Raw genomic sequence first — 72,089 nt, forward strand, 5'->3', positions numbered from 1 at the left:
AGTCAGATTAATGTTTTGGCAGATGTGTTAAGACATTCTCTACCACAAGGGACCAAAAATCTCGATTTCCCAGAAGTGATTAATAGCCGTTTTCAATGATGAGTAGAATAGTTGTTTAGATTTCCAGTTGCATTTTCCATCAAACTGGGCCGATGTACTTCAAAATTGCGATTGATGGCTAAAAAACAACTTCGGCTCGCTCTGATAATTCGGAAACAACATCGAAACAGTGCGATAATGAAGTGCGAAGTTCAAGTTAGTTTAAAATTGGCCCTCGTTTTAAATACTGTAAACCGGGGTGACTTTGGTAGGAATTCAATTTATTTTTGAAATATTTTTCAGCTGGGGGTAGTCCACACAAGGACTATTTTTGAAAAAAAGCATTTTAAATGGTGTTTAAAAAACTAGTTGCGTTGAAAGTTCTTATTAAGAATTCCGGGGTGTCTTTGATAGTCATAGTTTTTCTCAATAAAATTAGATTAAAGGTTTTGTAATTTTATTTTTACGTCAAATGTACCATCACTAAGGTTGCTAGTACCTATAGTTTTAAAGAAAAAAATAATGTGTATATATAGTAGAGTGTAACAAAAATGACTTTTTGGCGGGCATTCAAGGGTATGAGCTTGATTGGACGCAACAGGAGCTGGCGCTTTGCATTTGAATTTTAAATGGGATTTAACCCGTAAAATTTTTTTCTTCAAAAAATTACACTTTTTGAGGCATTTTGACCACTAAAGCGTTTATTTTTAACATCATTGGCGTGTATATAATAGTCAACCAACTTTTTAAGTTTTTTTTAACAATATACATATAAATTTTAGGTCAAATTGTTAAAAAAAAGTCAGAATTTTACCTGAAACTAGTTGAAACCAGTTTTCTTTAGAAAATTAGCGATTCATATTTCATTTTAAACTGAATTCAAATCACGAATCAAAAGTTTTCACATTGTATATCAAATACGTTCTACTGAAAATGCCTATATAACTTGTTATATAATCTATAAAATAGAGATTTTATGAATTGTGTTTCAAAAACATATAATATTTGGGTAATTCTCTACCAACTCACACGAAATCGGGAAAAGTTGCTCTGACCCCTCTTCGATTTGCGTGAAACTTTGTCCTAAGGGGTAACTTTTGTCCCTGATCACGAATCCGAGGTCCGTTTTTTGATATCTCGTGACGGAGGGGTGGTACGACCCCTTCAATTTTTGAACATGCGAAAAAAGAGGTATTTTTCAATAATTTGCAGCCTGAAACGGTGATGAGATATAAATTTGGAGTCAAAAGGACTTTTATGTAAAATAGACGCCCGATTTCATGGCGTACTCAGAATTCCGAAAAAACGTATTTTTCATCGAAAAAAACACTAAAAACGTTTTAAAAATTCTCCCATTTTCCGTTACTCGACTGTAAAAAATTTTGGAACATGTCATTTTATGGGAAATTTAATGTACTTTTTGAATCTACATTGACCCAGAAGTTTCATTTTTTTTCATTTAGAACAATTTTTTTCATTTTAAAATTTCGTGTTTTTTCTAACTTTCCAGGATTATTTTTTAGAGTGTAACAATGTTCTACAAAGTTGTAGAGCAGACAATTACAAAAAAATTGATATATAGACATAAGGGGTTTGCTTATAAACATCACGAGTTATCGCGATTTTACGAAAAAAAGTTTTGAAAAAGTTACTTTTTGCGTTTCTCTTTGTTTCGTCGTCCGTGTCTGTCGCGGGTGACCATGAACGGCCATGATCGATGACGACCAACTTTTTCAAAACTTTTTTTCGTAAAATCACGATAACTCGTGATGTTTGTAAGCAAACCCCTTATGTCTATATATCAAAATTTTTGTAATTGTCTGCTCTACAACTTTGTAGAACATTGTTACACTCTAAAAAAGAACTCTGCAAAGTTAGAAAAACACGAAATTTTAAAATGAAAAATTTTGTTCTAAATGAAAAGATGACCCTTCTGAGTCAATGTTGATTCGAAAAGTACATTAAGAGCGAGTTTTTCACCAATGTGTAACAGGTCGTATCGAAGTGCTCCGATTTGGATGAAACTTTCAGCATTTGTTTGTCTATACATGAGATGAACTCATGCCAAATATGAGCCCTCTACGACAAAGGAAAGTGGGGTAAAACGGACATTGAAATTTGAGCTCCACAAAACATAAAAAAACTTAAAATTGCTCGCATTTCAGTAAAACTCCATCATTTCCAACTATCTTAGATGCATTCGAAAGGTCTTTCGAAGCACTTCAAAATGAGCCATAGACATCCAGGATTGGCTTAACTTTTTCTCATAGCTTTTGCAAATTACTGTTAAAAATTGATTTTTTTAAAACCTTAATATCTTTTTGCAACAGCCTCCAACACCTATACTCCCATAGGTCAAAAGTTAGGGAATTTCATGGACTATAAGCCTACGGTAATAACTTTTTGGCCAATCGCAGTTTTTCTCATAGTTTTTCGATTTTTCTATAACTAACTTTTTACAGCGTTAGTTTTTGCCCTGTAGGCTACCATAGCGGCACCTTTTGGTCTCATTTTTTTCATATTCGGAATCCTCGGAAAATTTCACGTTAGTTAGAAGTATTGAAGATGTAAATTTGATTTAAAAAATAATTAAATAAAACATTTTTGAAAAAAGAAATAGATCTTAGTTACTCTGTGGTCAATTCGTCAAATGCTGTATCAAGTAGGCGAAAACCTGTTTTACCCCTAATCCAACAAATTGTTGAAAATATTTTAATCCATTCTAAATGGCATTTTTTTCAATCAAATTTACAACTCCAGTACTTCTAACTAACGTGAAAATTTCCGAGGATTCCGAATATGAAAAAATTGAGACTAAAAAGTGCCACTATGGTAGCCTACAGGGCAAAAACTAACGTTGTGAAAAGTTTGTTATAGAAAAATCGAAAAACTATGAGAAAAACTGCGATTGGCCAAAAAGTTATTACCGTAGGCTTATAGTCCATGAAATTCCCTAACTTTTGACCTATGGGAGTATAGGTGTTGGAGGCTGTTGCAAAAAGATATTAAGGTTTTAAAAAAATCAATTTTTAACAGTAATTTGCAAAAGCTATGAGAAAAAGTTAAGCCAATCCTGGATGTCTATGGCTCATTTTGAAGTGCTTTAAAAGACCTTTCGAATGCATCTAAGATAGTTGGAAATGATGGAGATTTACTGAAATGCGAGCAATTTTAAGATTTTTTATGTTTTTTGGACCTCAAATTTCAATGCCCGTTTTACCCCACTTCCCTTTGTCGTAGAGGGCTCATATTTGGCATGAGTTCATCTCATATATAGACAAACAAATGCTGAAAGTTTCATCCAAATCGGAGCACCTCGATACGACCTCTAGAACAAACCGAGCAATATTTACAAATACTGCCTCTAAAATTTCCCATAAAATGACATGTTCCAAAAATTTTTAAAGTCGAGTAACGGAAAATGGGAGAATTTTTAAAACGTTTTTAGTGTTTTTTTCGATGAAAAATACGTTTTTTCGGAATTCTGAGTACGCCGTCAAATCGGGCGTCTAATTTTACATAAAAGTCCCTTTGACACCAAATTTCTATCTCATCACCGTTTCAGGCTGCAAATTATTGAAAAATACCTCTTTTTTCGCATGTTCAAAAATTGAAGGGGTCGTACCGCCCCTCCGTCACGAGATATCAAAAAACGGACCTCGGATTCGTGATCAGGGACAAAAGTTACCCCTTAGGACAAAGTTTCACGCAAATCGAAGAGGGGTCGGGGCAACTGCTGTGTGAGTTGGCATTTGTTATTTCCAAATTTCTTTCAAAGGAAAATTGTCCAAAGAATCCGACAATGCATTTCGTTTTCCGATTCAAATTCATGTTCATGGAAAAAATAACGGCACTTTGGAAATATAAAAATAATACTATTCATCAATATGTTTTCCAACTACAGCACACGGTGTGTTTCCTTGAACAAACTTAAGATAAAAAAAAACGGCAAGTCTGAGCTCTTTCCCGACATTTTGCGGGGTCCGGCGAAATATTTCGTCAGGGGGTCTAGGGCAAGTTTTTTTTGAAGATTTTCTTTCTATTTCATAAGATTTTTCTTAAGAAAAGTAAATGAAAATCGATGGGTTCATGTTAATATCCATCAAATTTCTTATGAATGTGCCTCAAAAGACTCAAAATTACATATTTGACCTCAAATAAAAAGTTAACAGCCCAAATTTACCAAACTTCTAGCTTTCTTTGAAATAACCCCGAAATCCAAGCTGGAAAACTCAAAACGACCGAATAAAAATCGTTTCTTTGCACAATTTGTAATGGAAAGACAGCAACAGATTGCCCGGATACAAATTTGAGCTTGAAACATTGCTAAACTGAAAGTATTTCATTAAAAAGCTATTTAATACCCAAAAGGTTCCCAATATTTTTTTTTCAATCTTCTGCCATATTACACCATGACATTTTTGAATCATTCACATTGTAGAAACTGAACACTTTCCATAAAAATATCTATTTTGGTTCAATATAGGCAGAAATAAACCCAATTTCATAAAATAAAAAGTGACTTTCTCCAAAATTTCAGAACGTAATTCCCATTCAAACGAAGAACACCGCCTACTGAATTGTTTTAATAATTCTAAGGCTGGTACAAATATCTTTAAAAGTTTTTGTCACCCCCTTCAAAAGTGGCCCGAAAATCAGGGGGCAAAAAATTTTTTTTTAAAATAAACATCAAAATTGCAATGAAAATTCAAGTGCAACCAGCTGAAATCAAATTAAAATTCATTCTTCTGCGTTTAAAATCATTTTTAGCATGTTTGGGTTTATTAAAAAATCTTAAGATTTTTTGAAAATTTTCGATGCAAAACCTTTTTTTTCGATACAATTTTTGTTTTTGCCAGATCTTAGATTTTTTGAAAACTAATGATTGCAAAACAACTGAACTAGTGTAAAATGCATTTTAAAACACTTTTTTCATTTAAATGTGAAGACTATGGCTTGTTATTTAAATTTTTATTTTTATTTTTTTTGTGCGTCATCACTGGCGCATGGGAAGCTTGCTATGCTCGCGTTTGTCAGGCTGGTACAAATTTCATTTAAAGTTTTTGTCAACAGTCATCTTGAAAAGATTGTCCCGAGCAGACGGAAATAACCTTAGGATAACATTTTATGATGTTTGAAAATACTAGGCCAGTAACATTTTATGTTATTTAAAACAAGATTTGTTATTCGTCGATATGATTTTTTGTTATTGAATTGTTATTGTAATAACAGACTAATAACATTATTAGTTATTATTCGAACATATCCTAGTTATTTTTTTTTGCTGAACTACAACTAATTCTAAGGTCCATTCCATAACAAAAAAAACTTATTCCCAAGTTCAGACTAATAACAAATTTTGTTTAACAACATATACTGTTATGAATGATTTTTCGAGAAGATTCAAAAACATTTTCTGTTATTTTGACAGTATTTGTTATTGAAATGGCATGAATATTGTTATTACCGTCTGCCCGGGTTTCTAGTAAAACACGCAGAAGTTTATTTATACATTTAACTGCGAGGAAATTTACAAGTGTGTATACTCACGTGGGGGTCAAAATACTTACCATTCCACAACCACTGAATAATTAGGCTACTACAAATATTCACAACTTTGGAGTAAAAGAACAAACTTTCGGAAAAGTGGCAGTGACATCAAATAAAACAAACTCTCTTTCACAAAACATAAGATTTTCTTCTTCTTTTTTTGTTTATTTATAATTAATAAAAGTTTTTAAAAACATCTTTTTGTTTGCTTTCCTTTCATTTACTTGTTTGTTTACTTATCCGTTAATATTACATTTATGTTTTACTTCTTATACGAATGATAGCTTAAAAAACGAAAATGTACTGATTCTTACTGCAAACTGCATTTTTTTTTGTTTACTTCTCTCGTTTAAATTTTCAATTCTTTTCAATTAGTTAGTTGTTTACCTATTTATGAAGTCTCTTTCTAAGATGTAGCTTTGCAGTAATGTATGTTCCATGCATGCATATGTGAGTGTGTGGTTTTGTTTGTTTCTTTTTTTTTCCTCGACTAATCTTCCTTCAATTCAAAATTGGTCTATTGTGGTCTATGAGTTCTGTTTTTCGATTCCGCTGGAAAGCATGCTGTTTTGTTTTGTTTATGATTAAATCGCAAGTTTATTTGCTTTACGGCTTACATATAAAAGTTACAATTGATTATTCTAAAAACGTTTTTTTTCTTTGCTCTGTGCTTTCTCCGTTCTGCAAACTCAGAATTAAGGCTTTCAATAGAGAAGTGAGGAAGGGGGGTAAACATTGGGTTGGCCAAAAGGAAGTACGAAAAGAAAACAATTTCAAAATTGAACTACCCGTGCAAAACACTTTGACGCATTTTGGATTAGCATGAGATAAATTTAGTTTCTTATATTAGCACTTTTATCTCACATTTAGGTTCATTTTTCCTCCTAGCAAAAACGGTGAGAAAAATATTTAGTTTGATTTAATTTACCCTGCAAGACATAAAACACTTACACTTCTGCTGCCGAGTTTCTGTTTGCCGTTTTGAGCTTGAAAAAATCGCCTCGCGCGCTTCAAAACTTTATCCAAAAAAAGAAGCTAAAGCACATTTGTAAGCTACAACTTCTCGCCAGGTGAGAGGGAACTTAACGTCTTGTGTTGTCCAAATAAATTATAAATACGATCAATGCTAAGCGGATTCGTGATTTTTTTTTTTGTTTGAATAGTGAAATTGGTTTTCGTTTTTAGGTCTCCTAGGTGAGAGGTGTATTGTTTAAATAGTAAATATAGAGGGGAGTTTTTTGTGTGTACATTTTTAAATACAATTGTTATTTGCTTTTTTTTTGTGTCGGTTTTACAAAGTACAGTTCGTTTATGTTCCTCCAAAAATGTGCGAGAACGCGTCCGTCCTGCTTTCAAAGTAGATTTTCACTTCTAACAATTACCAAAAAAATACTAAACTAAGTCCCACAACCGCGCAGCACTTGGTGGGTGTGAAAATCGTTTCGGTTGGGAGCCTGTTGGTGTGAGTGTGAAGAAGACGGTTTGGGGGAAGGGTGATGATGGTCAATCTCACGCATTATCAAACTGGCAGTTTCCAATAGCGCTCTCAAAGTCCGGTCTCAAAAAGTCCATTCGATTAGTTTAAAAAAATGACGTTTTGCGTTCAAGGCTTGATGAATTCGAGGTCAGTTTGGGTGCTCGTACAAGGCATCGGAGATCTGGGGAAGATTTGATGGAAAAAAGAAAGAAAAAGAAAGTTTAATTAGTGAACTTCCCTAACAACGATTGTTCGAAAATTTGGAGATGGCCAAAGCTGCAATTATTATTACATAGCGAACTGGTTCTTTAGGTGAAGTTGGGCAGAATCGTGTGTTAGGGAAGTTAGCAATGAATGGTACCGTGAACTGGAGTGACATTGACAGCCTAGGGGGACTTTGATAGGAATTTATTTTGATCCCTATTTTTATACACCCAAAATGCTCAAAATATTTAGCTATGAAGTTGGCGAACATCTAAAAAACCTATCAAAGTCATCCCAGTTTACGGTGATATACAATGGGCTTACCTGGAGAGAAATATGGCGTCTTATTATTTGAATCAATTTATTTATATTTTTCAAATAGCTGGGAGATTCAAAATAACTATCACTGTATCATCTACGCACGTTCCTTCGACGAAAGATCCCGAGCCCTCCCAAATAGCTCCGGGTAAATTAATCATTCATATTTTTCAAGATTTATGTTGCCCCCTTCAAAATCGGCCCAAACAAATCGAAATATAAAAAAAATATATGGTGTTTGCAATTAACTTTGAAAAATAATTGCAACGGCTTAACTGATGAGCAGTCAAACGTCAAAAAACAATAACAAAGCAAAAAGACCGAGGGGTCAGCGAATGCAAACCTCAATTTCAAGAAACAAAAATTCCTTTTTAGGTTTTTATTAAATTTCATGTTAAATGTTAAGGAAAAATCCTAGAAATGTTTTTGTGCTGCTTTTGTTTTTCTTAATATAAAAATATATTTTGCATTGACGTTCCCCTCGTCATTTTTCGATCAGCCCATTTAGCAAACAGCATTCGGCAACTGGGCTATGGTCTCAGCCCAGTTACCGAACCATTACTGTATACAATATTTTACTAAATTACAAAATAGCTTGTAATGTCTGTGACTTGAAAGCGATGGTACACTGCCGCTCCAATATGTAATTTTGTCAATTTTGAGTTAATGACGCAGTTTGGTCCAAAATCATGTGAACTATCAAAAAAACCAATAAAATTTAGTAGTTTATTCCAGCAAACTGTAGCAAATTCCCCTTTTTCCTGAAAGCCTAACACGTAGTTTTACGGGCGGGACAAATTTGCCATGCGTTTTTCTCGGCTTGCTGTTTTTACGGCGGACTCTATAAAAGCGGCAGTACAGTCCAGACTCGATTATCCAAAGGCCTTGGCAAAATTTCACTTTGGATAATCGAAACTTCGGATAATCGAATCACGATTTTTTTCAGAGTTCCCAAATGAACCGGTTAGGCTAGGTTCACCTATAAACTTGGTTCGGCTTAAGCCTCCCTTTGTGGTTCAATCCTGGTTCAGTGAACCATGAACCATGGCTTAAGCCAGGCTAACCAGGCTAATAAAAACCATAGGAATAATGCACTGTGTAACAATTCTTATAGTGTAGCAATGTTACAATGTAACATTTATTACACCGTAATATTCGTTACACCGCATCATTTGTTACACCGTAACATTGTTACACCGTAACATTGTTACACCGTAACATTGTTACACCGTATTATGATTACACCGTAACATTGTTGCACCACAAAATTCGTTACACCGTAACATTGCTACACCGCAACATTTATTACACCGTACCATTGTTACACCGTAACATTGTTACACCGCAACATTGTTACACCGCAACATTGTTACACCGCAACATTCGTTACACCGTAACATTGTTACACCGTAACATTGTTACACCGTAACATTGTTACACCGCATCATTCGTTACTCCGTAACATTCGTTACACCGTAACATTGTTGCACCACAAAATTCGTTACACCGTAACATTGTTACACCGTATTATGATTACACCGTAACATTGTTGCACCATAAAATTCGTTACACCGTAACATTGCTACACCGCAACATTTATTACACCGTACCATTGTTACACCGTAACATTGTTACACCGCAACATTGTTACACCGCAACATTGTTACACCGCAACATTGTTACACCGCAACATTCGTTACACCATAACATTCATTACACCATAACATTGTTACACCGTAACATTGTTACACCGTAACATTGTTACATCGTAATATTGTTACACCGCATCATTAGTTACTCCATAACATTCGTTACACCGTAACATTGTTGCACCACAAAATTCGTTACACCGTAACATTGTTACACCGCAACATTTATTACACCGTAACATTGTTACACCGTAATATGGTTACACTGCAACATTCGTTACACCGTAACATTGTTACACCGTAACATTGTTACACCGTAACATTGTTACACCGTAACATTGTTACACCGTAACATTGCTACACCGTAACATTCATTACACCGTAACATTGTTACACCGTAACATTGTTACACCGTAACATTGCTACACCGTAACATTCATTACACCGTAACATGGTTACACCGTAACATGGTTACACCGCAACATTCGTTGCATCGTAGCTATCATTACACCGTGACATTCCTTACACCGTAATAATGTTACGGTGTAATAATGTTACGGTGTAACAATGTTACGGTGTAACAATGTTACGGTGTAACAATGTTACGGTGTAACAATGTTACGGTGTAACAATGTAACGGTGAACAATGTTACGGTGTAACAATGTTACGGTTTGAGCATACTACGGCGTAACAAAGCTTGCCGTTTAGCCTAACATTCTTTGATCAGGTTCAAGCCAGGTTCAAGCCTGGTTCAAGCCAATGGTTCATTTTGGCTAGCCTCGCCTGGTTTGAACCAAATGAACCATGGCTCACGGCACTCAGTGAGCCTGAGCCGACGATGCTTGCCGACGTGTGGTGTGAACCTGAACCAGAAAAATGAACCTAGCCTAGCCGATGGCTTAGGCTCGTGGGAACACTGATTTTTTTTGTCATATTTTTGATACGCTAAAGTGATTTAAAATTTAAAAATCCAAGATGGCGGCCAAAATGGCAGTGATAAAATATTGAAAAAAAATGCATTGTTAAATTTTATAGGCAATCAACCATTCAAATTAGACTAAAATGTGGTCACAGAATTCGAATTTTTTAACATCAAATTAAGAAAAAAATACGAAGATTTTTTTTTGTTCGTGATTCGATTATCCGAAGTCTCATACAATCCTTCGGATAATCGAAACTTCGGTTAATCGAGGCTTCGGATAATCGAATCAGGACTGTATCCAAAAACACATAAAAAATAAAAAAAAAGAAAGTTCTGTTTATAGAAAAAAAAACTCTAGAGTTTAGTTTTACATTTAAAAATGAAATTTGTTTAACAATATTCGGCAATTCGGTAATTTCGGAATTTTAAAATTTGTTTAACAATATTGAATTTTTTTCAAAAATGTATATCATTTGTACCCAAATTTGCATTATCCTAAACTCTAACGCAAAAGATGCTTTTTTTAATCATTTACATTTTACATTTTTGTCAAGTTAAACAAGTCTGAGAATTATTTTTTTACTGACGAAAATACGGACTTTTCCGTGTCTAGAAAAAAAATACTTTAATCGATAGCTCCAGAACTTCAAATACCAGGCATTGCATACATCATCATATAGCATTTTACTCATACAATCCGTCAAAACTATTCATTAAAAAAAAAACAATCGATTGCTTTCAACACATCCAAATTTGCTAAATACATTAAAAAAAATGAAATTATTATTACTCTTGGGGGGGAAAAGAAATCTAACGAAATTTATTTTATGAATTGATCATAATTTTGGTTTACTGAGAAATATAAATAACCAGCCTTTAAAAAAGAAAACGAGGGCTGTAAAATTTATCTCTTTATTTTTTATTTTTTTTTATAAAATAATTTATTTAAGAAAAGAATAACAAAAACAGCTAAAAAAAAATTATTTGGTATGCTAACAGGAAATTCCCCACTCACAATTTACTAAACTGGGGTCGCGGAACTCTAATTGATGTTTAAAGTTAAAAGATAAGAAAAATAAGAAAAAATATTTAAAAATTGTGATAATTGCCAAAAACAAAAAGGTCAACGTGAAGTTGCTTAAAAACAGCAATTAAATGTAGGTGTTTCAATAAACTGAAACTAAATTTTATCTTCTATTTTCGCGAAATTTTTTAAGTTGTAGTTGTAAAAGATGTAAAAGTTAAAACATACAGGTTGAAAAAAAGTTGTGAGCAAATCCAGAAAATCTTTGTTGCCTAGTAGAAATTTAAATGTTTTCAATATCGTCAACCAAATCTATTTAGAAGTGAATATCGATCAACTTTCTTTGCAAAAGCGAAACAAATGTTTCTTAATTTTTGCTAGGCGTCATCCATAAAGTATGTGTCGCTCTAGGGGGGAGGGGGAAATTATGGCTGATTTTAGCGTGACGTACTTTATGGATGAAGCCTTATAGGATTTCAACGCTATCAGTGAAATTTTTTTCATGTTTCAAAAGGTTTCAATATTTTTAAAAAATTATAAAAATAGTTGAATGTTTTAAATAGATTATTTTCTAATCTAATTATTCGCTCTACAGCATTGCCTTGGCGTTCTCGATTGCGAGATTCCTACTCGAAACTAGGTGTTCGAAGGCTTGATTGTTGAGGCAATTGCAAACCTCTTTTTACACCTTAGCTTCCATCCACCCCGGGATTCGAACTGACGACCTTTGGATTGTTAGTCCAACTGCCTACCAGCGTCTCCACCGAGGCAGGACCCAGGGAGACGACTCCTACACCTGGACTGAGCTAACGAACTAACCTTTTTTAGGTTAGTCCGGGACCAACATTTACTTCCCTTCCGACGGAAGGCGTGATTAGACAAATCTCGTCTCGAAAAATGCCACCGGGACCGTCTGGGATCGAACCCAGGCCGACTGGGTGAGAGGCAATCACGCTTACCCCTACACCACGGTCCCGACAAAATAGATTATTTTGTATAAGGAAAAAAAGTTTATGAACATTGTGGTAAAAAAAATGTTCATGCATATTAAAAAATTGAAATAAATACCATTTTTTGAAAAATCTAGATTAAATTTTCAAAACAACCGATCCGTCATGGGTTTTCTTATGCCGATAGGACATTTTAAAAAAATTTAATCTAGAAATGTTTGCAATGATCCAAAAAACTAATATTAAAATCTGGACTACAGTCTGAATAGGGACAGTAGTTGTAAGAGCACTTAAAGTTTTAAATTTGGAAATGGATGTACACATTTTGTTGGTCTGACTCTGTTCTATCCGAAACCAACCAGAAAATCAAAAATATTGTGCTCTAACATGGTTAAAACTGCTGTCCCAATTTTCCCAGTTGACGGTATATAATATAAGCAATAGTACTGAGTTGCTTTTGCTTCTGTAGAACTGGAAACTGAAGTAGAATACTCGAATTAGTTTTCAAAAGGACGCAAGAGCCATTGGTAAACAAAGCCCTTTTTGCATCGGTGTTCAACCTTCTTACGATAAACCAACTTTAAAAATATTTGAAATTGTTCATCTACACGTCCTTTAAGTGCCCTAAATTATAAATAAATGAAATTTTGTTTCAATTTGGCGAAAAACGAAACATAGTGTCGGAGGCCACGGTGGCTCTTACGGCTTTTTTTTTTTAAGAAATGGTTGCAAAGTGAACACGGCTAATAACCTCAAGCTGCTCGGAATTCAAAATTCATTTACGCGTTTTTTTTTCAATTTTACAAACTTTTTCCGGATTTCTAATTTCCCGACTTTAGTGGCCACCCTAATAAAGGCAACTCGATGAGTTATTGCTTCGAAAACTCGTTTGTTTAACATTTTAGTTACAAGAAAATATCTTATACAAAGCTACACAATGGAGTGCCCAGAAAAAGTGTCCCCCTGCTCCACAAGCGGAAAACGGGGTTTTAGGTTATATAAATCGCTACCCGGGCAGACGGAAATAACGTGGGAATAACATTTTTTACATTTTTTTTATATTTGAAAATACTAGGCCAATAACATTTTATGTTATTTATAACAAGATTTGTTATTCGCCATTATGATTTTTTTGTTATTGGATTGTTATTGTTATAACAGACTTATAACATTTTTAGTTATTCTTCGAACAAATCTTTGTTATTCTTTTTTGTTATTTTAACAACTAATCCGATCATCCCAATAACAGTTGGAGTTATTTTTCTATAACAAAAAATGTTATTCCCAAGTTTTTTTTTGCTTTCAATCAATATCCGACCAATAACAAATTATGTTATGATAACATAAACTGTTATTACACTCTTATGCAAGAATATTCCATAACATTTTTTGTTATTTTAACAGTATTTGTTATTGGAATGGCATGAATTTTGTTATTACCGTCTGCCCGGGTAAAAACTTTTCAGGATCGAGTTTTACAGCTTTGGTATGTTCTACAAAGTACTTTACAAGCATTAAATTTTCAATGAGAATCACACTTTTGTAAATATTTGGATGGAAGTAGCGCACTGTGTAGACCAAACCGTAAGAAAATTGAGTTTTATATCTGAGTAAGGTCACCCTGTCCGGGAAACAAGTCGAATAATAAATGCAGAAAATAAATGAAATTGTTTTCCAATTCCTTCTCCAATACAGAACGTCAACGCGAAACATTCCAACAAACAACAGTTTAAAACGATCAAACCAATGCCAACAATCACGAAGAACCAGTTCGCCGACCTGCTCCAGCGCAATCCAAGCAAAGCCCCCGACAACTTACCTCCTTTCAAGTTCCTTGTCTGCGCCATCCTGACCGAAAACCTTCTTCAGCAGCAACGACGACGACAACCAGAGGGCAGGACATCCTTCCACAAACAACAAATCGCTCCACTCTCAGTTTCTAATCAGTTGTTAGTATTTTATTTCGCCACTGTTTCGTTCTTTTTTTTTTTGTTTGTGTGTAATTTTCGTTTTAAAAATCTAGCCCTTACGACTGCGTGTGTGTATGTGTATGTGTGTGTGTGTGTGTTATCTGTTTACTCATATGTTCCTGCTCTGCTGCTCCTAATTTCCGTCTCCGTTTCTCCGTTCCAAATAATCTTTGCTTCATATATTCTAAAGTATAATAATAGGAGTTTTTACCATTATTAATTAGTATAATAAAAACACATCCAGTAATAGATGCCCTTTCCGCCGCCTTCGCTGCTGGCTGGTCGGCGCGCGCTCTCTCCAAACTTCCGAACAAGTAGTAAAAAAAGGATTTGTGTGTGTGTATGCTTGGAGAAGAAAGAAATGCTGCTGCTGCTGATTAATGTTATTCTGATGTTGTTGATTTGTTGAGTTGAGTGATTTTAGAAAAAGCTGATTCTGGCGCGCGCGATTTTTTCCCTGCACACAACAACAAGACACTAAACATTTGCAAAGAAGGATGATGCATTTTTGTTTTTTTTTTTTTCGGTGCACTTTTTGTTCAACACAACAGCGCTTTCTCGGCGTTCTTCTGAGAGTGAGAGTGTGTTTCTGATTATGTTTGTGTGTTGTGTTTATGGTTTTCTTTACTTTAGCTGTTGTTTTTGTTGTTGTTGTATTTGATGGTAATAGAGATAGACTTGTTTTTCTTCTAGTTTTCCTGTTCATGCTTAGTAGATGGTACGTTTCAGCCTAAATCCTGTTGCTTTCTAAGCCATTCCCTCTGCTGTTTCCATCTGGCGTCCTGCGACCGTGAACAAATTACTGTTCTGCTTCCTTCCCCAGCTCTCTCTCCTCTCCATTGTGTTCCAGTTCGTGTGTCTATCTATCCTTTTTTACTGCTCCTTCTTCTTCTCCTCCAAAAAACCCTTCCCCCACTCCTTTCTCCACCCCGTCCAACCGCGCGCACGTTCCGGGTTGTTCTGTTCTGTTTTTTTTTCTTCTTCTTCTGTTTGTTGTTGTTTTGTGTGGACCTCGCCCCCTCCAACATCCTCCTCCTCCTTAGAGCAGCACGCATTTACTCTTCTTCTTCTTTTTGACCTGTAACGCGGCCCGGGTCGCGGTCTCAAACACCTCACGGACGCCCTCTTTCGACTTGGCCGAACACTCCAAGTACGCGAACGCGTTGATCTTCTCCGCCATCGCGCGCCCCTCCTGCGGCTTCACTGGCTCCTGCTTCATTTTGGCCAATTCCTAGGGAGAAACGGGAAAAAAGGGAAGGTTGATTTTGGGGTCCGCTTTTTTTGCCAACCGACCAATGTCGCTTGCTTACCTTAATTGTGTGAGGGTCGTTTCTGAGATCTTTTTTGTTACCAACTAGGATTATGGGTACGTTTGGACAAAAATGTTTAACCTGGAACGGGAAGAAAATTAGGTTGTGATTACACATTGAAGCTTCGTTTGAAATAGCGAATGCGATGAGTAAATTTGAGTGAGTTGTCTAGGAATTTCCCATCTCCATCGCATACCAGACGGGAATTGTTGATGGTCCGCTTTTTCAACAAAATAAGGGAAAATCTCTGCGGTATCCCTCAATTAGGTTTCGCTTCAAGTTTGACGATTTTTGGCAAGGTAAATGCGGTCTAAGAAGTCACCCTAGGCGAGTGATAACGACCGTTTGCAATGTTGTAAAATTTGCACAATTTTATACTACACAGTAAAATATTATATAAATTTTGAAGGTGTAATTTTGGATGGTTGAAAATTACCACTTTTATGATGTAATGTTACCTCAATTTAGATTGAAGAAGTGACATTACACCAGAAAAGTTTTAAAATTACACATTTTCAGAGGTAAAATTACACATTTTTCATACATAAAAGATGTACCCCTTCCCAAATGTATTTACCATGATATTTTTAACTGTATATATGTTACATTTTAAAATACAGTCCAGACCCAATTATCTGGAGGCCAACAAATACGATAAAATCATTTCGAATAATCACAAAAAAATGTCTTATTTTTAACTATCGAGTGTAAGTTCACAGTTAAAAAAAAATATGGTAGTATTACATCTGGCAATGAGAACATCTTTAATATCAGAGAAAAAAAATTAATGTCAGAAAAAAAAATTACCTCTAAAAATGTGTAATTTTTACATTTTTCCATTGTATTGCCACTTTTGCAGTCTAAAATGAGGTAATATTGAATATTGAAAAAAATTAATGTCAGAAAAAAAAAATTACCTCTAAAAATGTGTAATTTTTACATTTTTCCATTGTATTGCCACTTTTGCAGTCTAAAATGAGGTAATATTGAATCTTAAAAGAGGTAAAACTTCCGATTTCACACCTTCCAAATTTAGACCATTTTTTAGTGAGTATGCATTAGGGTGGGTACGTTTTTCAAAAAGTTCTCGGATCAAGTTTTAGTATGGTTCCCCTTGTAGGGCATGCCCATAGGGACTTTCGTGCCAAATATCAACTCATTTGGTTGTAAACTGGCTGCGCGCATCAGGGGTAAAGTTTACATGGGAATTACTATGGGAAATTGGAACTTTTTGTTCAAACGCTCCTACAGGTCTGGGAAAATCACGCGCCAACTTCTGGTATGGTCAGGCCTAAGGGGAATGGTCTGGAGAACACTTTTCCCAAAGAGAGCATATGGATTCGTTGTCCCTAGACCTGGCGCATCGGCAAACAATCCGATGTCTCCGGAATCAACGGTTTTCCCTCAAAAAGCATCAAATTTTCCTTAGCATGCTATGAAAGCTTGATGGACACCGCGACGCCATATGTCAGACAGCTACCACGTGGTTGAAATATTTGCAAAAAAATACAAATTTGCTATGCAAAGATTTTGAATTCGACTAAATAATATCAGGATTACTCGAAATGGTCATTTTCTACTTAAAAGAAGGTTTGCAATTAAATATTCCAGCCGTTTCTCACCCACGTGGTAGCTGTCTGACATATGGCGTCGCGGTGTTCATCAAGCTTTCATAGCATGCTAAGGAAAATTTGATGCTTTTTGAGGGAAAACCGTTGATTCCGAAGACATCGGATTGTTTGTCGATGCGCCAGGTCTAAGGACAACGAATCCATATGCTCTCTTCGGGAAAAGTGTTCTCCAGACCATTCCCCTTAGGCCTGACCATACCAGAAGTTGGCGCGTGATTTTCCCAGACCTGTAGGAGCGTTTGAACAAAAAGTTCCAATTTCCCATAGTAATTCCCATGTAAACTTTACCCCTGATGCGCGCAGCCAGTTTACAACCAAATGAGCTGATATTTGGCATGAAAGTCCTTATGGGCATGCCCTACAAGGGGAACCATACTAAAACTTGATCCGAGAACTTTTTGAAAAACGTACCCACCCTAGTATGCATCCTAAAATACGTGATTTAAAAATGTTAATCCAAGATGCCGGCAAAAATGGTGACGATGAAATATTGAAAAAAAAATTGTGAATTAAATTTGAAATTGAAATTAAAAATTGAGATTTGTAAATTGAAATTTGCAGGGTGACCACTCAAGTCGGGTAATCGGGAAAGTCGGGAAAAAGGAATTCGTCAAAATCTACAAAAAATCGTGAAAAAGTCGGAAATTCGTGATTTTTTGTTAAAAAGTCGGGGATCCCAAGCATAAAAAGGTGTTCAAACTCTTGAATAATTTTAAAATATTATGTACACCTTTACAATTAATTTCTTTTATTTCGCCGAACTTTAAATTTAGGGTTCCTTTCCTTATTTCAAACTATATGAGAATGCAATGGCGTTTTAAGACATAACACTTGAAAAATCGTAATAAATTTCAGATGATAATTGTGGCATGTATTTGACTCCGTTTTTCATGACTAAAAAGATTGTTATTTATTTTTGCATAATTTACCGAACAAATGATAACATAACATATAACTTCAAATAACAACAAGGCCAGCGTATAATTATGATTCTGATTCTGTTTCATTTTGCCAAATTGGTTGAATATTTAAAAACATGAATCCAATTTGTTTAAATGTTCATTCAGTCATTTCAAATATTTTTTCCAAATGTTTGATTCCTTTAAACTTTTGACTGATAGACTATAGATGAAGCTTAGGTTTCAGTTTTCGGAAAACTTAAATATCGCAAATAATACAAACGTTTTTTGTTTTGAATGAAAAACTGTTTTACGCTTTAATAATATTTCAAAATCTTGAAATTGTAAATAAAAGCCTTATTTTATACAATTTAATATTTTTTTTTAACTTTCAGATATGATCACTAGATTTATTATGAAGTGTTGTGAATGAATATTTCTGGAGTTTTTTTTAAAGGTCCAATAAACCAAATTTCCAGTTTTTGCTTTTGTGGTGTTTTTAGAAACCGCATTGAGTCAGGGGTATTAAAAACACCCAAAAAGCAAAAACTGGAAATTTGGTTTATTGGACCTTTACAAAAAAAACTCCAGATTAAAATACAGTAGTTGTTTGGTAACTGGGCTGCTTTTTAACTGGGCGCTCGATAACTGGGCCCAACCAAAATGACCGAGGGGTTAATGCAAAAGTCATATTCAATAAATAAAAAAAACTTTTTACAAACTTTTGTTTAATTTCGAGTTACAATTAAAGAAATATGAAAAGTGAGCATTGTAAATAAATTTGAGTAGCTTTTATTTTTATATTTCATCTGGAAAATATTATGCATCGGTGGTCTCCTCGTTATTTTTTGTTCAGCCCAGTTAACGAGCAACATTCGGTGACTGGGCTACGTTCTCAGCCCAGTTACCGAACAACTACTGTACTGGTACTTCGATAAATCGAAATTGATTCATAAAATTAAGTATCAAAATTTTCAAATTTCGAAGGATACTTCGTTAAACATCTTTCAAACGAATTTATAAATTATTTAAATTCTTTGAAAGAATATTTTTATAGACAATATTACTTTAATCAAAGGAAAAGATATGAAATGATTTGTAAAGATCAGAACAAAATTTAAAATTTTGTTATCTGTAACATTTTGTCATCAAACGAAGTTCCAAAAAAACTTTAAGTTTGATTATTTTAAAAATACAAATTATAGGCATTGTTAATCTTAAAATCATTTCGTAGTAGTTTACTCGTTCTAATGATTTTCAATAATTCAAAGAATTTTTATTTTAGATTTAAGTTAGGATTAGTTGTTAAAGTGATTTTTCTTTTTAACCCAAATGTATTCAATTCAAAGCAAAAATGTACAACAATGTGAAGTTATTAAATGAATGTGAACAGTTAATAATAAAACGAAAAATACAACAAAGATGAAGAGCATTAAGCCATACCACTTATCATGTAAAAGAAATGTAATTATTATAAGAAAGTTCAATAAAGACATATTTAAACTCAAAAATCGGTTATTTTTTGAAGTCTGATGATTTATGTTTTACTCAGGTTAGGTTTTAAGAATGTATTATTGGAGTTTATGTTTTTTTTAACTAAACTGTTTGATTTTTACAAATTTTGTCCAACGGTTTATATTGACTTTTTATAAAGAGTTGTTGAAATGTAATCATTCTTCAGATAAGAAATACTTATTTTGTGAGGTTCTGGAAAAGTCGGGAATTTGAAAATAGGATTTGAGTGGTCACCCTGATTGACTATTTATCGCTTAATTATGCGATTTATGACATATCACAATTTTCAAACAATTTTAAAATTTTAATAAACATCGAAAAAACCTTGTGAGATTTTTTCATTTTTATAAAGAGGAAGTCTAGAGCTTTCAAATACAACAAAGAGAACTTTTTTTTTAATTATTTATGTCTATTTCACGACCCTTACCTCAGGGGTCCACTTCTCCGGGATGTTTTCCAGCGAGTCTGGCGAGTCTACGGAGAAACACATCAGTATGACGTCGGTGTCCGGGTAGCTCAGCGGCCTGAGCCGGTCGTAGTCCTCCTGGCCGGCCGTATCCCATAACGCTAGCTCCACCTGGAATTTCAGAAACAAGAAAAAAAAATCATGACGTTAGTGTACGTGGTACGAAAGTATACGCTCTAAGAGTTAGGTGCATATTTGCATAAATCCCGCGACTCTCGTGTGTCATCTCCGCTCAGCTATTGAGGGCAAATATTGGCCCGCACTCACGGGCTACAAATACAAACAGCGCCCAGGCACAAGGCTTAGATCATACACCCTCGGGCGCTGATGCTACGACGGTTGCCTTCCACCAGCAGATCCAAAGATAACTAATTATCGGCCAACAGCGCCGTTTTGCCCATGTCTGAGTGTGCTTGCTGTACTTGCTTAGTGGCGATGAATCACGCACGGCTTGGCTTTCCCTTCGGTTGTATTTGTGGCAAGTGTACTTAAACATACTTTAGCGAGAAAGATAACGGAGGGGGGGTTACAATAAAAACTATCGAACAAAAATGTGATAATAAAAAACCAACTAGCCATGGAATAAAACAAACATCTCAACACGACTTGGAAATTGGTCGCATTCTAAAACAATCACCGCAGAGTTTTGCAGAAAAGCCCGCTATCGAGTCCCACGTCAATCCGAAGTGAGAACAAGTCCCCGTTGGTTGACGTCGTCGTTGAGTCATGTTTATGATTCGCGCTTCGCTGCGACGTGCCGTTTCCTCTGTGAATTCATGAACTTGGTCGGCGTGTGTCCAAGGGAACGCGCTCGACAAGCTGTTGTTATAAATTCTTCAACAGCAGTGTGCTGGACTGACACCACAACCAAAGTGGCTTATCTCTCTCCGACTTGGTGGTTTCGTACGGTTATTCGCAAAGGGAGAGGCGACTTCTGGAATGACTTCGCTTGGAGTTGAATATCGTCGATGGAGTAGTTTTCTACCGTCTACAATTGAGTTGCGGTGGTGGTGCGTTTGTCGTAGAGATAGGTGCCCAAGGGCGCGATGGCTTTCCCACTTGATAACGATTCCAGGGTTGTTTGTTACCTTATGAAGCAAACCTATAGTTTTTTTTAAAGAGAGAATATTGAACTCTTCAAAATCTAGAAGAAGTATTATGCGATTATGTGACATAGAAGGTATTGTTTGGATTCGTAATGAGCAATTCGCTGAGATTTCGGTCATTCGATTTTTTTTATGCCCAAAGAAGCCATTTTGCATCATTAATTTGTTCATATATTTTTCATACAAATTTGGCAGCTGTCCATACAAAAATGATATGTGAAAATTCAAAAATCTGTATCTTTAGAAAGAATTTGGTGTCGATTTAGTGTCTTCGGCAAAGTTGTAGGTATGAATAAGGACCACATGAGCAACTCTCTACGAAATCGACCGATTTCGATTATTTTTATTTTTTGTATTTTTTGATTTGGCTCAAACTTTGTGGGGGCCTTCCCTATGACCAAATAAGCTATTTTGCGTCATTGGTTCACCCATACAAGTCTCCATACAATTTTGGCTGCTGTCCAGACAAAAATGGTATGTAAATATTCAAACAGCTGTAACTTTTGAGTGAATTTTCTGATCAATTTGGTGTCTTCGGCAAAGTTGTAAGTATTGTTGAGGACTTTTGATAAAAAAATTGGTACACGGAAAAAATTGCAGATTTTTGTAGGGTAGAGGACCCAGAAATCGCCCACTTTATAGTAGGAGGCCAGGAAATTTGTCGAGAAATTTGTGACAGTTTATGTTTTTCGGTTCGATTTGTTGTAGAGTGTTGATAAAGTATTTGATTTTAAGTTTCCACAAGGTTTTTATCATGAACAAGTTCATTTTTGTTAAAATTTTGCGTTTTAATAAAGTACTCTGAAGTGCCTATTTTCGCCCCCCTAAATCCAATTTTCGCCCACCCTTGGAACCAGTTTTCGTCCACGACAAAAATCAAGAAATAAAATGAAATTACGGCACAAAACTAAGCTAATATGGTCTCCTATTGATACACAACATGTTCCCAAAGCTCAATTTCATTTACGTGCACATATTTTGTCGTAAAATAAATTGAAGGTTATAAAACCCTGGGAGTTTTTTTTTTAACAGACATCCTACAAATGTTGAGGTTCTCTGTATATTCTAACTAAAACGAAAACATGTACTGTCACTAAAAAAATATGACTAAATCAAAATTCCTAATAGAACTCATTTGTCCCTATTCACCCAAGATAAGAGCACACAGTTGAGCAATTCTCTACGAAATCGGTCTTTTTTCTTCAATTTTAATTTTTGTATTTTTTAATCCGGCTGAAACTTTTTTGGTGCCTTCGGTATGCCCAAAGAAGCCATTTTGCATCATTAGTTTGTCCATATAATTTTCCATACAAATTCGGCAGCTGTCCATACAAAAATGATGTATGAAAATTCAAAAATCTGTATCTTTTGAAGGAATTTTTTGATCGATTTGGTGTCTTCGGCAAAGTTGTAGGTATGGATACGGACTACACTGGAAAAAATAATACACGGTAAAAAAAAATTTGGTGATTTTTTTATTTAACTTTTTATCAATAAAACTTGATTTACAAAAAAACACTATTTTTAATTTTTTTTATTTTTTGATATGTTTTAGAAGACATAAAATGCCAACTTTTCAGAAATTTCCAGGTTGTGCAAAAATCACTGACCGAGTTATGAATTTTAATCAATACTGATTTTTCAAAAATCGAAATTTTGGTCGTAAAAATTTTCAACTTCATTTTCGATGTAAAATCAAATTTGCAATCAAAAAGTACTTTACTAAAATTTTGATAAAGTGCACCGTTTTCAAGTTATAGCCATATTTAAGTGACTTTTTTGAAAATAGTCGCAGTTTTTCATTTTTTTAAATTAGTGCACATGTTTGCCCAGTTTTGAAAAACATATTTTTGAAAAGCTGAGAAAATTCTCTATATTTTGCTTATTCGGACTATGTTGATACGACCTTTAGTTGCTGAGATATTGCAATGCAAAGGTTTAAAAACAGGAAAATTGATGTTTTCTAAGTTTCACCCAAACAACCCACCATTTTCTATCGTCAATATCTCAGCAACTAATGGTCCGATTTTCAATGTTAATATATGAAACATTTGTGAAATTTTCCGATCTCTTCGAAAAAATATTTTGGAATTTTCAAATCAAGACTAACATTTCACAAAGGCCAAACATTCAATATTACGCCCTTTTAAAATGTTTGTCTTGATTTGAAAATTCCAAAATATTTTTTCGAAAAGATCGGAAAATTTCACAATTGTTTCATATATTAACATTGAAAATCGGACCATTAGTTGCTGAGATATTGACGATGAAAATGGTGGGTTGTTTGGGTGAAACAGAAAACATCAATTTTCCTGTTTTTAAACCTTTGCATTGCAATATCTCAGCAACTAAAGGTCGTATCAACAAAGTCCAAATAAGCAAAATATAGAGAATTTTCTCAGCTTTTCAAAAATATTTTCAAAACTGGGCAAACATGTGCACTAATTTAAAAATGAAAACTGCGACTATTTTCAAAAGTCACTTAAATATGGCTATTTGAAAAGTACTTTATCAAATTTCAGTAAAGTACTTTTTGATTGCAAATTTGATTTTACATCGAAAAATGAAGTTGAAAAATTTACGACAAAATTTCGATTTTTGAAAAATCAGTATTGATTAAAAATTCATAACTCGGTCATTTTGCACAACCTGAAATTTCTGAAAAGTTGGCATTTTATGCCTTCTAAAACATATCAAAAAAAATTAAAAATAGTGTTTTTGTAAATCAAGTTTTAGTGATAAAGTTAAATAAAAAATCACCAAATTTTTACCGTGTATTATTTGTGTAGTCCGTAACCTAACTTTGCCGAAGACACAAATCGATCAAATTCCTTCAAAAGATACAGATTTTGAATTTCATACATCATTTTGTATGGACAGCTGCCAATTTGTATGGAAAAATATGGACAAACTAATGATGCAAAATGGCTTCTTTGGGCATACCGAAGGCACCAAAAAAGTTTCAGTCGGATTAAAAAATACAAAAAAAAATCGAATGACCGAAATCCTAGAGAACTGCTCAGTTACAATTAGCTACATATTGTTGTTGATTTTATTAGGGGAGCTTTAACCCTATGGTTCATTCGCTCCCTAATTGACTCAATAGCAAACTTCAAGTACCTTTTAATAAAATTAATAAAGCACATGTGCTATTTTAAAGAATATTGTGTGACTATTTTTCCATCCTCTGCTAGATTTATTCTTCTAAGTACCAGTAAACTTTTACCACATTTGAAATAGGTGTCCCATATCTCAGTTTTGAACAGATGTTTATACCAAAACACACTAAGGGACCATCCATAAACCACGTGGACACTGTTTTGGGAATCTGTTACCTCCCCTCCTCGTGGACAATTGCGCATACAAAAAAACATTTTTGTATCGATCGTGGACAATCGCCATCCTCCTCCCTAAAATGTCCACGTGATTTATGGATGGTCCCTAATGAATTCGCAATTTTCAGTGTAAGAACGGGCCTTGACCGATCTTATGCACTAGGTTCCCGACGAACACGCACTGCCCTTACACCTACATCTCACCCTTGCTCTGAGTCAGTACGAGCAACACGCTAGAACACGCTTTGAGTGTTCGTGCCAGGCATGCACACCTTCTTTTCCGGTTACGCATTTTAACTCGGCCGGGGGTGGTACATTAAGTAGGGTTTGATGTAAGTATAAGCGCCTAACCATTTATAGTGTGCCTATCAACTTTCATTAAAGCAAAAACTGTTTTATTTTCAGTTTGAATTCAAAAACTTATTGTTATTTACTGTGTGTTTCACGAATTTTTCATGTATTAACATTGAAAATCGGACCATCAGCTGCTGAGATATGGTCATTAGAAAATGGTGGGTTGTTTTGGTGATATTAAGAAAACTTCAATTTTCGTGTTTCTTCTTCTTAAAGCGGCTCTATCTCAGCAACCCGAGGTCCAATCTTTAATATCTCTTAGACAATTTTATAGCAAATTTTCTGAACTTTTAAAAAAAAATGTTTTTAGAAATGGTCACTCATGGTCACTATTTTTAAAAATTGAAAAACTGCAAATATTTCGCTCAAATCAAACTTTCGGTGGCTATATCTTGAAAACGGAGCCCTTTATCAAAAAATCTACTTACTTTTCGATTGCAAATTCAATTTTGCATTAAAAAATAATGTCAAACTTGTTTTTGCATGAAACTTCGATTTTTTCCAAAAATCACTTTTTTTTTCAAAAATTCATAGTTCGGCGGAAGATTTTTTGACCATATTTCTTTATGGCTCAAAAGTTGCGGATTTTCGTCCCCTAAAACATATAAAAAAATATCCGAAAATCAAAAATACTTATTTTGGGAAAGTGAGTTTTAGTGAAAAAAATGTTGATAAAAAAATCTACAATTCTTTTTTCCGTGTACCTATTTTTTTCTCAAAAGTCCTCAACAATACCTTTAACTTTGCCGAAGACACCAAATTGATCAGAAAATTCACTCAAAAGTTACAGCTGTTTGAATATTTACATACCATTTTTGTATGGACAGCAGCCAAAATTGTATGGAGTCTTGTATGGGTGAACCAATGACGCAAAATAGCTTATTTGGTCATAGGGAAGGCCCCCACAAAGTTTGAGCCAAATCAAAAAATACAAATAAAATCCATTTCCGGTTTTGGTAGAGAATTGCTCAGCTGTCCATACGAAAATGGTACGCAAATATTCGAAAATCTTTAACCTTTGAATTAATTTTCCTATTTAAATTGGTGTCTTCGGCAAAGATGTAAATATCCAGAAAAGTTGTTACACGAAAAAAATGCAGATTTTTGAATTAACTTTTTTTTCACAAAAACTAAATTTTCCAAAATACGTATTTTTTATTTTTGAGATTTTTTCATATGTTTTAGGGGACAGAGATCCGCATCTTTAAAGCCATCCAGAAATTTGGACTAGAATTTTGCCGCCGAGTTATAATTTTTTTGAAAAAAAAATGATGTTTGGAAAAAATCGAAATTTCATACATAAAATTTAAAAAAAAATCATAACTCAGCGGCAGAATTTTTGAACGTAAATCTCTATGGCTCAAAAGTTGCGTTTTTTTGTCCCCTAAAACATATAAAAAAAATCTAGAAAATCAAAAAAAATGGGAATTGAGTTTTTGTAGAAAAAAAGTTGATAAAATCGGGAAATATTTTTCTGTGTTTGTATGGACAGCTGCCAAAATTGTATGGAGACTTGTATGGGTGATCCAATGACACAAAATAGTTTTTTTGGTCGTAGGGTAAACTGGTCGAAACCGGCCGATTTAGTATAGAATTGCTCTTTTTTTCAAACTTATAAAGACAATTTCCTATGAACATTATGTTTTTTTTATATAAATAATGACAATCCTGCGACGTTTGTTATTTTTGGAAAATTAATCATTTTTTAGTATTTTCAAGTTTAAAAGTGTCTGAAATATTAGAATTTCAACAAGTTTTGAAATAGTTTTTAATGAAACTTTCAAGAGTGAAAATCCTATCTAACGTGTTGAAAATTTTGAAAGTTGGAATCTGGTGGCCACCATGATTTTCTCTTTTCAATAAAAACATTTTAGTTATTTATTTTTTTTTTTTTTCATTTTAGAAGGGCTAGTTTTGCTTTAATTTCTGCAGAACTATCTTTTTCTATTTGTATTGAAAATCAACTTAAACATCAAATCAGTGCTGTATACCATCAATTTCATATCATCAGGCCAACAGCATGCGATCGTCATCGTCCCTCATTCACACGAGCGCATCAAGTTTCCAAATCGGGAATGGAACAAACATTTTTTAAATTCCTCTCTAATTGAATCACCCACAAACTCACTCCTCTTCTGAAAGGAAAACAACAACAACCACCGATCACCCCGCTAAAATGTTTGAAGCGCCCTCGCCCGATTCAATTTGCTTTCATTTTTATTTTTATTCCGCGATGTTTTTAATTCATTTTGGCTAAAAGTTGTGACCCCGTAGCGGTTCAATGGCTGTGATTTGAACCTGATTGGCGGGTTAAAATGTTTTAATTTTGGAAGAGAAAAATGTGGGGCGATTTGCTCAAATAAGGGACACTCAGGTCGTACTCTGGCGCTGCCCCAAGAAGGGGAAATTCACCCTTGAAACTAGCCCAGAGACCAGACACGATCGGCTGATGAATGTTTATTCTGGCTGAAGCATTCCTGCTCTGCCCTACCGTAAGATGGCGTTGAGTGGTCCCTCTACACAAGCAAAGGTTGGCCCTCGTTCACAAACCTACCCCAACTTGGGGTGGGTGCGACTCCCTCTTGGGACCAACAAGTCGATGGCGTGGCGTGGGCGAGAAATTAGCTCTTTTCTGTCACGTTTGTTTATGCTTGCGTGTTGAACGTTTTCAGCATGAAACACACACGGACGAGGTGAGTTGAGCTGAGGGGGGAAAGTGTGGGGACGGAGGAAAATCCCTTCTCGGAAAAGGGCGGCGGCCGCCGCCGGCGCCGGCAACAGCTACGGAGAGATAGAAAATGCTTCAGCTATGCTTCATCATAAACAACATATGTGTGGCCTTCAAGGGAAAACATCCGAGAGGGGAAAAGGGAACAGGAAAAACAAGGTGTTCAATCTGTTTGAGAACGGAACAGTATTCTTTGAAATTTGCAGACTAATAAATGTTCCATTTTTTTCAATTCTGGCAAATTTAAAATTTTTAAGCATTCCTGTCCCTTAAAATCGAGATCTACAAACTGACATGGCGGGCACCGTTGGTGGCCAATGCATGCATGCTGTTCATAAGGGAAACACATACAAGTGGTGAAAAGTTAAACTTATCAGCACTTAAATGGATGCTGAAAAGTACTATTCAGTACTGTTATTTTGGCGATGAAAAGTAGACGAAACGAAAATGACGAGAAAAGTAGTTTGACTACAAAATTCCGAGGCACATAGATCAACTTCCGGTATTTACTCTAAAACTCATATTAAGTGTCCTATACAAGAACCTGTCAAAATGTGACAGCCGGATCTTCCGAATATCGGTTTCGATGGAGCTTCTCGATTCCAGGGATCGGAAAAATGGATTCGCGGGACCAAAGTAACTGGTTAGGACAATGTTTCACGCATATCGAAGAGGGATCGTGGCAACTGATGTATGAGTAACTTATTACTGTTGAGCTGTAGCTGTTGTTCGACTATGCCATATACTGAAAAGTTCCCCCGGTAAAAACACCCGACCAGAACAACCAACTAACTATCCTGAAACCTTCCAGAGATAACACCTTCCATTGGATGAGACCTGCCTGCCGGGCACCGTGGCATAAATCGGAGCACGTCCCTCCGCGTCACACATTCTAATCTCACCCCGGGCAATATCCGATAATGCTCGCGCGCGCACGTTCCCAACACAAAATCCACGCTCAAAGCACGGAATTAGCACTATATCCTGGCTGTATAGTTAGGTTCGTTTCAGTTCAGCGTGTTTTAATCGGATTGGTTCCGGAACTGCCAAGGCTCCCCAGCGGCGCTAATGAATGAAAAAGCAGCGCCTCAGCGTATATTTTTTTTATCGAAGAACTTGAAGCTTCTACGTCACGTCATCATCGCAGAGCTGCAAGGTGAAAGCAAAGGATTACTGACCGAGCGGCGCCGCCGCCAAAAAATATCCGAATCTGGGTCAAGGTCAAGTGGGATGGGAAGAGATAGGAATCTCTAGCGGAGGGGCGGCCAGATCGTAAAACGGAATCGGACACGCAAAGCGAGAGCAAAATGATGATTCAATTATTTACTTGATTTCACTTTCTTTTTTTTCTCGGATGAGTGTTTCAGTTTCAGACTGAAGCAACAAATCTGGATCGCAGCGAGAACAAAGCTGGATACCTTCTGGAAGAATCCCACTTCCGGAAGTCGAAGCGTTACATGACTGCTACACATTCGATCCACACGTACGTGTACAAGTTTGTGGAAAGTCATCACCTGATGAAACCCCATTAAGAAGCACTTTGTGCGCTGACCGGTGGAAGTTCCTAAAAGCTTGATGAGCAGCGATGATGCCACGGCTTAATGAAATCAATACAATCTGCGTGTGAGTGTGTGTAACTCCCAGCGGCAACAACAACAGCAGCAACAAAAAACAATCCTCACGAGATGAGTAATCAAAAAAGGACGGATCTCGGCACCACCAATACACAAAGCTGTGAACATCAGGTGTAACGTACCAGCGTACACTTTTGTAGTAACATTTTCAAAGGGCGTAGCAACAAATATGAAAGTTTGAAATGTTTTGTATTTCTTTTGTTCGTTTTGTTTTTCTTTCAAATATGTTATAAAGTCGTAACATTCTGCAGGAGTTGCGATGCCTCATGGCAGGGTTGCCAGATCTTCAAAGTGCACATAATTAATCGTCCAGATTTTTCAAATATTGTTAAACGTTCTACAGCAAGAATAAATGTTTTTGTTTTGTAGGTTTTTTTTTTTGAACTTTTTCCTACTTGTGATTAGCCTTTAGAATAACCAATTGTGTCAAAAGACAAACTTATCAACACATAGCTGAAAGGACCTCCAAATCTCTATTAGGTTTAATTGTAAAGAAAATTGTGAATTGATTATTTACTTAATAAAAACTGAATTGAATTGAATTGAAAATGTTTTTGTTAAGTCGTATAAGGCCGTTGCAAATATGTTTCAAAGCTTATGTCGATAAGGGTGGTTCAAATGTGACGTTTCGTCTTACTGAATTCATGGGTGTACTGCACGGAGAAAAAAGAGTTCCCAAAATCGTGAACAAGCGTTCGTGAAAATGCGAAACACGAACAAAGTGTTCAAATTGCATGGTACGATTTCCAAAAACGTACCATGAGATTTGAACACTTTGTTCGTGGTTCCCATTTTCATGAACGCTTGTTCACGATTTTGGGAACTCATTTTTCTTCGTGTGAGCCTGAGTCCCAAATTTGAGCTCGATTGGATTAAAACTCGAGCCAACTACATTTTCCATACGAGCAACTTCTTCCTGAAGGTCGCTTTTTGCCTTCGAGCAATTCCAGCCCAAAACAGGAATTTTTTAGGAACTTTTTTTTTCGACCCTCTCCGATTTCAATGAAACTTTGTAGACATGTTATCCTACGCTTATATAAGCCATTTTTGTGTATATAGAGTCAGTAACACTTGATAGTGACATTTGAGAAGGGCGTAAGTGTTTTAAATATTTTTGTATTTCGTAATTTAAATATTGCTGTATCTCGAAGCCATTGCATCGTATCAAATGTGGTCAAAGACAAACTTGTAGGAAATTTGACGGGCTTTCCGAAAAAAATACACTGAAAGAAAAATACACTCCACTTTTATGAGATTTTTTGATTTTTAAGTTTAAAAGTCAAATTTGAAGGTGAGCCCACGTTTTTTTTTCGTTCAAAATTTTTATGAAAATTGCCTAAAATGTTACAAAAAGACTCACGAAAAAAGCAGGATGGAGCAGCTCACCTAAAAAAATACAAAAATCATTTACTGAAACTGTTCTTTTCAAAAGTGCTCTAAACGTCAAAATTTTCAAAAACCGAACACGAGAGTCGATTCTCCAGACAATTTTAAATAAAAGTCTCCATATTGACCTTTGTAATAAGTCCAATCCTTGTGAAGCTACAGGGGTTTTAAAAATAAAAATGTTGAAAAAATAGGTTTTTTGATGGTGTTTGGCAATTTCTATATGACAGACTTAATTTTTCAGTCTCGAAAATATGTTTAACGGAAAGCTCCTCAAATTTCCCATAAGTTTGTCTTTGACCACATTTCAATTGGATGTATGGGCTTACAGAACGACTTTAGCTAAATTTCTGAAGATTGTAAAAAGGGCGATTTTTTAAGAAAACCCGTCATGCTATATATTTTTAGAAAGGTATTTGAAAGACCTACTTTAGTGTTTTCAATACACTTTTTTGAGGCCGGATCTCAGATATTTTGATAATAATAAGTGTTACTTATACACTTTTTTAAGGCTGTGTAGTGTATTCACTTTATGAGTGCAAGGAAGGCACCAACCACCTAAAGGATTAAGTAACGTTTTTAAATACAAATAAAAAAATGGTTATCTTTCGGGTTTTTGCTCCGCATTTTAACAAAATCTAAGTAATTGTCTGCTCTACAACTTTGCAGAAAAATCCTACACTCTAAAAAATATCCCTGCAAAGTTAGAAAAAAACACGATTTTTTTACAGTTGATTTACGGAAAATGCCAGAATTTATAAAACTTTTTTAAAAACATCAAATGAAAAATAGTTTTTTTTTCGGAATTTTGAGTACGCTATCAAATCGGGCGTCCAAATTTCCATCTCATCACCTGGCTGCAAATTATTGAAAAACATGTCTTTTTTCGCATGTTCAAAAATTGAAGGGGTCGTACCACCCCTCCGTCACGAGATTCGTCATCCGGGACAAAAGTTACCCCTTAGGACAAAGTTTCACGCAAATCGAAGAAGGTCGGGGCAACTTTTCCCGATTTCGTGTGAGTTAGTAGAAAATTACCTATTGTAGAATGTAAATATTTTTTTAGAAATCCTAAGGGGTGATTTTTAAACCATGTGAATACTTGGGGCAGGGGGGAGGGATCAGGAAATCTGAAACCTGGACGGCCAAATGTCAATGAATTAATAAAAATATTTATTTTTTTCAAAACTTCTACGTCTTCTTTCACCGATTCGTTGTCCCGAAATTTCAAATTTGTCAAAATATTAAAAAGTTTTTTTTATTGAAATGCATACATAAGCGTTATGCAATGTAATCTGAATAGATTAAATTCAGAATTTAATTTTTTTGGTCAATTTTAAATGGGGGAGAGGGACACAAAATTGAAATAAAATTTGCAATGGGCTCGTCTTTTTTTAAATCTCATTGATGGTTTCGTTTTAGATGACAAAAAAAAATCTTTTGAACCGTGGATTCAACATTTTAAAATGCATTTAAAAAAAAGAAAAAAAGCGCACCTCTGTGCAAAAAATTTTGCCTTTTTTATGGTGTTTTTCTCGAATATCTCCAACTGCCGTAGTTTGCCACACTTCTAAAGTATCTTATTTGATGTAAAAAATCACGAGAAATCTATTGGTGACACTCTCAATAGCGGCAAATGAAGACAAAGGCTCATTTTACCCCATGTACCCCTTATTTATGTGTTTTTCATTAATATCTTGAATTACTGTAGTTTCCTGCAGTTTTAAAGTATGTTATTTTATGTAGAAAATCGCGAGGAATCGATTAGTGACATTTTCATTGGCGGCAAATGACAGCATGGGCCCATTTTGCCCCAGTTACCCCATTTTATGTGTTTTTTGCCAATATCTTTAATTGCCGTTGTTTTTACACTTTGAAAGTATACTATTTAATGTAAAAAATCACGAGAAATCGATTGGTGACACTCACATTGGTGGCAAATGGCGGCAAGGGCCCATTTTGCTCCATTTAACCCCTTTTTTGTGAATACCATGAAATTTCATTATTCCTTACAGTTTCAACGTACATTTGTTTATGTAGACAATCACTAGGAATCGATTAGTGGTGTTCTCATGAACGGAAAACGACGGCAAAAGCTCGTTTTGCCCCATTTACCCCATTTTATGTATTTTCTTTAATATCTTGAATTGCCGTGGTTTTCCAAACTTTAAATAAATGTTATTTTTTGCGGAAAATCACGAGAAACCGATTGAGAACACTTTAATTAGCGGCAAATGGCGACCGGGCGTAGCAAAGCAGGTATCAAATTTGATCCCAAGTTCATCTGTAGAAGAAAAATATGTGTCGGTACCTGTCGGGTACTCATTTTCTGATACCCGACAAATACCGACAATGTTTGGAATGCGTGTTTTGGACATTTTTGGATTAAAAAAAAATTAAAGTTCAAGGGGTCAAAAACTTTAAATAAAATATGCAGTGGCCTAACACAGCAAACATGCGTCCGATTTTCAATATAAAAAATAAAATTAAAATAAAAAACACAGAAAAAAGGTGAATTTACTCGACACGGAAAAATGAATCGAATGTTAACTCAGTTGATGTAAACTTGAGATTCGACGTAAACGGTTGAATCACACGTAAAATCGTGTTTTTACGTATAATTTGTTGCAAATTTACATCAAATTGCACCTAAATTGGTTGATGTGTATCGTTAATGACGTGCAAAAATGTTACGTCATAAATGATGTAAGATTCGGAAATATTTTTTTGTGTGTACATTTACATTTTGACGAAAAAAAAAAAGATTTTTTTTTCAACCGACACTAACCTTTGAATATACCCAAAACATCATTCTTAACCTGTTAAGGTCGAAATTTCTGTAAAGTATTTTTTTAATGCAAATTTGATTTCTAAAATTCTCTGATCATGAACAAAAAAATCGTATTTTTTATTTTTATATTTTAAACGTAAAATTCGAGTTTCGAGATCCAATTTTAGTCAAATTTGAGTTGTTGATTGCCTTTTAGGATACCAACCATTTTCTCAATATTCAAACACCGTCATTTCGGCCGCCAACTTGGAATTACTTTAGAGCATTTTTGGGGTCAATGCACTGAAATCAAAAACAAGACAACGAAACACATTTTTTTGTGATTCGATTATCTGAAGATTTGTTATCCGAAGTTAATTGTTTTCCGAAGCCTTCGGATAATCGAGTCTGGACTGTACCAAATTAATTTGGTTGTTGCTAAAATCGGGAAGAAAATATAGCCAAAAACGGGATGGCACTGTATCCAAATAAGATATTGGTATAAATGAAACTTTTCAAACTACACCCTTCTCAAATGTTGCTCCAACCACGACCCAAACTCTGCTGTTGCTGTTCCGTTTTTCCAACGTTGTTTGGTGTCCATTGTCGAGCCATTGATGACCACCGGAACGTCGTCGTCGCCGTGGACCAAGGCATCTGACATCATCTCGTCGTAATAATCAGTGTGTGTGTGCTTTTGTAGGTAGGTGAACGCGACTACACTTTAACGGCCAGATGTGTACAACAGCCGGACAACTTATACAACTCATCCATCGCATCGCTTCTTCTTCGGTCTCTGCCGCTTCAAAACAAAGGCGGATATCAATTTGGTGTGTGCGATTGCGCAGATTTTTTTTTATCATCTGCTGTCTTTTTTTTGTTTCGATTGGTGGATTAAGGGGAGGGTGATAATTGGAAGGGGAGGGGTTCGAGTGTTTTTGGGGCTTGTTAAGTTTTACGATGTTTGAAAAATGTTTGACAAAATGTTTGGGGCCACGCGTGGCGGGTGGTAAAAGTGATTAGTCGACGGTGATTGCTTTATTGTTGACAGGAATTTGAGATAACTGACTCTTCGTTGGTTCCAAAAATATCTTGTTTTGGGAATGATTTTTACCAAATTGGTCGATTTTTTTTCAATTTAAACTGCAAATTTCAAGCATTTCTCAGAAAATCCAACCTCATAACCACGAAACTCCTATAAATATCATGCGACCCCCTCGTGCATCCTCAACTACAAACATTCTCCCGCGTGGTCTCGCAGCCCTTTCCGGCAAATTTTACGACCAAAACATTGCCTGCCATAGTTCGAGCCCATTCCCGGAAAACCATCTCCATAAATTAAAAATTCATCTCGCGAAATTTTCGATAACTCTTCTGGCACCAAATCGACGGAGTTGCAGACTCTCGGCCCCTGCCCAAATGAAGTGGTTTGTTGGCGGATTGCCTTCGGAACCAACGAATCCGCCAGCTTCGACTATTATTTATGCGCGATGATGAGCGAGAGGAAAAACAGCTTTTCGCGCTGATGGTTGGCAAATTGCTTCTCGTCATGGGCCGGACGTCGTTGGCGTCGTCTCGAAGGCGTCGTGTGACGAGAATTTCAATCACGCGCGCGGCCCTTCCATCGAACTGCTGGCCAAAATAAACATTTGCGGGACCCAAGGGTTGGACAACGCCATATTTGGACATCTTTGCCGGGAGGGATTGATTCTGGAATGTGCTCTGCAAGCGCGGACGTAGATACCGCAGGAAAGTTCCTGAACAATTGCAACAGAGTTGAGCAAACATTACAAGATCATCATCTGATAAAAGTACTCAGAGGGTGTGATGAACCATTGCTTTAGTCATGATATTTCCTGGTAAAATGCTCGACCCGAACCCGACACACTTGATGAATGTAACTTCACGGTGCGAGTCTTATCAGAGGGCGCACTGCAGCAAAAGAGTCGTCAGCAAATATAAATGTGGCATGAAACCACCGCTGATAACACACAGAGACACGACACTCGCAGTAGTGGCCTCTATTGTACCTTTCTAAAGCTCTGCGCATTCCCAAGCCCTGGTGAGAGATATACGTGACACCAACTCACTTTTCCGGTAAACGGGTGTGGTTGAGGAGTCTGGTGTTCTTGTTGGATCTACAGATTTTCATCAGTCTCACGACCAGAACTGGAGGGGGGGGGGACTCCAAAAATGCTCTCTAAAAATATGTTAGAATCCTAGATGGCGACCAATATGGCACCGATGGAGTATTGGATAATATTCACTCAAAACAGGCAAATAATATTCATTTTAAAAGGCAATCAACTGATTAAATTTGAACTATAGGAGTCACTGTACTCCATTTTGAAATTTTGAGTCACTTTAATTCCATTTTGAAATTCCCGATTTTTTCCCGAATCTCAAAAATGGGCATTTCTTATCTAAAGAATGATTTCAAACAAAAAACTCTTTGTAAAAAGTCAATATCAACCATCAAAAAATCTAAATGAATTAAAAACAATAAAACTGTTGACAATTTTCGTAAGAACAGAAGCATAAAAAATGGAGGCACTCATTATTTTGATTCAAATTAGAAATAAAAAAAAAGTCTTTAAAAAATAACCGAAAGCTTAATAATATTTACAATTTCAATGTTTATTTTTAAATTTGGGAAATAGTAGTTTATGCAACAAGTTGCAAAAAGAGGATTTTTTCAGCACAAGTCGTACATTTATCCAACGAGGTTAACCGAGTTTGATAAATACGAAGAGTGCTGAAAAAATCAAGTTTTGCAACGAGTTCCATACAAATTTTTTTGCAATTCCGAAAAACACACTCTGAGTGAAATTTTATGTCAAATTTTCATGTATTTTGTCAATAAATCGTTTAAATCAAAAAAAAAATTGAAAAGTGTTACTTTTCAGCATTTATTTTGAAAAGTGTTGATATTCGATTCTGTTATTTTTGGTACAGAGAAGTAGGCTATTTCGTCATTCAAGAATGATAGTAAAAGTAAATAGTTTCACGACGGGATTGCAAAAAGTATAGTTTTTGATACTTCGTTTCAACAAGAAATTACAAAAACTTAAGGAGCAGTTCTCTCAGGTTTCGATCATTCGATTTTTTTTTTGTATTTTTTAATCCGACTGAAATTTTTTTGGTGCCTTCGGTATGCCCAAAGAAGCCATATAATTTTCCATACAAATTTAGCAGCTGGTAATACAAAAATGATGTATGAAAATTCAAAAATCTGTATCTTTTGAAGGAATTTTTTGATCGATTTGGTGTCTTCGGCAAAGTTGTAGGTATGGATATGGACTACACTGAAAAAAAATGATACACGGTAAAAAAATGGTGATTTTTTATTTAACTTTTTGTCACTAAAACTTGATTTGCAAAAAAACACTTTTTTTTATGTTTTAAAGGACATCAAATGCCAACTTTTCAGAAATTTCCAGGTTGTGCAAAAAATCTTTGACCGAGTTATAAATTTTTGAATCAATACTGATTTTTTCAAAAAATCAAAATATTGGTCGCAAAAATTTTCAACTTCATTTTTCGATGTAAAATCAAATTTGCAATCAAAAAGTTCTTTAGTGAAATTTTGATAAAGTGAAACGTTTTCAAGTTGAGGCCATTTTTAGGTCACTTTTTTCAAAATAATCGCAATTTTTCAATTTTTTAAATTAGTTCACATGTTTGCCCAATTTTGCTTAAAATATTTTTGAAAAGCTGAGAAAATTCTCTATATTTTGCTTTTTTGAACTTTGTTGATACGACCCTTAGTTGCTGAGATATTGCCATGCAAAGGTTAAAAGCAGGAAAATTGATGTTTTCTAAGCCTCACCCAAACAAACCACCATTTTCTAATGTCGATGTCTCAGCAACTAATGGTCCGATTGACAATGTTAAAATATGAAACATTCGTATATTTTTTCGATCTTTTCGAAAACAATATTTTCATTTTTTAAATCAAGACTAACATTTCAAAAGGGCCAAACATTCAATTTTACGCCCTTTTTAAATGTTTGTCATATTTTAACAGCTGCCAAATTTGTATGGCAAATTATATGGACAAACTAATGATGCAAAATGGCTTCTTTAGGCACACCGAAGGCACCAAAAAAGTTGCAGTCGATTTAAAAAATACAAAAATTAAAATTCTTAAAAAAACTTAACTTAATCCACCGGAAGGTGGTTGCTGCCTTCCTCCTAAAAGCCTTGCAACCACACACTACGAAAGCTTTGGCTAACGCTTACTTAGTAAAGACACTATACATCTGAGTGCTGCCATCTAGGTATGATAAATTTAATGAACCATTTGAAAGCACTGCAGTGTTTGTGTGCGTGCACTGAGCGTAAAGTTCCGACAGCTATCCGCCGGAGCTTTCAAATTATGTAAATAATGACCCTTTTAGTATCAACCAAAACAGTTTTTCGAACATATCTTTTAAAGTACTGCACCAAGCCGGATGAAATTTAAAAAAGACTTAAAGAACCTGAAGGCAAATCCAAAAACATAGATCCGGACAAAATCGGTCGAGCCAGTTCCGTGAAAAGTGAGTGAGAAAAAAAATTCTACGTCCATCCACACGCACAGACATTTGCTCAGAATTTGATTCTGAGTCGATATGTATACGTAAAGGTATATCTGGGAGGCTTATTTAAAAAGTTTAATTTTTGAGTGATTTTATAGCCTTGCCTCAGTGAGGTGAGGAAGGCAAAAAGACCGATTTCGTAGAGAATTGCTTTAAAGATTACTGAATTTAAAATGTTATTCTTAATTTTAAAACATGATTGCTGTTATTATTCTTTCAATGAATTTAGAAAACATATAGGAAAACGTAAAAAAAAAATCCTACGTTTGTGCTAACCATAATCGTTAAAATTATGCTCAATTTTTATATCAGTTTTTCATTAACTTTGTTGTTGTTTGAAGTTGGAGAATAGAGGTAGGGGAAAGTGGGGCAAGTGTAACAAGCTAAGGAAATGCTCTTTATAACCCATTAAAAACGTTTAAAAATCTGTCGGATGTTTTAAAATCATCTTATTCCAGGTCTTGACTGAGACTTTGATAGAAAAAGTTTTTAAAAAATCCTGTTTTTAATGTAAAAAAAATGATTTTAAAATATTTGATTTTCCGTACGTTCTACTCAACTAGTGGGGCAAGACGAACAACCCGTTGGGGCAAGAGGAACATTGCATGAAACAACATGTTAATTTGCTAACAATTGAACTGTTATCACTTAGACACATCAGGTTAGAATGTATTTCTTTCATTTTTATATTAAAAAATAATATTTTACTAAAAATTTGATCGTTTTTACCAAAAAAATATTACTTAGTTGATAAATAGTAAATTTGCATGATATCACTATATTTTGCATGGGCAATTTTTTTAAACAAATGTTTATCAGTTTTTAAGTACTTTTATGTATTTTTTTCACAATAAAATATGTTGCTGCAGCAATTCGTAATTTTTTCCATACTAAAAATCCGTATGGTACACTTGCCCCACCTGAACATGATTTTTTAAAAGCTCTCAACAAAAATAACCAAAAGTTAAATCATACCTAATAATTGGTGCAAGTCATTGGTAGGGACACTACTGATCTAGGAAAAATAGCATTTTGATAAAATGAGCCTTAAAATGAACCCTAAGTCTTATTTTGTACTTTCCAAATATTATAAGAAAACGAAGGTTTTGAAAAAAATCATTCAATCTTATGCCCAGTGGCGTTTACGTCGTTTTGGCGATTATGTGGTAGTAGAATCAGCTAATTGAATTGCTAGCAACAATTCCTCATACTAAAAATAATCAAAACTGTAAAAATACTGCCGTACGAGCGATTGTTCCTTTTGCCCCATATGGTCGTCTTGCCCCACCTTCCCCTAATGTTTGATAAAAAAAAGCTGGTAATGTTTGATAAAAAAAAGCTTTTGATTCATCAACAAATATTACAAAAATCTGTGTCAAATACATTCAGTGTTTGTTATGATTTTTAATGTAATTAAAAACCTTTTCATTCTCAACTAGGAAAGGAACCCTAAATTTAAATCATGTTACCAAAGAAGAATTGAGTGATTTTATTTTGAAAATTGTACGAAATATTACAAAATCATTCATATTTTCATACAAAATCACAATCATATTTTTTCAAGCTGGTATGATTGGGATTCCCGACTTTTCCCGACTTTCTGACTAAAAATCACGAATTCTCGACTTTTTCCCGGTTTTTGGCGGATTTTAGTGAATTCCCAACTTTTTCCCGATTTCCCGACTTGAGTGGCCACCCTAAGACTGTAAACCTACCAAGCATACGTGCTTTTTGAATAGATTTGTGTAACCTATTTCAATGTTTTTTTTTGTTGACAAACTTTAGATTCAATTACACAATTGAATAAAAGCAATTTTCAAAGATATTTGCAGACCCGTACCTCTAGTTCAGCTATAATTATTTTTTTTTTAATAATCTTTACCAAAATTTCAGAAACATTTTCTATTTTAAAAACACGCTTGATGCTTTTCAAATCAAATTACATTGAAGGTTTTTTTTTTTAATTTACACTGCACAGTGTTCGGAATGGCAAAATTAAGTGAAATAAATTGATAACTCCTTAATTTGACGTCCTAGCAAGAGTTGTTGTACTTGATAAGGGATATCTTTTGAAGTTATTGACATACAGAGAGACGACCTTCCTTGTTGGATGACGTTGTAGGGCTTTGGTGTCTTCGACAAAGTTGTAGGGGAGAAGATTTTATGAAATTTTTTCGAAGGCGCCAAATTTATAGCTCTTAATCTACTCGAGATATACGCCATTTTTGCAAAAAATGTCCAAAAAAGCACTACTATGTTCTGAAGAGTTGTTTATGACGTAAAAATACACATCTTTACCGAAGACAGCTAAATGTTTTGAGCCTTCAATGAGGAGTTATAACCATTTTTAAGTTATTTTGAGCCTATTTCAAGTTGCAAAACCGAACAATGCACCTGAAAGTACACATTATTTTCAACTACATTTCCTGAAAATATCTCCGTGTCTATCGGTGTCTATTTTTAGATATCTCAATTTGAAATTGACCGTTTTCCATCAATTTTTTTTTATAGTTTTAAGCGGAATCTAATTGAAAACGAGCATGGTAGTGTAGATCGCAAAATTAAGTGAAAAATTGATTTTAAGCAAATTGTTGAAGTTTTGAGGCGAATGGCAAGGGGCAACTTTTGTATTGGTTGAAAATTATTGTATTCTTTTATCTAACTTTACAGCAATGTTTTTGGGATTTTTTTTCTCTTTTACAAAGTTTTTGGGCATTGCCAAGCGACTTTGTCTAAGACGCCAAACAAATTTTATCTCGCCTTCTACAACTATTTTTGTAGCAACTCAGGGATTAAGTTTCAAAAAAAAGTGATGTTCTGAGCACTCTTATGGCCTATCTACAATCACTTTACTTAGAAAATTGTACTTAGCGTAGGAATTTGAATCCATGCAAAGGAATCTGATCTTCCACAATGATAAAGCAAATTGGTGACTTGACGTATGGTTTGGAAAATTTCAAAACCTACGGCAAGTTGACGTTTCTATATCAAAGGTAAACAAACAACTGCATAGCAACGTATAACAGCCCAGCAAGTTTGCTAAGTTGATTGTAGATGACGACAGTAAGTTACGTACTATTTCTAAGCAATTTATCTGTTCTACGCAATTTAACTATTCTAAGTAAAGTGATTGTAGATAGGCCATTAGAGCTCTTTTATTTATACCCTAGATATTTCGGAAAATCCATTTTCTACTTAATTTTGCAATCACCATTCTGAGCAACTTTTTCAAATATGAAAAATATGAATTTGATTAACTACTTGTTTGAACTACTTGTATCTTTCCATTTTTCAAGTCATTTGGTCTATTTTAAGCCTTGTTTTTTTAACAAGAAACTAACAGAAAGTTATATTTTTACTGTTGATTTTTTTTTTGTAATGACAAATGCCAACAAAAGAGTACCCTTTTTCAGTTCGAAATCCACTCAAAAAGTGTTCCGATTCAGATTCAACTCTTTCGAAATTCCATTCTACTCCAGACAGTTTATCTCTCCCAGGCCTGTCTGCCCCCCACCACCAAGATTTGCCAGACATTTGCCGTCGAATTATTAGCACTGTTCTGCATAAAGATTTTATTTTTATTCTCCAATGATGACGGCGTTTGATTGGTGTTGGTTTGGAAGAAACACTTAAACCACACAACCACACCAAAGAAAAAAACAAAAGTAGTCCACACTTGACTGCTTGAAAATCATCCCACTAACTTTGAATTAGCATCGATAACGAATAACGTGACTAAGGAAGAGCAAAAAGGACTGCTCCCGCTTACTTCTTGAACCGGATCGCACCGGTCTCCGGCTCTTGGGACCGTCACCAAGGAGGCAAATTGCGCAAAAGGGTAGCCGGATTCATCGTGCAAGACCAGCACACGCAAACAGATAAATCGCGCGTTGTGCCCTCAAACTTACACACATCGACGCACAAGTCAAGTCGCCCCAAGTCGAGAATGTCTCTTGAGCTATACGCGAGACTGACTTACACTGGTCGAAGCTGTTAATGATTGGTCTTGGGTGGATGTGGTGGTGGTCGTTGTGAATGGATACGGCAGAAAAAAAAAACGAAAGAGCAACAACAACAACTCACAAAGACCGATGGGCTGAAGGAGGGCGAAAAGATAAAGGAGTAAGGTAGTGCGTACTTTATAGTGTTTTGTTTGTTATTTAATAATTCAATAACTTAATGTTGCGTCTTGTACGGTATGTCCACGCATCCTTCCTCCCCTGTAGATTCTGTAAAGTGTGAATCATTCTCAGAATATTCTCTGCGGTAAAAACAACGCAGTAGGGCTGGCCGCTTTAATTTCTGTAATACATTACAGGCAAAACAATTTAAATGGGCCAATGTCAAAGTGTAAACAGAGATTCTATCATTCTCACGTCAGTTGATGTTTACATTAGGAACGAGAAGGATAGACTCTCTGTTTACAGTTTGACATTGGCCCATTTACATTGTTTAGCTTGATTTTCGAGTGATCTCGGATGTACTGCAATTATAAATTGTGACAAAAAAAGTGCTTGGGACGTCATCTAACTTCAACACTTTCCTGCATGCTTTCAGCGGATTGAATGCGTCGCTGTTACACAGTAAAAAAATCGTGGTAAAATTACATCTAAAAAGGGGTGCATCTTTTAGGTCAGAAAAAGGTTTGATTTTACCTCTAATAATGTGTAAATTTACATCTGATAGACGCTCGGAAAAAATATCTGTAATCCCAAAAAAATACCAAATCTGCGATAGTTATATCTAGCTTACCAAGTCCGCGCCCCAACCCCCACGGCCAACTCGCCGATGTAGTAGATTATGATTGAGACTTCTCGAAAATAATAGGACCACGGAAAAAATAGCCAATTTTCAATTAACTTTTTATCACAAAAACTCGATGTAGACATGATTTACCCTCTCTTTTATAATTTTTTTAGTGGAAAAAAATGCAAACTTTAAAGCTATAGGGTATTTTCTCTGGTTTTCAATTATATTTTCGGAAATGGACAAGGAAGGATACTATTTAAAAAAATAGAAAATATTCTTCGAAAACTAAAAAACACAACACTTTTTTTAATCCAAATTTAATTTTGCATCCAAAAATGATTATTGGGTTCTTTCCGGAATAATATTCATTACTTTCCAAAATTCTTTATACTCAACAGAAAAAATAATCATAACCTAGCGAAAAACAAAACGTCCTTTTTATCCACTAATAAATCTAACAATTAAAAAAATCAAAAGGGGTTAAGTTTGTCAATATCGTTTTTTTTTTTGTAACAAAAAGTAAATTTAAAAAAAGGGCTAACTTTTTTTCCGAGTATCTTTTTTTTCTAAAGTAGTCTCAATCATAACTTACAACTTTGCCGAAGACACCAAATCGACCAGAAAATTCCTTCTCAAAATACAGATTACGAATATTGGCAAAGCACTTTTCACACAAATTTTGTATTGAGACTTGCAATAAGAAACTAATGATACAAAGTGGCTTATTTCGATGGACAAATTCTCATCTGAATAAAAAATACAGTGACATGTCGATTAGCGGGAACAATAAAAATTGCTCAAGGAGCTATTACACTGCGGCAAACAAACAAGCAAGCTCGCACTTTTTGACAGTTTGCCTGCTTTGTTTGTTTGCCTGGATTTGTCTGCAAAAACGTCAGCCTGCATACATTTTGCCTTGTTTGCGAGTCAAATTGTCAAACACAAAAAAGTGCGAGTTTGTTTGCTTGTTTGCGGTAGTGTAATAGCTGCTTCAAATTTCAATTTACTGAGGAATTAGTAACATTTAAATTGCTGAATATAAACATTTCAATTGATGAAATATTAGTAAAACTTTACTGAACTTCTTCAAAAAAAATTTGCGTGTAATTGACTATCTGGCAACACTGTAAAAAGATCTTCAAGTCGAGATTTTGACAATTTTTCCTCGAATAAAAGTATAAAATGTCACCTTTCAAAAATGATCGGAGAACCGGATTTGATGTGGCCACCGGGAATCTGCTTTAAACGAAAATTAATTCTTTGAAAACCGATTTGGATCGAGTTGCGAGCACAATCAAACGGTAACTTAACTGTTTTCTTATTAATTAAACCCACCGTGTTGCATATCAAACTTAACGAATTTGAACTTATAGCCTAAAATGACCGTACAAACATCTCATGACCTAATCTGTCTTAAGGAATCAGTTCCCGGTGTTCTGATGGGGGACAGAACAGAAATATTCAAGAAACCTTATCGAGTGACATATCAAACTTCATGAAATTTCAAAATATGCAAAGAATCATGTTATGCACCGTATTGAACATGGTGTATTTAAAAGTATAACGTTCTTAGGTTATTTTTTAGCAGTTTTGGTTTTGCAAATTGTTCCCCACATTTTTTTCCACCTTGAACCTAAGACCCAAATTGCTCAATCAACCGTCTGGTCGTCCACAACGGTTCTCCCTACCCTACGCCAACACACAAACAGACCATCACCACCATCGCACTCCCCACAAGCAGTCGTTAGTCGTCGCCACCGATTTCCCTTGGAACTTCTTCTGCTAGTTGCTACTACTCTTAATCTTAACGACCGTGCCGTGCCGCACCCCTGCCTGTCTGACTGGCCAAAGTAATGTGTGTGGTTCCCCGGAACGGGCACTTCCGGCTATCTGCCCAATCTATCTTGCCTTCAATTCTCTCAGCAGGGAGGGTGGGGGGGAAAGGGGACACCGTTTCGGACTCACCTGTTTGCCGTCGACCTCGATGTCCGCGACATAGTTCTCGAACACGGTCGGCACGTACACCTCCGGGAACTGGTCCTTGCTGAACACGATCAGCAGGCACGTCTTACCGCAGGCACCGTCCCCGACGATGACCAGCTTCTTGCGGATGGCTGCCATTGGTTCTGCGGGATCGCTCAAGAAGGCACAAGAGTCACGTGATCAGCCCCCAAGTCGGGATGATGATGACGAAGATATTCGTCGGAATTGTACGACGACGGCGGCCGCAACAGCAACAGTAGGCCGTGCCCGTGTTTGTGTGTGTGTGTGCACGCGCGCGGAGAGGGTTTACGGTTGTCGTAGTGACGGCGGCGCGTCCACGATGACACAAACACACGGACCGGAGACCGGACGACGGACACGACGTTATTTGCCGAGACGGAGCAGAGAGATATTCCAATCAATTTTCGGATTTTTTGGAAGCGATTTTTTTTTTTTGCGTTCGCGTGTTCGTTACGGCAAGGAAATTTCCACACCACCGGACATTTTCCGGAACATCAGCCGAGAAAGAAAGAAGAGATGAAGAAATTGACCATTAGAACTTGAATTATTTCGTTATTATTCGACATTTTTTTGTCTGAAACACACACAATCTTTTTATAGCTTAAAATATTTTCTTTGAAAAACTTTTCATCGTACGCACACGCACAGAACACACACACACGCACGCATCGCTCAAACACACAGAATGAAAGTGAAACACTGTTCCTGCTTACTTTGATTGCTAAACCAAACTCTAAACGAGTTATTTTCCCCTAATAAAAACTATATTCCTCTTCCCGAATTTCCCCCTGATAAAATCACACACTTTCAAAAAAATCAACTCCCACTACTTTCCGCTTAAAACAACACTAAAAAAAGAAGCACGCGTCAAAAATTCCCGGCTTTCGGTGGAGGATTTTCACTCTAAAGACACAACTTTTCCTCACGGATTTTCCTCCGGAGTAGACCGCGGCGGACCGTTTTTTCTTCTTTCTTTTTTTTCTCTCGGAGCAGATTCCGACGACGACGACGACGAACGGAGAAACAACGCCTTGACGGTGTGAAATCGGCCTCTGACTGAACGGGAACGGTTGCTGAGAGAGCGAATCGGCACTGCCAGGAAAATGAGCCTTTTCGCGGAACTCGGGAGAGCGAGAGAGAGAGAAAGAGCGGGGCAGGGTTCGTGCTCTCTCAAAAGAGAGTGAGAGATGGAGGAATTCTAGTGAAGTTTTTCGTAGAGGTCGATGTTGGGAATTTAAAAAATATATTATTTTTTGCATGGATATATTAAAAGGAATCATAATTCTTTTAAATTTTAACATACAAATTTAAAATGAGAAAAAAATAAAGAGCATTATTTTTTTTCTTATCTACAATTTGATAACTTGAAATACAGATTGTTTAAATTGCATAACACGTTTGTGTAACCAATCCTCCAATTTTTATGGAAACTTGTGGGCAGAGCTGAAAATGTCAGGGGTCCTGACGCGAAAATCGACGACGCATACACGATTTTTTCAGATCCATTCACTGAACCGCAAAACCGTGACATAAACAAACCCGACTCAGTCGTGAGTGCCCTAGCTCACTGAGCAGCTGCAATGCGAGGCAGTAGTCGACCAACGCTCATTCGACGTTTCACGCACACACATAAAGAAACAAGTTTTTACACAAAAGTTGGTATTTATGCGTGGAAATGTAATTTTGAATATAAGTTATGGTTGTTTTAAGTGTTTTGCACAGTCTAGAACCATTCAATTGTTTAAAAATAATCAAAATAGTGTTTAGAGAGGATTTTACGAGTCAGTCATACGACACGAATTGAGTGAGTGTAGCTCATTTTTTCACGTCTCTCATTCTCCAGCAGCCGACCGGCACGAGTCAGGCGGCAGTGGTTGAACGGACACAGTAGGCTTACAGTCACATGCTAGCAGTGAACTGACATTTTGGTTTGCTTCATGTGTACGCTGGGTTGGAAACATTTTGCAGGCCTGCTTGTGGGAATGGATGGCGAAAATTGGGTACTTTACTGGTTTCTTCAAGTATCGAGAAACTAAAAGTGAGAGTGTGTCGAGGAGTGTGTGCGTGCAACATGGGCTTCATGGTAAACTTCACAGCAACTGCACAGCAAGTTAAACTCCATGTCGCAGATATGGCAGCTCGATACCAAACGTGTATGCAAAGTTTTTAGGAAAATATAGTTCAGACTCGATTAACCAAAGTTTCCACTATCCAAAGCTTTCTATGAGACATTGCGACGTTAACTTTGAAAAATATTTGCAACGGCCTTACTGAAAATTTAGTTGAGCAGATTTTTATAAATCTACAGCTTGTTTTTTTAGCATACACTGGTCAAACGCACTTTAACAACTTTTTCTTATTTTACAGTTTCATACAACATTTTCGATAAAATTTTGTTTTTTTTTCTATGGATCTATCGACGTCGGACATTAAAGAATAAACTGATCAGGTGCAGCCAAGGGTGCAGTAAACTCCCCCCCCCCCCCCAAGGAATGTGACCAAGTGCGTACCTTGCTTATCCTTTTGAATGCCGCGTGTTGTGGCGTTTCATACAAGTGCCCCTACAAAGTACAGTATGTAAAAAAAAGTATTTACACCCCTTGGGCACAATGCACATTTTGTCATGAAACATGTAAACAATTTAAAGTTTGGCAGAAACCTATTGCTACGTTTTGTTCAGAAACTCATGCCGAACATGTAGCTACAAAAAGCTCATGAAAAGATGATTTCTATAAAAAGTTATATAACAAATACTATCAAAAAAGGTGCAAAAAAAGTTTGTACACCTTTCGAAAAATTAACATAAATAAAGCTATTTGTTGACAAATCACCATACGTCCAGTCTCCCAATTCCAAATAGGCATCCTTGACTGATTAAAAAAATAATTTGGATTGATTATAAAGTTTACTAACTACTTAGTATAATAGTTTATATAACTCTGGAAATCTATATATATATAAAATTTCGACGGATTTGTTCGAACGCGAATCAGTTCAATACGGAGCGTCGGATCGAGGTGCTTTTTGTTGCGTTGGTTTCGTATAAGCCCAAGGAAGGTTCTTACGCCAACTAATTGACATTTGGCGACTCTGTAACCGATTTCGGAGCATCGGCAAATTGTATGGAGAAAGTTACGTAAAATCATATTTTGATCACAGGAGACTGAATAGGCAAAAAATCTAAAAACGTCAACAAACGAAAAAAGGCAGAACGAAGTTTGTCGGGTAAGGCTTGTTCTATATAAAACTTCAACCTATGTGGCATTGGAAAGGAGCATAAAATTTCCGATCTTTTGATACCCAAACATGTAGATTTTCTATGAAACCTACGTTTTTAAATACCTAGGTAAAAATGTTGTTATGGTTTCGTTTGAGCAACCTGCCAAAAATGCATGGAATTTCGTAATTTTTGTTCTCATGTATCAAACTTACTTTTTGCTCAGGTATTTAAAAACGTGAGTTTTATAGAAAACCTAATTGTTTGGGTATCAAAAGATCGGAAATTTTATGCCCTTTCCGATGCCACATAGGTTGACTTGTCAATCGTGGACCGTTTCGGATGCCGGCGGATTTCCCGACGACGTAATTCCGGGTTGGTACGAAATTTCAACGAAAAATCTATTCTATCGATACAAATACCCCCAAAACGGTGTTATACCCAATCCAAAATGTTTATTTAGAAATTCTATGGTAATATATTGACATTTAGTTAAATTGAAAGTTTGCAAAATTGAGTTAAAATAAGTTTTCTATAAAATTTCCAGAGTTATATAAACTTTTATACTAAGTAGATAGTCAACTTTATATTCAATCCAAATTATTTTTTTAATCAGTCAAGGATGCCTATTTGGGATGGACTCATGGTGATTTGTCAACAAATAACTTTGTTTATATAAATTTTTCGAAAGGTGTACAAACTTTTTTTGCACTTTTTTGATTTTTGTAGTAGTATATTTGTTATATAACTTTTTATAGAATCATCTTTTCATGAGATTTCTGTAGCTACATGTTTGGCATGAGTTTCTGAACAAAACGTAGTACTAGGTTTCTGCCAAACTTTAAATTGTTTGCATGTTTCATCACAAAATCTGGAGTTTTTTTTAAAAGGTCCAATAAACCAAAATTTCAGTTTTTGCATTTTGGGTGTTTTTCAATACCCCTGACTCAGGGCGGGTTCAAAAACACCCAAAAAGAAAAAACTGGAAATTTGGTTTATTGGAGCTTTTCAAAAAAAACTCCAGAAATGTGCATTGTGCGATTGTGCCCAAGGGGTGTAAATACTTTTTTACATACTGTATGTACAAAGTACATACACGTATGCGACTGTCGGTGGGTTTAGAATAAATTTATCTGTTAAGAAACACCGAGAAATTAATTCGCAAAACTCATTACAAATATAACCTTTCTCAGAAATTCTTCTAAATTTTAGTCATTAAATATTTTCAAATACATTCAACCTTTTGAAAATTACCTCTCCGAATTTTCTCTCTTGCTCGCACACTCAAAAAAATCCACACGTAGATGCTATCTGAAAAATCACGTAACCCCGATTTTCCCCTCGCAAGGCTTGTTTTACGTGACACACGTAAAAATAATGTGAAAGTGTACCGGCAAAAAAATGTTTTCACATTGAAGTTACGTGAAAAACCTTACAGTATTTTTCCACTAAGATAATTCATGTAGCTTTTATGTGTTTTGAAATGTAACTTCAACGCACCTTTTTTTCTCGAGTTCGCCAAATTTCTACGTGATTATTTTAGTATGAAAATTGACAGCGTACGGGTAAGACCTGCTGCCGGACTGTGTTCGTAAAACTTAAGTAAAAGATGGTAAGTTGTATTCAGTTTAAATTGTTTCTTTTTGCATAATTGATGTTTTTTTTTTCTTCAGAAACCCGCTTTCTGGAAGACGCATTCCTTTTCCCTGTGGCCTCTGGAATTCTGGCCGGTGCCAACATTTACGAATCCTGAAGGACCCCTAAACGCGATCCCGGGTTCTTCGGTCGAAATGGTTATCAAGACCGGAGCAACCATGATGACGCCACCGGAAATGTCACGGACGTGTCCATCGCCGAGTGTGTCCTGGAGTGCGAGTACTCGTTCCAGGTAATGGGGCTGGTGTCCAACTTTGAACCGATCGTCTACATCGGTACTTTGCGGTCAGCTTCATGCCGACCATGACAGGAACAGCAGTTAAACGTGGTTGGTGGACAAAGCGCAGGACTCGACTAATTGTAGATCTCGGGGCATTTTTGTTGGGAAGAACATAAAGTGTTGTGCGTTGCATAGGTGAGATTGTCCATAAGAAAATTATTTGTTGATAAATAAAATAAGTTATAACAAACTACACTATATTTCTTTTTAATTATATCCGAAAATAATAATAATGAAATAGCCTCCTAAAACTAAAGAAAATCATATAACGTTTACTACTACAAACATGTAAAATCAACGATTGATTCACTTAGCTTACGTGAAACACGTAGAATCAACGTGAAATGATCTGGCCAAGCAAATTTCATTCCTACTAGCGTCACCTCGTAAAAGCTACGTGAAAACTCTAGTGGAAAAAAACCACATAGCTTTTCACGTAACTTCAACGTGAATATTTTTTTGAGTGCAAGGATGCACTCAAAAAAACATTCACGTTGAAGTTACGTGAAAAGCTATGTGGTTTTTTTCCACTACAGTTTTCACGTAACTTTTAGGAGGTGGCCCTAGTAGAAACGGGATTTGATTGCCCAGATTATTTCACGTTGATTCTACGTGTTTCACACGTGAAAGCTAAATGAATCAACCGGTGAGTTTTACTTATGCGTATTATTAGTAAACATTATTTGAACTTTATAGTAGAAGGTTCCTGTTGTATGATTTTTTTTCAAAATAGAATAAAAAATAAATGATATGGTGTAAAATTGTTTATTGACTAATTAGCATCTTCGGAACAATTGTGTTCTCTATAAAAGCATGGCATAATAAACTAACACATAAATTAGTTTCACTTTCTTGGAACAAACAGATAAACACATCCGGACTTCCCAAGATTGAGTTTAATGGGTTCGTGCGCAGTTTGCCGATTCCGTTGACCTGCATGGCCGGAACCCGTTTCAAAGTCGTTGTCTTCTGCCTTGACCTTCTGGCGGCGGAAATAACCCTGACGTAGCAGATAGTTGTGGTACTTTAGGGAGGTTTGCGTTTTGGAACATATTCGACGCGAACACAACCCCAGCTCCTTGACCTGGAACAAGTGGTGCAATCCGTAGTTGCACTCCTTCGAACCACACTCAGGAATGGCCCACAACTTGTTGGCTATGTCCCCTTTGGTGGCGGCAAGATCCACAGTACCACCAACCATGGCACCGACGGAATTGAAATCGACGGCGAGACTGCCAAGTTGTCTTCGAGGAGTCCTTCAGGTCACCGGCCGTCGGATACGAAAATTCAGGGTCCAGTAGTTGTTTTCTGCCAAAATAAAAAATTAGTTGTTGAAAATAAATACTATTAACCTAATTAAACATACCGTTTATGACATTTAACTTGCACAAGATCGGCAGCAGGTCTTCACCGTACGCCAACAATTTTCATACTAAAATAATCACGTAGAAATTTCGACCGAATGGCGCACTCGAGTCTCGTTGAAGTTACATTTCAAAACACATAAAGGCTACATGAAAAAACCTAGTGGAAAAATACTATAAGGGTTTTCACGTAACATCAACGTGAAAACATTTTTTTGCCAGTACACTTTCACATTATTTTTACGTGTGTCACGTAAAACGAGCCTAGCGATGGGAAAATCGGGGTTACGTGATTTTTCAGGTAGCATCAACGTGTGGATTATTTTGAGTGTGGGCCAAATCCAAGATGGCGATCAGAGTGCAAACATTTGTTTTACTCTCGCCTTGTCTCTCTCCCTCTCATTTTCAGCTCTCACGATGGCAAAAGGCCTTTTGGAGGTAACTCACGGAAAATGGTTAACGTCGCGCAACCGAAAGTTTTGTGCAAGTCAGAGAGGTTAAAAGAAACAGAGGTAAAGAAAATAACAGCAAACTCAGAAAACTTCCCTGCTACAGACTTTGAAAATATAATAATCGGCGATTCTGATGGTTTTTGAAGACGTTTAATAAACAAAAAAAAAGTTTTTGTTTTGCTTTTTTTTTTATCTTTGATAAAAGCATGTCATTTTTGTGATTGTATGTAAATATTTCAAAGATTTACTTAGTAAAATTGATAATTTTAATGTCAACAAATTACAAACATAATAAACTACACTCTAACCAAAAATCCCAACTTTACGAATTTTTCAGTTCAACCCATATAACCATTTTTATGGTTGTAGTATTTACCTGAACTCAAAAAATCGTATGAAAAGTGGGATATTGAACTCCGAAAATCATGATTTTTGGTAAGGGTGAAGACTGTTATGTCTGTGTTAGGGAATCGCATTGATTGTCAATCAATTTTCTTTCGGCTGTCAATAGAGTTATCTAAGCCCGAGCTCACGCACACTAGCACCCCATTTGTTTTGCTGGCGGGTACAAAATTTAACCTCAATCTTTTTCGTGTACGTACACGCAATACATGCGCACGTAGATAACTCTATAGAGAACCTTCTCAGGTTCTCTAGCTGTCAAAATTCGATGAAAGAACTCGGAGCGCTGAGTGCTTGAGTGACGCGAGTGCCACCAGAAAGAGCAAGGTGAAATCGTAGGAAGGTGTGCCATCTTGGCTCGATGTGTTGGTGTGAAAGACGTGAACACCAATACTATCAAAAGCAACTGCTAGAGGGAGAAAGATGAACAACATTGGCTAGGTTAGGAATGGATGCGGCGGCCGCAAGCCAGAGGAAAGAAAGGACGGTATGAGTCACAACAACAAAAAGTTGTAATGAATTTGACAGATGGGTCCTAATTTAGAAATTTGCATTTTCCTGCTTAAAATTCAATGAAGTAGTCAGCATAAGATTTAATTAACCTATTTTTTCTGAGCTTAGGACAGATATATAGAAATTGAACTTGTGTATGTAATTTTGTTTCGAACACTGTGTTAAGTTTTGAACGCTATTGTATTGTTGTTTTGCAAATGTAATTAGACCTAGAATTAGACTTGTATTTCACATTTTTTTTATATTTTAGAAAAAATAAACTAATATTATAATAAATCCAATCAAATCTAGCTTTTTGAGCTAGTAGACTAACGACTCATTATTGGGTACTACATGTCTATGCGTACAACAAAAGAACTCTTCACAAGGAAATCGTTTTGCCATTTGCATGCGCGCATATGCAATTCTGCCACCCCCATCTTTTGTGTGGTCGTCGCATGGATCGGAACACAACCACACACACACACATATACACGTGTGCACACATTCGCTATGCGGGAATGGCAATGACCTTAGCCGAAAAGGAAAGACTTGCGCCAGGCCTGCTGCCAGGGAAGCCTTTCGAGTGAACCTCAGGGTTTTTGAATGCGTATCGTATGACAGGTGTATGGTTTGGTTCTTACAAACCGTCCTGCGCTTTTGACAGATCATGTTGTCAAACTTAGCTTACCTTTGAAATTGGTTGGCTTGATAGTGTTTGACATTGAATGTTTTAAAATATTCGAGTCACACAGGTGAGATAAAACCAATGATTGTGGTTATTTTAAGGTGATTGGAGACGGGCTTGCAAGAACAATAAGAAAAGAAACACTATCGCGAATCGCTACCGGAGTGACATAAGGCATACAGCGACCAATTGCATCCAGTTAATTGAAAGCTTAAAACGAACCTCACTAATTAAACAGTTTAATTGACAAACAACTACTAGAGAGCACATCACCAATGTATACGCTACCGAGGAAGGAGAAAAGAGGCAAGAAGCAGGCGGTTTTTAAAAATAGATCCAGCGAAATGAATGAACTAACTAAACTAAACTAAAAGGCACATGGCCAAGGGACGAGAGACACACAACATACAAAAACACACATATGGTTCAGCCAGGAAAGCTAAGCAAGCAAAAACGATAATAATTGAAGCAATAAAGCCGCGCTCCACAACACTCGCGACCTGGGATGGGGAGCATACGCGCAAGAAGAAAAACTTGTGGGTGTGTTTGAAGAAGAAAATTATAAATATAGAAGAAGCAGAGAGCACAGGCGTACTGTCTACCGGCTATTACCGAAATTAAAAAAGCACCAGGCCTGCGTTTTTTAAATCTCATCCCAGTCTAGCATTCTTCTTCTGGAGCATGTCGGGAAAAGTTGCAAGCTCTTTAAACTCATTAAATCGCCAAAATTGTACGATTATCGGATTTCACTTCCATGAATTCTCACTTTTCCTACCTTTGGATCAAGTGGAAGTTGGGGTAGCTAATCAAGAAATGCCGCTTATTGGTTTTAATCTAATGAACAAACAGCATTCGCTCGTGAATCGGTCGTTATCAGTTTGGTAAAGTGGGTTTTTTAAGCTTATGGCGGTTTCAACAAATAAATTCAATGCTAATTAACTGTAGCTGTCACAATATTGACTCTGATGTAGAAATATATGAAAATTTGCTCTACACAAAAATATCAACCAACTGTATTTTTTAGAACTTTTATTGAAACATGACTAGAACTCTACGAATGAATCAAACTCAGAATATTAAAATATTCAAATAGGCAAGACCTTGTTTAAAATAGGTACATTACATGTTTAAGATTTGGTTCGAATTAAACTCATTATAGTCACAAATCTACTTCTCCGCGAAAATTCCATCTTTTGCGATGACCATCGAAACCCCCAATAATGCTTCAACTATCAATCCTTGATTAGCCTCGAATGCAAAGTCTGATTGTTCGCCACCGCCTTATCGGCTCACAAAGCAAAACGCGCCAAACGCGCTTAGGTCACCCGATTTTCGGTATGTTGTACAACAACAACAGCCTCATACGAATTACGATCCGCTCCCAAAGGTTTCCAATTATCAGCGCGCAGCAGATAACAACTCCACCACGGCGGCCACACTCTGCGCTCGAGCTCGCCAGAAATTAAATCCATCAAAAATTACTCAACCATCGCTCACAGCCACGGCGGCGGTGCGGCGGCACTTCCTCGAACAACACCAGCAACTTGTTCAACTAGATTCCGAACAAAACTTGGACGCTGCACGGCACATATTGAATTTCTAGTCTGTTTCCTCGGCACAATTGGACGGGAGTCTCGCTGCGCACCACCACCTGCAAATCTCTTCAAGTTCCTCAATTTAGCAGCCCGAGTAGTAGCGAGATACCGTTCGGTGCGCGGTTTCCCTTTTCGGACATCCGCTCAAAACCACACGACGATGGATCAACATACTCTCTTCGGTATACCTAAAAGCTGAAGCTGTCGAAGAAGCAGGTGCGGCTCCACGAGAGCAGTTCTCTACGGAATCGGTCTTTTTTCTTTAATTTTAATTTTTGTATTTTTTAATCCGGCTGAAACTTTTTTGGTGCCTTCGGTATGCCCAAAGAAGCCATTTTGCATCATTAGTTTGTCCATATAATTTTCCATACAAATTTGGCAGCTGTCCATACAAAATGTATGTGAAAATTCAAAATCTGTATCTTTGAAGGAATTTTTGATCGATTTGGTGTCTTCGGCAAAGTTGTAGGTATGGATATGGACTACACTGAAAAAAATTGATACACGGTAAAAATTTGGTGATTTTTAATTTAACTTTTGTCACTAAAACTTGATTTGCAAAACACTATTTTTAATTTTTTCATTTTTGATATGTTTTAGACATAAAATGCCAACTTTCAGAAATTTCAGAATGGGCAAAATCTTTGACCGAGTTATGATTTTTGAATCAATACAGATTTTTAAAAAAATCGAAATAATCGCAAAATTTTCAACTTCATTTTTCGATGTAAAATCGATTTGCAATCAAAAGTACTTTAGTGAAATTTTGATAAAGTGTACTGTTTTTAAGTTATAGCCATTTTAAGTAACTTTTTGAAAATAGTCGCAGTTTTTCATTTTTAAAATAGTGCTCATGTTTGCCCACTTTTGGAAAAAATATTTTGGAAAGTTGAGAAAATTCTCTATATTTTGCTTTTGTTGATACGACTTAGTTGCTGAGATATTGCCATGCAAATGTTAAAAAAGGAAAATTGATGTTTTCTAAGTCTCACCCAAACAACTCCACCATTTTCTAATGTCGATATCTCAGCAACTATAGGTCCGATTTTCAATGTTAATATATGAAACATTCGTGAATTTTCCGATCTTTTCGAAAAATACTTTCAAAATTTTAAATCAAGTCTAACATTTCAAATGGGCGTAATATTGAATGTTTGGCCTGTTTGAAATGTTAGTCTTGATTTTGAATTTTTGAAAGTATTTTTTCGAAAAGATCGGAAAATTTCACAAATGTTTCATATATTAACATTGTGAATCGGACCTATAGTTGCTGAGATATCGACATTAGAAAATAGTGGGTTGTTTGGGTGAGACTTAGAAAACATCAATTTTCATGTTTTTTAACCTTGCATGGCAATATCTCAGCAACTAAGGGTCGTATCAACAAAGTCCGAAGAAGCAAAATATAGAGAATTTTCTCAGCTTTTCAAAAATATTTTTTTCAATAGTGGGCAAACATGGGCACTATTTTTAAAAATGAAAACTGCGACTATTTTCAAAAAAGTTACCTAAAAAGGTTATAACTTGAAAATGGTGCACTTTTTCAAAAATTCACTAAAGTACTTTTTGATTGCAAATTCGATTTTACATCGGAAAATAAAGTTGAAAAATTTTTGCGACCAATATTTCGATTTTTTGAAAAAATCTGTATTGATTCAAAAAATCATAACTCGGTCAAAGATTTTTTGCCCATTCTGGAAATTTCTGAAAAGTTGGCATTTTATGTCCTCTAAAACATATCAAAAAATGAAAAATTAAAATAGTGTTTTTTTGCAAATCAAGTTTTAGTGACAAAAAGTTAAATTAAAAATCACCAAATTTTTTTTTATCGTGTATCAATTTTTTTCAGTGTAGTCCATATTCATACCTACAACTTTGCCGAAGACACCAAATCGATCAAAAAATTCCTTCAAAAGATACAGATTTTTGAATTTTCACATATCATTTTTGTATGGACAGCTGCCAAATTTGTATGGAAAATTATATGGACAAACTAATGATGCAAAATGGCTTCTTTGGGCATACCGAAGGCACCAAAAAAGTTTCAGCCGGATTAAAAAATACAAAAAAAATCGAATGACCGAAATCTCAGAGAATTGCTCACGAGGAAACGAAATCCACGTTAATTGTTACTAACTTTCTCGAGTCTCTTCACGTTTATACGTATGGGTCGTCGCCGTTTGGTGGAAGTGCGAATTTTACGGGCACGACGACTTTGTTGTTGCGTTCGTCGACGCAGCTTATCTCCACGTCTCCAAGCGTCGAGACAACGATGAGGAAGATGATGGAGTTGTTGCAAGCTTTTAACACGCACGCCACCTCAAGAGCGTGAAATTCAATCCATTTTGGAGCAGCTATCGCCACAGCGAGTCGGTCGGGTTTCCACCGCTTGCGTGGGAGTTGAGGTTGGTCATGCCCGGAATGTTGAGTAATCTTGATTCGTTCGACGCACACTCCATTGTCGAGATGTCTACGTTTCACCGAACTCTCTGGTCTGAAGTTGTTGTTGTATCAATCTGCTGATGTCATGAGCGATAATCCGGTTTAAAGTGCATCCAAAAGCGATCATCTACGTGGTCTCTCGGAATCTTGGCTGAACATGGTCGATCACAATCAGCTTGACGAGTAAAATCACGATTAGTGCACTCCTTCATCTCGTGCCTTATGTGCATACCGTCTCAGCTGGAGATGGAATCTACACTCCCATGAAAAGATGCTTCCTGGTTACGTCAAACTCCTTTGACGTTTTGTTGGACAGTGTCCACTGTACGCTTGTTAAACATTGGCTCTTGTTGACCATTTCTAGACCGCTGGTGAAAAGTTCAAACTCGCCAAAAATGTATATTTTGGCTACATCTGTCAACCGTACGCTTCTGTTACCCTAAACAGTCATCACCAGCGCCGTTATGTTCGCAGGTGTCAACCTTCAGATGATTTCGTCTTAGCGTGTCTTTCTTAAAGAAGAAAATTCAATAACCCTCTTCCATGCAACTGTAAGAAAGGCTCCATTTCGTCTCTAGATGATTTGAATCGCGGTTTTAATTACAGTTTATATTTGTCCTAAAAAACCTCCATGGTGGCGTCGTACAAGTACTACACTATGAGAGAGGATTTACTACTTGAGAAGAAGTAAACGGATACTATTCGGGGCAGCGAAAAAGGGTATAAAATTGCCCAAACACTCACACGCTAACACGTAACTGCACTCACACCACAATACGTCTAGTAAAACAATACGGGAAAAGCGCATTATCGCCTACTGCAGCAGCGTCTACTACTATGCTACTAGAAATAATCAGAGAGACACAATACAACAACAAAGAGTGTGTGTGTGTGAGAGAAAGAGAGATAGAGAAGGAAAACAAATACCTGAATTAGTTGGGGCAGAGACGCATGAAATACACCACATTACTTTACTGCCGTACACCACACATGCAAGAGCGGGACACCACTATATAGTAGATATAGGTATTTTTGCGATAGACAGCGGCAGCAGCAGTTGTTGTTGTTGATGGTGATGATGATGTGGTTGTTGTTTTGGTTGTTGTCTTCGGTGGTAAACACGTAAACGCACAAACACGAGGAGGCGAGAGCGAGATAGTATATATTTATATAGGTTTGTAGAAGATAGAACAGGACACAAAAAAACACTGGCTGGTTGAGATGATAACTTTTTATAGGCTAGAGAGAGAGAAACAGTTTGGATGTGTTGGTGTGTAAGTTGTAGTAGGCTACAAGTAGGCTGATTCGGAGAGAAAGAAGATACCTCTTTTCTCTTTTCAACTTTTCAGACGTTTACGTCGCCGACTTCGATTTCGTGTTGCTCAAACTGGGAAAAATATTCCTAACTTTTAATTTGTTTCACCAGTTCACTGTATCAACAAAACAATAGAAATACTGGATTGCACAAAAGCTAGACCCGCACACACGTACACACACTGACAAAGCCAGACGTTCAAACAACACACGCGAACGCGACAACGCCTTCTTCGATCAATGTGTGTGTGTGTGCAGACACACAAGACAATTTTTTCCTGGTCTTCTGTCAAACAACTTTTTTCCTTCTCAAATTTCCACCTTTTCCCCTTTTGGAAAATCACTAATTTTCGAAAAAGGGAAAAACAAATTCCTACAACACACCTTTTTTCCTACCGAAATGCCACGCACACACACACGTACACACTTACGCGCACTACAGAGTATAAAAAAATAGCAGGAGACTTGGGAACACACGAGAGCGACCAGCGGAAAATCGCACGATCTTCTCCAACGCTCAGACGCAGACTGAAGTGCTCAGTGCCTGCTCTCGCAAGTTCAGACAGGGCAGCCTGCGAAGAATCCGGCGATGGAGTTGGAAAGCTGCGACTGTTTGGTGCTGTCTCCCTTTCACGTCTTTTTCTGGCATGTCCTGTTGCTTACGTGTGTGTTGCGTGAGTGAGCGAGAGAGAATGATAATAGGAATAGCAGCGCGTATGTGTTAGTTTTATTGAATTGAACGAGTGAGATGGAAAGGTGTTTTTAAAAAATATATATGTATAACGTTCAGTTGTGGAAATAATGTATATTAATGAAACATTCAAATAAAAACCTGGTTTGAAAAAAATAACATAATAAATTTAAATTAATAGCAAATCTACCACAAGCTACTTGACAAGCTATTTTCTAGATAAACGAAATCCTACGTCAAAATTTGAGTGCCTGCACACCTTTTGCTACGAATATCTTGTAAAATGAGAGTTTCTTTGGTGAGTGCCATGAGTGCTGAGTGACTGATTGTCGATTTTCGTATCAAGGTTTTTAAGCAAAGATGGCGTTTGAATGGTGAACGTCCCAAAGGTCAAAATCGCTCAGTAGCACCAGGGTTGCCACAAATACAGATTTATCTGTATTTTACAGATTTTTGAGGTTATGAGGTCATACAGAATCTGTATATAAAGAAATACAGATTTTAAGAAAAACATACAGATGTACAGATTTTCCCGATTTTTTATTTAAATCAAATAATTTTAATTCTTTAAATATTGTTTTTTTCAATTGCTGGATGAGCCCAAACATTAAATTTTAGATTGTATAGCATTTTTATGCATTAAAAAACAATTAAGAATATTTGGTTTTTTGAAAAATGTTTAAAAATGTCAATACAGATTTTCTTCCCCCTGATACAGATATATAGATTTTTGACCCTCAAAAATACAGAATCAAATGTGGCAACCCTGACAGGGTTGCCACAAATACAGATTTATCTGTATTTTACAGATTTTTGAGGTTATGAGGTCATACAGAATCTGTATATAAAGAAATACAGATTTTAAGAAAAACATACAGATGTACAGATTTTCCCGATTTTTTATTTAAATCAAATAATTTTAATTCTTTAAATATTGTTTTTTTCAATTGCTGGATGAGCCCAAACATTAAATTTTAGATTGTATAGCATTTTTATGCATTAAAAAACAATTAAGAATATTTGGTTTTTTGAAAAATGTTTAAAAATGTCAATACAGATTTTCTTCCCCCTGATACAGATATATAGATTTTTGACCCTCAAAAATACAGAATCAAATGTGGCAACCCTGAGTAGCACCAACATTAGAAAATAAAATGTGGATGTCATACATGCACTGAAAATACGCCACCCTTTTTTTCCAAGTGACCAAACACTTGAATGATTCAATTAAACCGCATCTTAGATCTAATTTGTTTGTGTTTCAATTTCAATCTAATCCATTATTAAATTCAAGTGTTTTGGCGATTGACTTTTTGGTATTTTTTGACACCTTATTTTCATTCGTGTGGCTCAAAAATTTCAAGTGTTTTGCTCATGAATTTGCCCCACTGTGTTGAACTATTCAAAGTGATGAGGAAAACACTTGAAATTGATCTTGTTTTGATTTGAAATGCAGTTTCGCGACAGCTTCATGAGACTTTGCTTTGTTTCCTCATTTGAAAGTTTTGGCCGTCCGGTGTGTTCGTTTTTCGCAGACCGCGTGAGTTCGCTGCCGCCATGTACCAGACCAGTAAATTGCCTGCCCGGTTTGTAACCGCGAAGATGAGCATCGCCACAAGACTGCGTCCTCGGGTTCGAGCTCGGTATGGCCAGCGGAAGGGCTTGGTCTCCCGGATTCCCGGATAGAAGCCAACTTTTGTGATAAAGTTCCTTTCCGGACCCATTTGGTGAGTGGGGAGAGAATTTTTGTTGTGGGGTTTTGTTTTGATTTTTGTGTATTTTGTATGATTCACAGGAAGGATGCGAAAGAGCTGCAGATGCCGAACCAGGAAGCGGTGCCAGTGAGAAGCAAGATTCGGATGCAGGGGCCAATCTATGCGTCATTCGGATGGTCAAGGCACAGTTTGAGTCGATGGAACCACCGCGGTTTCACCAAAGAGAATTCCGCATCAACAAGAAGATTCTCCAGTGGCCTCCATCTCCGCCGGCACCAGTGTTTCACTCGCCGACGCTGAGGAACCTCCCAGGAAGCAGGCACGAAAAAAATTACAAAATTTTTACACATCAAGTTGTTCTTGAAGTTGTTAGAAAATAAAAGCAGCCAAAAAAATTAATTGCGCAACATCTTCTTTATTTAAAAAAAAATCGAAATCCATTTCTTTTACATGCAAACATGCATTGATTATAGAAAGAAAAGCTATTTAAAACTAATAAATATAATATAGTATTTCATGTGACGCAACACGTCAAATTCAAGTGTTTTGCTATTGAAATGACAGTATATTTTGGTGCCCAAAATTCAAGTGTTTTGCGATTGATATTTGAGTGCTCTGTACAGCAGGGTCAGATCATGTGATCTTCGTAATGTTGGCACCACTGCGTGATTTTGATATTTCGGGCGTTCATCATTCGAACGCCATTTTCGCTTAAAAATCTGGATTGTAAATTGCAGAAAAGAAAGTGAGGTTAATTTTTGTCCGGCCAGCAAAATGAAATGGTGTGCTATTGTTACATTGCGCGCGCCACAAAACCAAGCAACTCATCATTATCATTGAATAAATTAAGTATTTTGTCTTCCTTAAAAATCCAAAACACAAAAATACAAAAAAAAATACAAATAAAAACAAAAATATAAAAACTAAAGCTGAAAGAAAAAACTTTAGTTAAAATAGTTACAAAATCTATATTTTAAAAATTCTAAGACTTAAAAATATCAAAATTCTTTACGATGCAAGGATCAACACCATTAGACATTCTTTTGACGCTCATCTAGAGAATAAGTCCGAACAGATCATGGCTCTCCTTTCCCGCGCACGAATGATCGGTAGAAGGAAACTCAAAAAATCATCATTTCGATTATTCGCCGGAACTTCTATTTCACTACTACATTTGCAGGCAGGGATTTTATTCGGGATGTTCTGGAGCGTTTGTTTTGCGTGTTTTGCCTCTTTTCTCTTTCGCAGGTAAAGTAAGTTCATTAGAGAAAATTATTTTTTTTTGCGTTTAATCCATCCCTCAAAATTCGATATTTACAAGTTAATTTTTTTAAAGGTCGAAAATTCAAAATTTGGAAATTTCAAAGCATCCAAATTGAAATTTTAATAATGCTACAGTTGATTTTTTTAAAAGAAATTTCAATTACAAATAAAAAAAAAAGGATGAATAAAAAATTATAAAAAAATTTAAAATTCAAACTCAAAGATCAAGGAATATGTTTTTAACCTAATATATGTATTAAAAAATGTCTGATTTTCTGGTGGCAATTCAGAATTTAATTCTTTCAATTTGCATTTTGATTTTTTTAATACTTTTATTTTTTCTCTCAAGAACCTCCAACCCAGTCACGACTTTCTAGCAGGATTCTAGCAGAGTTCTTACAGAGCTGGATATTCTTACAGCATTCTAGTAGAGATATTCCACCGTTCTAGCAGGATTCTGGCAGAACCAGCTCTGCTAGAATATTTGGGCTCGAGCGCGCGCACCGTCATACGCGTTCAAACCAAACTGGCAACTTTTCTTGGAGGGGGTTCTTTTAAAAAAAAAAAAAAATTTGCATTAAAATGAAAAAAAGTGATCAGAAATGGTTTTTAATCGTGTTTTTTACCGTTGTACATAAAAATTTACATAGGGCTTTAGTACCCAATTTGATTACTTTTCCATTGTAGAAGATCAGATTCATTTACATTGATTCAAATTACTAAGCTAAACCAGACCAAAATCCATGACTAGATCCATGATAAAGCAGTCAGACCAACCCTCTGGCACCACTTTAAATGGCTAGAGCGTTTGACAGTCACCAAAACCTCGAAGAGCCCACGTAGTAGTATTATGGTACGTTGGTTTGAACAGCCAGTGCGGCACTGAGTGCCACACTCGTCGGTGCCAGTTTTGGTTCAAACGAACTTTCTTTTTCAGTGTGCATGGAACTCGCATGAAACAGAAAAAAATATCGAGTGCGGCAATAGAGATTCAGTTTCAAGATGGCGGCGAAACTTGTGCGGAACTAGCGCGAGTTTCTTCAAAGAAACACTTTAGTGAAGAGCCCACGTTGTTTATCGTGGGCTCTTCACTTATATACAGGGGTGCCAGGTTGCCAGATAAATCTGGCATTGCCAGATTTTTTGAGCGCCAATTAGAAAAAAAATAATTTTCTATTTCTTCCTCACATTGTTTTATTGACGTTTTTTTTTATTTTGTGAAGCTATAATGTATACAAAGTTAAAATACACAGTTTTTGAACAAAAAATTACTTATTACTTTGAGAAAAGTGGCTTGCCAGATTTTTCCCAGATTTTTTGCCAGATTTTTTACTCTTCAGACCTGGTAACCCTGCTTATATACTACTGCGTGGGCTCTGTGAGTGTAGCAGTATTGGTGTTGTCTGTTTGTTTACACCAAGTCTTCAAGAAACATCACTTTTTGTGTGTGCAAATCTGCTACGAAAAAAGATGAAAACTGTTGCTTCCGATTTACCGGTAAGATTTGCTGGGTAGTACTGGACCGGGGACTGGCCAAGTCCCGCTGTTGATCCTTCCGAACAACTCGCTGCAATCTCCGGCAGGGAGTAACCGACCAAGTGCAGAAACATCCGTGATTCCGGTGATTGTTGCGGAGCTGGTCTTTCCGAGCATCCTTCGATAACCTTCTCCAAGGACTGGCCCACTCCCGCTGTCGACTCGCACAGGCAGGGTTACCAGGTCACAATTTGAAAAATCTGGCAAGGCATCGATTAAAAATCTGGAAAAATCTGGCGGACAAAAATCTAACAGTTTTGAATAGCGAAGGGGTTGGGGGAAATAAATTAATCCAAAAGATTTTAGAATTAAGGTTAATTGACTGATTTTATGGCATTTTCTTTAAGAAAGACACGATCTATTTTTTAATTTTCAATTAAATTCGTTCATTTTAATCAAAAAGTTATTCAAAATGGGCATACATTGAAAAATCTGGCCAGAATCTTTATTCTGGCAGACACTTGAAAAATCTGGCATTCCCAGATTTATCTGGCAACCTGGCAACCCTGCGCACAGGGAATCGAAGGAATCGCATGCTTGTGTAGAATCCGACCTTTTGTGGACTCACAAGAAGTTCATCGCGAAGTGGTCCGAATAAATCTGAACTTTGAATTTGCAAAACCGTCTTCATCGCCACTTCGCGGGGCATTTATCCATAGTCTCTGGCGGATAGGGTCCTTCGGGAACTTGTGTTTGGAAATCCGTCCCGTGTCGTTATTTTTTCATGGAAATCATTTCAACATTATGAAATTATACCTTTGTTTACCACGCGGTTTGTTTATTTGCAAATTTTGACAGCAAATGCGTTCTTCATCTTCTTTGTTGTCTTCATGTTCGCGTCGAACATTTAGGTTTCATAAACATGGCCGTCGTGACAGAGGGCTGGTACAATCTGAAAAGTGTCAAACGAAGAAGTGTTAAACTAGCGGTGGTTCAGTGTAATTCTAGACCCCTCTTTTCATCTCACCAAACCGACGCCTCTGTCACAGCAACATTCACGTGCCGAACTGTCAGACTCAGATGTTTTGATTTTGTCGTTCGCGAGCACTCGCAGACTGCAGTTTACTCCCGCAAGCATTTTCGGGTTTCGGATTTTTGGCGACTAAATTTTCCTCAAAAATCAATTAATTTGTGAACTTTTGTAAACATTTTCCTTACATTGTGTTCCTAGCGTAGCGGGACTCGAAGCTAGTACTTTTGTATCATGCGAACTAAGTGAACTTTTGGCAGGTAAATTTTGGTGAGATTTCTCCGGCCGAAAACCTAACCTGTTCGCCACATTTTTCTCTTCCAGAATGAACAGGTCACGACAGGAATTTTCCTCCCGGGGCAACAAGAGCTTCAACAGTAATGGGGGTGCCAAGAGCTGGAAGCAGCAGCAAGGGTTAAAATCGGGTGGTGAGAAGAAAAAACGGACGGACGGTGGCTTCGGCGGCAAGAACCGGCCCAAGTCCGGGGACAAGCTGCAGAATGGATTCCCGGAGGAGGAGCGCAAGGGGAAGAAGGTGGTGGAAAAGGGATTCGGGAAGAAGGAGCTTCCGGTGGTGAATGGCACGCACAAGGTTGCTTCGGGGAAGAAGGTGGGAGCTGGAGTAGAACCGGTGGGCAAGCCGGAAAAAATCGCACAAAAGCCTCCTAAATTGGTGAATGGAAATGCTTCGGTGGGGAAGGTCAAGAAGGAGCAGAAAACCACGCCGGATACGGGACAGAAGAGGAAGAGTGTAGACAACAGTGATGGCAGTTCCAAAAAGTCGAAAAAGGCCAAGAAGGCAGTTGCTTCAGAGTCGGATAGCGACGCCGAAGATTACATGGACAAGTTCTTCGAGGACTGTCTGGACGATGATGAACCGGAAGAACCGCTAGAACCATCCGGCGAAGAGGAGTCCGACTCGGAACTTTCCGAGTCCGAATCCGACGAGGAGCAAGACGATGGCAACGCCATGACCATGGAGGAATTGCTGGACTTTTTCGGCAATAACCGGGATCGCAACGGGTCAGCATCTTCGGCGGGACGGCCACAGAAAAAGGCTAAAAAGACTGAGAAGAAGGTCGGTTCGAACGGAGGTTGGCTTGAAGAGGACAACGATGTCGAGTTGGAGTACAAGGATTCCGATGGGGAGCAGGAGCAGGCTCCTGCGACCAAATGTCAGGCGCTGGTTCCGGCTGGCGGCGATGACGAGCTGTTGACTTCCGAAGACGATTACGATTACTCGCCGGGAGATTCTGGCGAGGAAGAAATTGAAGAGGAAGAGGACTCTGATGATATGGTGAGTTCTCGCGACAATCTTAAAATTCGTCAACATTTCATTCAATCCAAACATTTCAGCTCTCCTTCGAACTGGGCCAGGACTACAGCAACGACGACAGCTTAGAGGAGGAGGAGGAAGAGGACGAGTCGTTCGGTTCGGATTACTCCGACGTCGACGGCTCCAGCAGCGACTCCAGCAAGGACGACCACGAGTTCTCCTCAGATTTCGACTCGGATGAAGAAAATGGCAGCGAAGAGGAGGACGAAGACGACTACTGGGACGACACGGGTTCGTACGACAGCGACGAGGACACCGACTACATGCCCCAGGACGATGACGATCTGTTCATTGGGCGGGGTGAGGCCGTGATTTACGAGATCGACGATAATAGTGTGTCGTTCAACGACGAGATCGAGTCGGCTCAGATTGTGGAGCTGCCGAGCGGGAGTGAGGAGGGGGGAAGGAGGGGGTCGGTTACGACGGGAACCGAGAGTCAGACGGAGGGGGAAGAGTGTGGTGAAGAGGAGATACCGGAACTGGTGCCCATTTATGATTCCCGTGGACGGATGATCGATAGTGCGAAGATGCTGGAGCGGGAGTTGCGGAAAAGTAAGGTAAAGTGAGATGTTTTGTTTTATCGTGTATGGATATATTTCTGGTGGCTTCTTTTTAAACCTTTTGTAGTACATGCTTAATAGTTGATATCAATACACTAAAACCCCCGTTTACGCGCAGGCGTTACGCTTTTTGTTTGGTTGATTTCTCGAAAACAGTGTAATGTTTTTACATTCTTTTGAAAGCAATTTGTAGATCTGCACAAGACGTATAAATCGCTTCAAAAAGTTTGCAAAAATATTGCGTCGTTCCAGAGAAATTGACGAAATACAAAACGTAACGCCTGAGCGTAAACCGGGGTTTTAGTGTACAAGTTTTTCTGTCTGTTATGTTACGTTCTGTGATAGTGAATATCACTTTACTGAGCCTTCTGTCAATTTCAATTGCCAATCTCTTTATTTTGCGTTTAAAAATGATTGAAATAATTTGGACTTTATTTCAAATATTTTTTGAGTAATTTTGAATGCCTCCATGCAAAAAAATGGTTCTGAAATTCTTAAATTCAAAAATTCAAAAATTCCAAAAATTCCAAAAATTCTTAAATTCTTAAATTCATAAATTCTTAAATTCTTAAATTCTTAAGTTCTTAACTTCTTAAATTCTTAAATTCTTAAATTCTTAAATTCTTGAATTCTTAAATTCTTAAATTCTTAAATTCTTAAATTTTTAAATTCTTAAATTCTGAAATTCTGAAATTCTGAAATTCTTAAATTCTTAAATTCTTAAATTCTTAAATACTTAAATTCTGAAATTCTTAAATTCTTAAATTCTTAAATTAAAAAAAATTCTTAAATTCTTAAATTCTTAAATTCTTAAATTCTTAAATTCTTAAATTCTTAAATTCTTAAATTCTTAAATTCTTAAATTCTTAAATTCTTAAATTCTTAAATTCTTAAATTCTTAAATTCTTAAATTCTTAAATTCTTAAATTCTTAAATTTTAAATTTTAAATTCTTAAATTCTTAAATTCTTAAATTCTTAAATTCTTAAATTTTAAATTCTTAAATTCTTAAATTCTTAAATTCTTAAATTTTAAATTCTTAAATTCTTAAATTCTTAAATTCTTAAATTCCTAAATTCTTAAATTCTTAAATTCTTAAATTCTTAAATTCTTAAATTCTTAAATTTTAAATTCTCAAATTCTTAAATTCTCAAATTCTTAAATTCTGAAATTCTTAAATTTTAAATTTTAAATTCTTAAATTCTTAAATTTTAAATTCTTAAATTCTTAAATTCTTAAATTCTTAAATTCTTAAATTCTTAAATTCTTAAATTCTTAAATTCTTAAATTCTTAAATTCTTAAATTCTTAAATTCTTAAATTCTTAAATTCTTAAATTCTTAAATTCTTAAATTCTTAAATTCTTAAATTCTTAAATTCTTAAATTCTTAAATTCTTAAATTCTTAAATTCTCAAATTCTTAAATTCTTGAATTCTTAAATTCTTAAATTCTTGAATTCTTGAATTCTTAAATTCTTAAATTCTTAAATTCTTAAATTCCTAAATTCTTAAATTCTTAAATTCTAAAATTTTAAAATTCGTAAATTCTGAAATTCTTAAATTCTTAAATTTACTTTTTTAAATGCTGCAAAAAAATACAAAATATAATCAATAAACAAAATTATCTGCTCTTTTCAGAAATCACCGAAGAAATCCGCAACAGTAGTGCACCAACCGGAACCCCAACAACCTCCCAGGCTGACAACTCCCTCCACGACTGCCAAACCCACGGAGAACCCCGAACCGATGGAACAAACCGCAGCCGACGTCCCGTCCACCCTCACCGCACGCAACCTGCACGAGTTGGACGCCGAAATGGACACCACCATCGAGCCCGTCGTCACGGTCCTCCCCCCGAGCAAACGCTCCGCCTACCGGATGTACGACTCGATCGACATGCGCATGTCGCTGCTGGTGCTGCAGGAGCCGCTCTTCTTCAGCGGCCACCTCACGATCCAGCCGTTGATCGGCCAGCTCGAGGTGATGGGCTACCGGTTGAAGCGGGGCGAGTGCCGGAACGTGTTTGCGGCGCGCGGCTTCCAGAGCTTGAACCTGAGCCCGGTGAGGGATGGCGGGGCTGGGTTCAGTAGGGAGTTGATGGCGGGGGTGTTGACGCGGTTGGATCGACACTTCCAGGAGGTTGATTTGCGGGAGTTGGAGGAGCGGTTCGATCCGGGGGTGGCGGTGCTGGTGCTGCTGCAGGCGGATTGTAACAATCGGCGGATTTCCGTGGTGGACAAGTATCTGCCGGAGGAGGTGCTGTTTCCGAGGGTGGAGTTGCTGCGGAGGGAGGGGTCGTTCTTTACGAGTGAACACCTGTTGAACTGTGAGTTCTTTGTGGAGCAGCAGCAGGAGAAGATGGTGACGGCGTGCTTTAAGGCGGATCCGGCTTGGGATCGGATTGAGGTGAAGGGGAATAGTCGGGTTGTGGTGATGGGAGGGAAGGGCGCGGGGAAGTCGACGTTGTGTCAATATCTGGTGAATAGGCACGTTGGGACGTTCAAGAAGGTGTTGTTGATTGATTTGGACATTGGTCAGCCGATTCAGCACATTCCGGAGACGATCAGCGTTACGGTCGTGAGCAAACCGCTGCTCGGAGTGGCCTCGTTCGATCCGATTGCCCCTGCGAGAAGTTGGCTGTTTGGCAGTTTGGACGTGGTTTCGTCGCCGATCTTCTACGTCCAGAACGTCCGTCAGCTGGTTCAATACTGCCGCGATCACAAAGCCGACTGGGCCAACATTCCCTGGATCATCAACACGATGGGCTACGTGACCGGCTTCGGCGAAGAACTGATGGCCGCCGTCCTCCGAATGGTCTCCCCAACCGACGTCATCCAACTCAACGCCACGAGCCCCTCGCTCCCAATCCCCAACTTCAAAAACACCCTCAACAGCGACTTCATCAACCGGTACAGCTTCAACATCCTGCAAGCCGAAGTCGCCCAGTTCTGCCAAAAGAAGACCTTCTTCCGACATCACGCCCTCCCCGTCAACTTCTCCCGAAAAGGCTTCACCCTGAACGCCCCCAAACGGCGCTACGTCGCCCTGCTCACGCACCTCGCCCGCATCTTGAACGACTCGTCCAGCGAGTGGTTCAACGAAGTGCGCCCCTTCCGTGCCCCGCTCGCCCAACTCCAGGTCCTGATCACCCGCGAGGACGACCAATCCCTGCCCGAGCACGCCCTCCCGGCCGTCCTGAACGCCACCCTTGTCTACCTGTGCCGAAGGAGCGCGCAAGCCGGCCTCTACGAATGTCTCGGAATCGGTGAGTCCCCTCGAACTTCTCCCCAAAAAAAGCAGTCTAAACATTCAAACCTAAAATTTCCAGGAATCGTCCGCGGCGTCGACAAGCAGGGCAACGTGTACCTGCTGCACTCGCTCCCGGGTGAGGAGCTCGCGGACGTGACGGTGCTGGCCATCTGCAGCAGCAGCCTGCCGAATGCGGCCTTCCTGAGGCAGAGTGCGCGCGTCCAGGGGGCCATCCCGTACGTGTACAATGTGGAGTAGATAGGGGGGGATTGAGCAGCGTGAAGAATGAGGATTTTTTGAGTGTGTATTTATTTGTCGGCGGAATTATGTTAGAGATGATGATGAGCTACGTTTTTAGATAGAGCTTCCCCTTTTGCCCCCGTTTTTTTTTTTTGAGTGCGCCAATTCGTTGAAGAATGTTTTGTCCGAAAATATATATATGAGTAAACTTATTATTGCTATTGAATGTTCTGCTTTGTGTTTTTTGCATCCGAAATTTGAATCGTTTTCGATCAATGCTAACTAAGAACACACACACATTCTAAAATTATAGCATAGCATAGCATAGCATAGCATAGCATAGCATTGGTGTCTACCCGTAGCTGCTACTTCGTTATTGACCAGGACCCCCAAAAATTGCTCCGTGGACCACAGATAAAAAGTAGGAACCAATCATCACCCCTTCGCAATTTTCAAAGGCCCCTATCATGCTGATCAATACCGACGCCGGCCACGACCAGTGGTAAGACACGGGGAAGTGGATGGGAATGTTAGTCCGATACTTGAGTGATGGGACCGCCAAATCGACTGCGTCTCCGACAAAGTATCACATGAGTTTTGAGGGGTTAGTAAGATGGGTATGAGGTCAGGATTCACTGTGGTAGGTGATGCGACCATAAGCAATTTGTTTATCAGTTGAATTTTTTTAAAATCTTAGGCAGCCGGCTGCGGAAAGATACATTGTTAATTATTTAGAAAGTTTTTAAACGAACGCGTGCCTTCCGAGCATTGGTGCTGTGGGAAGGACTTTTGATTTGCGAAAACATATTAAATTTTAAATAAAAAAAATATACAAATGTAAAAATAAAAATATATAAGAAAATATGCGAATTGATAAAATAAATAAGTCAAAGGTCATTGTTATCCGAGCATTCGTTGGTGAAGGTTGTCTGAATCAACATGACTCGTCGCGTCCCGGCGCAAAACGCCGGCAATATTGCCCTACCTGCGGCTCAAGCAGGCAAAAAAGTGGGAATTTCCAAAAGGAAGGTTGAGGCCTCAACTGATGGCCAAAAACCGGGAATTTCCAAAAGGAAGGTGCTTTTGGAAGTGACATCGAACAGCAAAAAGACGAAAAAGAGCGACGGTACTGTACCGATGGATGAGGAGGAGGAGAACTCTTCGTCGCACGAGGAGCAGCTATTGAAGAACAACAAGTTTGCTGGACTGCCTGACGAGGACCAGGTAGCGGAAGCAAAGGAGAATGAAGTGAAACAGCGAAAGGAGAAACTGCCTCCTTTTTATGTGCGGCAATCAGCAGCAACGATCGACTTTCGAGCGGGGCTGGTTGAACTCATCAAGTCTGGGAAAGTCCAAGGCAACATTCGTCTGTGTCAGGACGGATTTAAGGTGCTGGTGCAATCCAGGCAGCACTATCAACTGGTCAAGGATTACTTGACCGAAAACGAGGCGGAGTACTTTACCCATGATGTCGTCATGGATAAGCCGTACAAAATCGTCGTCAGAGGTCTGTACGACATGCCAGTGGAGGAATTAGCTGCCGAGCTAAAAGTTTTGAAACTGGATGTGTTGGCCGTGCACAAAATGAGCCGACGCAACAAAGACATCAAGTACCGTGACCAGCTCTACCTGCTGCATTTGGCTAAGGGATCGACGACGCTTCCTGAGCTGAAGGCAATTCGAGCGGTTTTCAACATTATCGTGTCGTGGGAGCGATACCGACCAGTGCATCGTGACGTCACACAATGCTTCAACTGCCTGGGCTTCGGGCACGGAGGTAAGAACTGCCACCTGAAGCGTCGTTGCGCCAAATGTGGTACCGATGCGCACATCACATCCCAGTGCATCCAAGATTCGCTGGTGAAGTGCCTCAACTGCAACGGTGAGCACTCGTCAACCGACCGAAAGTGCCCCAAGAGAGCTGAGTTCGTGAAAATTCGGCAGCAAGCATCGACGAAGAATCAGCCTCAGCGTCGTAGAACTCCTCCAGCCCTGGTGGAGCAAAATTTTCCACCTCTTCAACCGCGACGCCAGGTCCCGAACTTGGCACCGTTGCCG

At 37.1% G+C, this 72,089-nt stretch overlaps 3 protein-coding genes across 16 annotated transcripts; 1 reads left to right on the forward strand and 2 right to left on the reverse strand.

Moving 5' to 3' along the window:
* Positions 1-6,823: 6,823 nt before the first annotated feature.
* Positions 6,824-59,012, reverse strand: LOC6053151 (ras-like GTP-binding protein Rho1). Of its 14 annotated transcripts, none has more exons than XM_038259037.1 (8): positions 58,905-59,011; positions 58,484-58,589; positions 58,087-58,398; positions 44,533-44,693; positions 19,887-20,036; positions 15,415-15,495; positions 13,954-15,335; positions 6,824-7,247 (listed from the first exon to the last, which is right to left on the reverse strand). In XM_038259037.1, the coding sequence occupies exons 3-7, from the start codon at positions 58,124-58,126 to the stop codon at positions 15,144-15,146; spliced, it is 624 nt and encodes a 207-aa protein (XP_038114965.1). In that variant the 5' UTR covers positions 58,127-58,398; positions 58,484-58,589; positions 58,905-59,011; the 3' UTR covers positions 6,824-7,247; positions 13,954-15,143. The 14 variants fall into 14 exon arrangements, with proteins under 14 accessions (XP_038114965.1, XP_038114961.1, XP_038114962.1 ...); XM_038259033.1 differs by having other exon boundaries at positions 58,858-59,009; XM_038259034.1 differs by having other exon boundaries at positions 58,870-59,004.
* Positions 50,546-51,699, reverse strand: LOC119768655. The gene is made up of 2 exons (XM_038259047.1): positions 51,091-51,699; positions 50,546-51,032 (listed from the first exon to the last, which is right to left on the reverse strand). Exon 2 carries the CDS (start codon positions 50,923-50,925, stop codon positions 50,569-50,571), a length of 357 nt encoding a protein of 118 aa, XP_038114975.1. The 5' UTR covers positions 50,926-51,032; positions 51,091-51,699; the 3' UTR covers positions 50,546-50,568.
* A 5,700-nt stretch (positions 59,013-64,712) lies between the features above and the next one.
* LOC6053152 (polynucleotide 5'-hydroxyl-kinase NOL9) lies at positions 64,713-70,257 on the forward strand. The gene is made up of 5 exons (XM_038263105.1): positions 64,713-64,908; positions 64,973-65,945; positions 66,005-66,541; positions 68,181-69,807; positions 69,871-70,257. Exons 2-5 carry the CDS (start codon positions 64,974-64,976, stop codon positions 70,047-70,049), a joined length of 3,315 nt encoding a protein of 1,104 aa, XP_038119033.1. The 5' UTR covers positions 64,713-64,908; position 64,973; the 3' UTR covers positions 70,050-70,257.
* Positions 70,258-72,089: the final 1,832 nt, after the last annotated feature.

This window comes from Culex quinquefasciatus, chromosome 3 (genome assembly GCF_015732765.1).
Source record: "Culex quinquefasciatus strain JHB chromosome 3, VPISU_Cqui_1.0_pri_paternal, whole genome shotgun sequence".
NCBI classification, from domain to species: Eukaryota; Metazoa; Arthropoda; class Insecta; order Diptera; family Culicidae; genus Culex; species Culex quinquefasciatus.

Bases quoted from the DNA above. Each gene is read 5' to 3' on its own strand.
- LOC119768655 (XM_038259047.1), bottom strand. From the start codon at position 50,925: ATGGTTGGTGGTACTGTGGATCTTGCCGCCACCAAAGGGGACATAGCC.
- LOC6053151 (XM_038259037.1), bottom strand. From the start codon at position 58,126: ATGTGGTGTATTTCATGCGTCTCTGCCCCAACTAATTCAG. The intron at 15,496-19,886 runs GTAAGGGTCGTG...TTCCCGTTCCAG, and splicing joins CGGAGAAGTGGACCCCTGAG to GTTAAACATTTTTGTCCAAA. The intron at 15,336-15,414 runs GTAAGCAAGCGA...GTTTCTCCCTAG, and splicing joins ACGACCCTCACACAATTAAG to GAATTGGCCAAAATGAAGCA.
- LOC6053152 (XM_038263105.1), top strand. From the start codon at position 64,974: ATGAACAGGTCACGACAGGAATTTTCCTCCCGGGGCAACAAGAGCTTC. The intron at 66,542-68,180 runs GTAAAGTGAGAT...TGCTCTTTTCAG, and splicing joins GGGAGTTGCGGAAAAGTAAG to AAATCACCGAAGAAATCCGC. The intron at 69,808-69,870 runs GTGAGTCCCCTC...TAAAATTTCCAG, and splicing joins CTACGAATGTCTCGGAATCG to GAATCGTCCGCGGCGTCGAC.